Here is a 72,089-nt window from a genome sequence, read left to right as displayed (position 1 = left end):
AGGCTAACTATAGCCCTCTATTAGGATATGAGAACGAAGAATAAATAAGTAACCCTACAACCTCGCAATATTCCCCCACCCATCCTGAAGTCGCATCGAAGTCAGGAACTGAGAAGAATCAAGTCGTATTTAGGATTCCCCATCCCTTCAGCCCCCTCACACCCCATCTCGCTCCCCATACTTCCCCCACACCTCCACCTCCACCTCCCCCTCCACCTATCCCCCTGAGAAGAAGAATGGTTGATGAAATTAAGCTACTTGTATTTACAGGAATGGGAACAGAGGACCCTGACTATTTTTGGTTCATAGCTGATGCAGTCTGGATGGTAAGAAAGATTAATAATGATGATGTAAAGAAGGCGTAGCTTTTCATGTCACTAATGGAGGGGGAAATGACATGGTATATGAAATATTGTGCGAGTAAGTTGAATTCTATGTTTGATGAAATTAAGAAAGCCTTGGTAGAAGAGTTCAAGAAGACAAAATCAGAACTGCAATGTATCACAAAGTTGAAAGAAATCAAACACGCACCAATTGAATATGTGTGGGAGTTGGATAAATGATTCAAGGTGTTGATGGGTCGAGTGAGCTTTGAGATACCACCACAACAACATAAGGAATGGTTCATAGCCACGCTACTACCACCTATTAGGTTACTATTGACACAACAAAAGATCATGATGCAAGCTGAAGCATTGGAGATTGCGGTGAAGTTGGAAGCTTCACCGGTTGGAGTTACTCACGCAAGAGTACATCAGATACAAAATCATCTAGCTATGTTGACCCTAGAATTGCAGGATCTAAAGAAGGGTAAATAAGTCATACCATAAAGATAATAAGTATGGTGTACGAAATGCAAAGCAGAAGGTCATTATAAGGATCAATGCCCCGTGTTCAGGGATTATATTGCAAGTGGAGTGCCTAATCTAGTAAATCTAAGTTTGTGGTGTGAGATTTGTAGGATGTGAGGTCAACATCACCCTAGAGACTATTATCTATTACAAAAATATATATAGACCCTGAAGCAACTATTTTGTAACTTATCTAGATTAGTAGGCCATGATGAGAAGAATTGCCGAAGTTATGACTTAATGATGGAGTGCACTGCTGATAATTATAGACTGCAAGCCGAAGGGCACGCACATGAAGAGAAAGGACAGAATGATGGCCGAGGAGGATTTAAGGATGAGGAGGAGGACCTGGCCGAGGATGAGGCCAAATTATCTATTACAACTGGTGACAGGCAGGAAACTTCGTGAGAGACTGTCAAAACACGGTGACAACTTGCAATTACTGTAAGTCTTTTGATCATGTCATAGAAGAATGTCCCGTCCTTATTACGAAGATTTAGGAGAAAATAAACCAACAACCTGCAAAAAATGTACAAATGATGACTATTGAGCCAAGAGAAGATCGACCAAGCATTGACATTGTAACAAGAAGTGGAATTGCGATTGGAAGTGATAAGGTCAATGGGAAAAAGGAAGCTAAGGCTACATGGATAAGGAAGACTACTGAAAAGCTCCTGCATTTGATATTTTGAAGGAAAATAAAGAATTCATGGAGACAAGGTGAAGCCTTATGGATGATGGGGCCTCGACTCGACTGTGCAACTGACTCAGAAGGATAACTGCGAAATAGTATCAGTTGTGACACAGGAAGTGGATCCAAATGTCTTGAAGTCTTTTCTATGGACCTGCATGAAGTTGTTGAGGAATCAAAAGGTTGTGTAGGGATTGAAGGAACTGATAGACTTTTGTACTTCTAAGGAGGTACCATAGAGTGAGATGCGCGCAATAAATAATCTGCATAGACAAAAGAAGAGAACGGGGAAAGAAATGAGCCTTACAACGCATATTAGAGAATATGACATGGATCAGGTTATCTTAGATCTGGGATCTGATGCTAATGTCTTGCCAAGGTAGACTTGGGAATCGATGGGTAAGCTGAAGCTACAATGGTCTACTATTCAGCTGAATATGGAAATCAATAGAAAATCTTACCCCTAGGAAGGTTGTCTAATGTCACAACAGACATCAACGGAGTGTGCACTACCACTGACTTCGAAGTGATTGAGATAGTTGATGATAGTAATCCTTAACCCGTGTTGTTTGTATAGGATTGGGTGTTTTCTAACATGGCTATAATTAATCTAAAGAAAAGGAAAATGATATTTGAAAGCAATAATATGAGGGTTATTGTTCCATTGGATCTATTAGAAGGGGCGAGGTATATAAAGCATGTCAAAAAGGAATATAGCATGAATGACGTTGATGATATCTATCACATCACAACAAAGTAAGAAGAATAGAAAAATCCCACTATAGATGTAAAGCTAGCTTGGGAGCAAGATAGTTCCTATACCTCAGATTTAGAAGAGGAATTACAGAATTGGCAGAACATATTGCATGAAGTGTCTACAAGGCAATGTGCAAGGATCACTAAAGTAGTGCATTGCATGACAGTTGAGGTACGTGACTTACCCTTATATGATGGTTTAGGTGATGTAAATACTTTCTTTAAATATTATGAAAGATGGGTACTAGAATTTCAGAGACTGTTAGCTCTAGATCAAGCATTAAGGGCTACACCTGCTAGATGGTGGGCTACGCATAAGAATAATATAGGAGATTGGAAGAAATTTAGGAAGTTGATGTGGGTAAGATTTGGATAAGTAGAAACAGAGCTCACAAACAAGTATGATTGTAAAAATGATCCTAGAGACCATATACAACTCTATATGGTAGATTGAGGAGAAATTCCACAAGAAGAATGGGTGCATGGCTTCATCCATACCTTGGAAACAATCCCTCAGAAATGGTACTTGGAAATTGAACTTCGACATGGAACTGCTAGCTAGGAAATGATGGTGGATGGATTTGTGATGACATTTAGATTTGAAGATGACTGTCCACATATAGATGCAACTCTGAATATAGTTAAGAAGAAGATTTTTAAAAACAAAGTTCCAGTTATCTGGCAACCTGATTGGGCTACACATATCCGAATGTGATAAAATGTTATAATATCACTACAGAAGAGGATGAAGTGTTGAAATGTGGAAATAAGAATATTCCAATTTTAATTTGTCCTTGAATTAAAATTGTGAATTAAAATCGAATTTAGTCTCACCATCTCCATGGAAATAGTTAATTAATTCATTATGGGTTATTTAGTTGGAGAAATTCAAGTTAGAAGTCTTTTTGAAGTCATGCAATAGTTATCCCTGAAATTAAGGAGATAAGATTGAGTTATATTTGAGTTGTAATTAGTTAACTCAATTTATTGAGTTAAGTCCAGTTACATTAGTTCCAAACTGTTTGAGGAACTAATTGTGAGTTATCAGTCAGTTGATGCATGCATGCACTCAACTAGTGTACTCCAGATAACTAAAGATTCCCTCATTAATAACTCATGCATGTCTATTATGAGAAAGACCAAGTTGAGCTAAATGTCAAGGATAATGTACTATCAGTTGCATGTGTTTACTTATAAAGGAAAGTCATGCATGCAGTGAAGGTACAATACCTTGAGGATTGTGAAGTTCTGATAGTGTGTTAGAGTAGTGTTCCACCTGGTGAGGTGAGAATCATCCACTAGGAACATCACAAGGAAATAGGAGCTTGGAGGGCAGAAGAGAAGGCTTGAGAGAAGCTAGGATTTCCTGTGATCATCTGTGAGGATTGTACTAAGAGCTGGCTAGCTGTGAGAGCTAAGGCTTTGTATAATCTCTATGTATTTCCACCTTGTATGATAATACAAATAGCAGGTGTTGGCTTATATGGGATTGACCCAGGTTTGGAAGAATTATTTAGCCAAACAAATCCCGCAGCTACCGGCCCTTTCGGCAATAGCCCATGATGCGTGGACTGAGGTCTCACCCGAGGTAGCAGGGGAGGGTGTTGGAACTAGGTTTCCACACCCTGGGGATGTCTTGGATGTGGTTTGGGGCTTGCGCACTGTTCTGCAGCCTCGCGCTACGCTAGATCTGTGCAGATCAGAATACCCTTATCGCATTTATTACAGATTGAATCACTTATTACTGGTTTGATCTAGTTAAAACGGTCTTTAAGCAAACATTTATTACTTTTGGTTACTTCGCGCATCAAGATTAATCCAGTTCACATGTATTCAACCATAGCAAATGCAGAAATCATAACAACTCATTTATCATAAAAGAGTAAAGTTACCACCAACATAGAATTTAGAAGAAACTTATCTTTATTATCAATCTTCAACAATACATCCAAATCCACCCTATGCACTCAGCTGCAGGGGTCTATGCACATAGCTCTGGACTTTCTAGGCCTCTGCGCACACAGTTGTAGAGCCTCTACCTTCTACCCTACTCCCTTGACTCAGACTTACCACTGCTTGTGGACTATTCACCCATTACATCATAGAACCAAAAATCCAAAACTGAACTGCCTTTCTCTCATAGAGCCTCGCACTATTTATAATTTCCCTTGGCCTGCGATCCTACCGCAGGCTGACTTTATTACTATTTCTTTACAATATTTTCGGGCAGACTACCGTTTGACTCAACCTCCTATAGTTCGTGCTCCGTGCTTTCTATGGAGTCTTTTACCCTAATATTACACAAAATTCTGGGCTTCGCACCCGATACACGTTTCGCAGGGCTTTCGCTACCCAACAGTCCCCCAACACAATCATCGTGACTTGTCCTAAGTCACTGAGCTAGTGCATCCATCTTTGCGCGGAGATCAGTCAACAACTTCTGTGCATCGCTGGTACTAGCAGCAAATTATTTCATCATGCATTGCATTCATTCCACCTATGGTATCGATATTTCTACCCCTGTCTCGGCTGTCTCCATCCTAGCACATTCGGCCTTCATGTGTGCTACCTTATGCTTTATGGTGGTTGAAACTGTAAATGCCTCGTCCAACCATGGCTGGATATGAGCTTTCACCACTTCTTCCTTCTGTCTTGCAGCTTCGGCTTGGATTTTCATGTCCAGCACCTCCCTCATCTTAGCCAATCATTGCGTGATAGAAACGGTCTACACGATTCCCAGGAGTTAATCGTAGGTGTTCTAAAGTTTCTGGACCTCTGCTTTTAACCTGCGTAGTGTGGGATCTTCCTGAAGGATAGTAAGCATATCAATCGACCGAGTTAGCAACTTGGTACATTCTTCAAGTGATCATGCAAGCATTGCTCGCCCCATGTCAATAATGTTCTGGCTCTATACTACTACCTCTGGAGGCATTGGTGGTGGGACCTACAATTTCAATTCTGTGATCTACGCACTGAGTTCGAGTTGCAGCCGTGTGACCTCCTCCTTGGTCCTTCGAAACTCTGTAGCCAACGTGCAAATCTGTGCTTCAACGGGCAAGTATCCTGTAATATTTAAAGCCTGAACACTCAAACAAGCTTCCACTACTACCTTTTCCATCTATTGTTTTTGTGTAACTTCTTCATCGCATTGGAGCCATAGCTATTCAATATTAATTTTATGCACTTGGAGTATCTCGTCGATGCGGCTGGCCCTTGCACGAAGTTTGATGTGGTGTTGTTGTGGAGTTGTTACAAACTATCATGTGGGAGTGTATCCATGTTCAGTCCCAATCTAGTAAGGCATTCTAGTATTTCTCGTTCTTCTGGTTGGTTGGTGACCAACGCGCCTGCCGAGATCGGAGTAGACTGAGCAACCTGGGCTCTGAGCAATGGTTTTGTAGCTGTCATACCGGAGGCTACTGTAGAAATGATAGGGTCTACCTGCGCAATTCTTGATCCCAATTTGCGTAACTGTGTCCAGAGCTCCCCCAACACAATGTGCTATTCTGACATAGCCTCATTGAATGCCTCCTGAGTAGCTTCGTGAACGATGTTTTCTATGTCATTTTGATTTCCTTCTGTTAGGGTGGTAACTTCACTATCAGTCTTAGATGATTTTGCTTTCTTTCATGCCTTCGGTCACTCTAGTGTGGCTGAGCACTTTAGTGGGGTACCCATAGTAGTGGATGGCATATCTGTTGTGGTTGGCTGAGCGGTTTCCTTTTTAGTGCCTTTTTCCATTACTGATTTCTGTGCGCCTGGTACTGGCTTTCCTGTTGCTATGAGTTTCGCCTCTCACACTGCCTTAACCTTTGTAGCATACTGTTCATTCCTTTTTTGTTCTGCGGCGCACTTGGCTGCCTATTTTTGTTTCTAAATAGCGGCCTCATCGTGTTCCACTGTTGCAAGTCCTCGCCAAGCTGCGGGACAAGCCTCGACAATCTTATGAACAACGTTATTAGTGACAATGAACCAGAGAGGGGTCCATGTCTGGGCTGGGTCCTTCCGCACCTAGATGTAGACGTGATGCATATCTGATTTGAATTCCACAATGTGCTTCATATTCTCATAAACTTCATTTGTTAAGCATGGTAACACATTGATCCACTGACGCACATTTGTGTCCATCAATGCCCAAAAGATCTTAATCCCTTGAATTCTGCTTGTGTCTTTGGTCACCTAGAGGGATGCATACTACGCGGCTTCCGGCCATTATGGGGTTAAAATAGGAAACCGGATGTCTTCAGGCAACTTAGTAGTGACCAACATGAGGGACAGTAGCAGCCACACATAATAGAATGGCTTGCCTTCTTCCTGGACTTAGCGACAATTGGCTAGGAATTCTTCACAAAGAAACTGTGACCAATTGAATCGTACACTAGCGGCACATTCTTCAACTAGTGTGATAACTACGGTGGAGACCTCAAAGCTCTGACATTTCCTCATTACTTTTCCTACCAACAACTGAGTGGCCACCCGAACTGTGTTGTCGGAGATATTTTCAATGACGTACCCTCGCATTCTTTAGTCATTCTATCATTCCTACATTTTTACTTTTGGCCGCAATTTCCCGAGGGTTCCATTCGGTGCAGGGTAGATGCGAGACCTGGTGAACAAGTTCTGTTATGATACAGACGGGTTTACTAACCCATAATGTATCTTCGTGCACTAGACAGAGCAACTGCTTGATGACTAACATAGTAATAGGGGTCCGGAGAAAGTGCGGAATTGCCAAGAGACAAAGTAATCCAGCGTTGTCCACCTTTCGCAGCCACTCCTTTAGCTGTAGGGTGGTCACCATGCCTTGTATCATGTGGTCCATTAGGGCATCCGTCACTAGATGGGGAAATTTTTTTCGATCTACAAGGTCACAATTATTGAATTTCATCGTCGTGACACGGCCAACCAGTGAGTTTTCTACTGGGACGTCTTTTGGGAGAGAGCGGTAGTGATTATACTACTGAACTCGTCTAGGTTTGTGGGTACCTTGTTCATCCCCTTGCTTGGAGCATATACTTTGGTCATCGCACCGGCTGTACAGGGTCCTCGTCAGGGATGTCCTCTTCAACCCTCGTGGGAGACTCTTCTATTTCTTCCTCGCTATCAATGATAACAGTTTTACCTTTTTCCTTCATTGTGGATTTTCCAACATGTAGGTGTCGTGGCGACTGCCGAACTGATTCTAAGAGTGGAGGTTTCTTCTTTGTCTTCAGCGTCCATGGAGATTTAGAGTGTTCTGCTTCTTGCAGCGACTTTGGCTGTGGACTATCAGCGGTAGGCCTTTCAGCTTTCAAGATGACATCTTTGTAATGCCACGGCACTGCTTGAAACCATGAACTGTTTTCAACATCCTCGGTGCTCATGATGTAGGTAATACGGGATGATTCTCTTGTCAGACAGTACGACGTGGTGGTGTGACCTTTACTTTGTTTATATATTGATTGAACTCAGAAACCGGCAGCTTGTTTTTATAGTAGCTCATAAATATGACTTGGGTGGTTATTCTTTTGCCTTACTAGCCCACCACCCACTTCATGGTGCTTTAAATACACCATCATATCATGAACAGTATCTTCAATGGTCACTTTCCATCTTTCCTTTGTAGCCGTGAATCCCTAATGTCACAGATGTGGTTTCTGCAAGGGGCCGGTAGTCATATCACGCCATTGTACAACAGCTTGTTTTATAGTTGTGCACCCTCTTCCAACTTCTTGGGGTGCTGGGACTAAACCCTCGACGGATAGTCAGAAGGGAGAACCCTTCCTGCGGCTCCCCCAGTTCCTCACTGAACTAGTTAACGAGCACCCGAGATGTCCTCCTACTTCTATCACGAAATTATGTTGTGCGCGCCCTTCTATGGGGTAAAATGCACGGGATGAAAACTACCCTTGAAAGTCTTCCCGAGACTTCCAACAGACTGTAAGGTTATCTACAAAAGCTACCTGTTACACACATGTTCATCTATCTGACATATATATTGACAGGATATGGAGAAAGGATCACCTTTGGTTATTTCTAGATTCGCTTAGGGATCTCCGTTCGGTAAGAAGAACTCCTCCTGACTGGCTCCAAGACGATTCCTGCAGAAAAGAACAAAGCAAACCAATCACAACATTTACTTCTAACAATTAATGAAATAATCCATAACAAACATGTATAAATGTGTAACTTATCTACTCAACACAACAAGCATCAGAATGAACAAATAAATGCACAATATCACTGACACTTCGAGTAGTGGAACACAACCGTAGTCCTATATTCAGAATAGAAGAGTGATTACAACAACCTTGTTGCATCAGCCTTCCTTATCCCTTCTTCCTCTCTCTCTCTCCTTCTTTCAGCTAGCTCCTTCAAGAATATGACAATATCACAACAACACCATGTACTATCCTTCTAAATGTTCTGACCCTTTTGCAATGTCCCTCTCGTTGCTTAAATAGCAATCGATTTAGGGTTGCCCAACTCCACCTATAGTTCATTTGGGTAAAAACCATGAACCTGCCTCGTTTACCAACTTTTTCCCATTTGCCTCTGTTTCTGGAATAGAATTTCTCCAAATATCTTGATTTTTGGAGATTCCCTGCTTTTCTTGCACAAATTTAGGGAAATAATATCTAGATATTTTATGGCTGATTCGTTGGCATAACCACTTGAGAATCACTAAAGTTCACTAACGCTCCCCTTGGTCTAACAACAAGAGTTAGCAGGTTGACTAACGCTCCTTTATGCTTGTAAACAAGCTTTATAAAGTAGGTTATCAGTGTACAGAGAGTGTTAGTGTGGATTCTGGGCCTACAACTATGGTCATTCTTTCAGTCATCATGTATTTCTCCTCTGAGTTGATTAGGAGGTCAATTTGTCCTATAACAGATGCCCCCTAAAGTATGAGATCAGAGGTAGAGATGATGGCGAAATACTTTATGAAAATACTGTAGTTTCCTGTCAAAATATTTGTAGAGAGAGAGAGAGAGAGAAGTTTCGAGCGATAAGGAAAACCTGATACAACAAAAGTACATATATATGAACTGCTAAAATCATGTCCCGAGTTGGGCATTCCCATGCTTAGTAGCTATGTCAGAGTAACTTTCTCCTCAGAGATATAACAATGCTAGCCGCCAATATGGCACAAGGCGGATCCAATGTCATAATAGGTTATCCTGAAATGGTTGTCTTCAAAGAACAATATCGCAGCTTGGGAGAGGAAACAAGGCTGAATGATGCAAGCCTCTACACAAGGTCTTGATTCTTGCTTCACCGAACAAAATAGATCAGTACATGTGATAAAATGAGTTGACATTGAACATGCATGAAATCATATGATTACCAGCCAATAATGGAGACTGTTAACAGATGCAAGGAAGGCCACCGATAATGGTGATGGTCTCCAAGATGCACAGTGCAAACTAGCGAGTGTGAAGGATTTTTTGTCGTCGAACACTTGTAGAATCGCTTAACTAGGAGCCAATGATGAAAACTCATGATCAAGCACTAGGTAACCTACCACTAATGTCTGCAAGCACCAAGGCACTGAATGTGTTTCTTTGTTACCTTACTAGATAGAGTGTTGAATTCGATAGGAAGGAACATGTCAAAAGGTAGGCAATGATGTGTCCTACATCAGTCGACACGAAATCGGACAAGGATGATTTTGTTTTCTGAAGAATCTTTTGAGCTTTTGGGTCTAGATGAAGGAGAGCATGACGAAAGGATATGTAGGGTTAGTTGATTGAGGAAACAAGTAGGGACCATTGAACAATAGAATGCACGACAACGGTTTTAACCAGACAGTACTAGACTCATGAACACTACAAAGTGTTTACAATACGGAGATGCAATGGCATTAGGGTATATAGGCTAAAAACTCATAGGTTGGTAGGGTTCATATTGAGAGGCTATCAAAATGATGGTTTATCTGAGGGAGTGCCATGTTCAAGGGAACTTTTGCTGCCAAACCATGCTTCAGGATACGGTTGTATGTCCACTTTCCCTGTCTGATTTTTAATGAGTCCATATGGGTAAACTCATCGATATTTTCATGTTTAGAGAGTCTGAAAAGGATCGCAAAAAGAATGAATCTTTGCCCTATCTGGTTAGTTTAATGAGTCCAGATAGGCAAACTCGTTGATTTTTTCATCTTTTAAGAGTCTGAAAAGTATCGTAAAAAGAACAACTCTATATCTTATTTGTGTATTTAAAGAGCCTAGACTAGACAACTCGGTGATATTTTCATCTTTAGAGAGTCTAAAAATATCGTAAAGAGAGACTCCATGGTGGCCCCTTTGTCATAGTTGTTAAACGGGTGCAACAAAAGGTTAATAGTATACCCGTATGGGTTACTTTTCCGTATTTAATCTACTAGACCCAGATAAAGAGAAACCTTTTTCCAATAGATGTCGACCTCATTTTTTTACGAGTACGAGGCGACGGACTAAACTCATGTTTTGTCGTGACACTTTAACGAGCTCAGTAACAAAAACTCGGGATTCTTCATTTTTAACGAGCTTGAAAAAAGTACCTGAAAGAATGCTTGGATCATCTTTAGCATGTTTAACGAGCAACAAGACACAGCTAAGGATTATTTCAATTTAAAGAGCGAGAAAAAAGTGCCTAAAAAGGATGCTCCGTTGGTCTTTTTTAGTGTATGAGTTGGAACAAGATCAAAAAAGAGGTGCTCAGAGCATGATTTGCATATATTTAACGAGTGCAAATGATGAAAAACTAGAGGAATTTTATATTGTTTAAAGAGCGATAAAATATCCCTAAAAGTTCTTTATGGGTTGTGGTATATATGTTTAACGAGCTCTACTACAAAAACTCGGAGGTGTTTATATTTTTTAAAGAGCGATAAAATGTCTCCGAAAGTGCTCTATTTATCGTTGCATAGATTTAACAAGCGCAAGGACAAAAGCTCGGGGATGTTTATATTTTTTAAAGAGCAATAAAATATCCCTAATAGTGCTCTATTATCTTCGTTTGTAGTTTAACGAGCCCAAAGAAGAAGACTCGAGGTTTTTCGGATTAACAAGAAAAAAAATACCATAAAAAGAATGCTCGATCTTTCTCGATCTCATGCTTGACATTAGAAGGGTCTATGCCATGCATTTCCTCATAAGACCAAGGAAAAGCATCGTGGAAGTCCCTAAATGGGTAGGTGAAGCTCACAATTTCCTCAGGATTGTGATTGGCTCCACTCTGTATGTTTTCCACGATGCCTGTCATGACAGAAATATCAGGGAGCAATGTTTGTGAAATATTGCCCCTGTTTCCTTCTGAGTCCAAAAGTTGGATAGTCGTATACGGTGAGGAAACGATTTCATGTGCATCAGGTGACAGGATTTGAAGAGGCATCATGTTCGAATCAGATATCGAAACATGATGGTGTGAATCCTCCCAAGGTCGCTCTTCTAACCTTGTGATCTCTCTAATAGCTTCATCCACTGATAGGATTTGATTGAGTGGATCAAAAGAAGGAGCGGTTATGGGAGGGGCAGTGGTACCGTTGGCCGAAACCAAAGTGATAAGAGATTTGGATGCAATTTGAATGGCTTCACAGGCCAATTCAGCTGGTGATAGCGGCATCTGGTCTCCGAAGGTGTCAAGGTCCAAAGGAGCTGGCAAGATCCATGGATCGGTCGTTTCATGAGGAATAGATGAAAGCATGTTCACCGATTGCGGAACCTGGGGTAGCATCAAAGGAAAACAACCTATCAGGGAGGAAGCCTTCAACAGACCAGTACCTGAACCGACATAGCGGCTAGTTCCACCTCCTACTAGGGGTACAGAGCCACTTGGTAATGGGGAATAACCAGGGGTGCAGAAATATAATTGATCTACTGTAATGACCTTTCCATCCAATGGAAATTGGATGATATGAAAGACGGTGGATATGATGACCATCATGGCATAAGTCCAACTATGACCCAACAACAGATTATAGTCGAGTTCCTTGTTCACGACTTGTATGTCCACCATTACTGTTTTCCCAGCCAAGGTGATGGGAAAATCGGTTAATTATCCTTTTGGGATAAAGGTGTAGCCATCGAAAGCTTTAAGGGAGTTCGACGACGGGGAGAGGGGTGGGGAACCCAAGATGAGCCAACATGAAGCCGACATGACGTAGGTTGAAGCACCTTCGTCAATGACAGTTCGGTGTATACCTTTACCTTTCGAAGTGATATGCACATGAAATGCAAGTTGGCAGGAAAGGGGAGGTTTACACTTGTCCATGTCAAAAAGAGCAAGCATGGAATCTGAGGGTCAAAACCCCCGATAGCCAAAAGCAAAGCTTTCCTTTGGCTGGGACAATTTTGTAATACTTCAAGCGCCAACATTGCCATTGGTGCTTGCGCCAAATCCTCTACGATGTTGTAGTGTTGGGAGGCACGTGAAGATGTGTTGTGCATTGTGCGTCGAAGTGCCCCCTTGGGGGGTCGAATTACAAAGTCCTCAATCGGCCTTTCGATTCGCAAATCGTTTGGTGGCGATGGGGTTTGACCTGCGGATGATTCTGTTGCCGGAGCGACAGGAGCTTCATATGATTTGGCTCTTGTGGTTAGTTCTATCGTTTCAAATGTGTAAACAGTAGAACTTCCTTCACCAGCTGAAGGTTGTTGTGAACCGTTGCTACCCCCTGACATGGGTGGAAGTTGGTTGGCAACGAGATGTTGTTGTTGTTGATTAGGAAAAGGATTTCTAAGGATTGCTGGTGTCTTACCAGAATCTTTCTTGGTAAGGTAATCCGTGCATTCTTGAAGACGTAGATAATGCTAGGTTATGTGATCTTCAAGACAGAGTTTGCACGAATAGTTGGTGCCTTTATCCTTTTCCGTATCAGTAGGCACAACAGCCTTCTGTTTCGGGTTGGGCTGCTTAGATGACTGCTCCTCAGAAGGAGCGGTCTTGTTCTGTTTCTTCTTGTTCTTGCCACTGGATTTCTGTGTAGACTACACAGAGTTAATCGCAGTGGCAGGAAGAGCAGTTGTTTTGGTAGAGGGGTCCACTGCCAATTTGGCAATGGAACCACTAAGTTGTTTTACAACACCCATGGAGGTTGTGTCGACAATCTCGTTGGCATGCGCTCTAGGGCGCTGAGTGGTGGGGGGATTTGGGTTACCAGGAGCATAGGGGATAATGTCGTAGAGAGTGCCAGACTGTGAATAAATTAAATCCAAGTGTTGGGCATGACGTATGGATTGGTCCTTCGTGACCGTACCACCTGGAGCGACATCTCTAGTGATTTTCGGGAGCAATGATTTACAAAACTAGTTTGTTAAGAGAAAGTCAGGGATGGGGGCTTTAACTAACCTCCACCTACATCTCCATTAATGGATATGATTGGAGATGTGGGTGGCGGTATCGTGACGAAACGAAGTAAGGAGCTCTGTCCCTGTCTCATAACGGATAGGTAACTGAAAGTGCTTTAGGAACACCATCGCTAAAGCGTCAAAGGTATTCACTGACACACGTGGTAACTTAATATACCACTTTGCAACATTGCCAGTGAGGGTGCAGGGAAATAGACACAACCGGACACTGTCATCCACCATTGAGTTAGAAACACAAGATAGATGGTAGGTGGTGACGTGAGTGCCTGGATCCTCCCCTTGTTTTTCGTCAAACTTAGGAATATTCACCGGTATTTTATGCGGGCTTGGTGGCCATTGTAGGTTATGGTAGATGGGGTCATTAGTCAACTTGTATAAGTTGGGGATATCCAATTTTTCCAAAAAAGGAAAATTGTTGGGTGCCCCCGACTCGGACCATTATGATGATAGATGACCTAAGGAGCTCTGCGCTCCTCCCATCGTTTGGTTCCCCATGGTGTACATGGGCTATATGGTGTAGCAGTTGCTTTGCGATATGGTGTTTTAAAGTGGATTACCATGAGGATTTTGATACTGGGGTATGAAGTTTCCCCCGGTATAAGTAGTGCCCCCTTGACTCATCTGAGTTTCTGAGTAGGGTGCCCCCTTGGATTGGGTGGGGATCCCTTGTGGATTCCCAATTGACACCGAACTAACCATATGGCTTTGGTTGACAGAGGGAAAACTCATGTCAATCAGCCACTATTCGTGCATGCCTGAGAACGGCGGGGGGACTGTGAGATTCCCCGTCGGCATGTGCATATTAGGAATTGCCCCAGATATCTGAATCTGGGGGTTAGAACCACACATTGGCGGCTGACCTTGGTTTTGGTAAAGTGGAACCGCGCCCATAGTGCTACATTAAGTGTTATATAGAGCACTATATGTGGCACTAGTCGAAGGTATGCTTTGCACACCATAGGAGTGGAACCTGGCATCTTTTGGGTTCTACTAATAGAGGGTGTTGTGTGAGTTGCAGTACCTGGGACAAACGGGATTGCGGGGTTCCACATGTGATGACCGTCGACTGGGGAAGTGGTAGAGGACTCACAATGTCTCTATAATTCCAAAACCCTTGAGGTGCCGACTGAATAGATGGGAGAGTTCCTCCCAGTGAAGACTGAAGTACTGGTACGACAGGATCAATAACAGGATCTGATAGATTTGTAAGCGGAATGTTAAAATGAGGAAGAAATCCTTCCGTGAAGAAATCCTTCGGCAAATCAGAATCGTCGGTTGTCCAGAATGATCTCGTGTGCGATTTAGGAGACTGATTCCTCGAAGATGAGGAATCCGAGTCAGTGGATCTCGGCAGATCCTCCACTGTGAGTGGAGGAAGTCCTAACAACCATCTTGATTGACGGTGAGGGTTGGATGTAGCCATAATGACTGGTAAATTTTGTCAGATAAATTTTAAGGTGATATTCTTTAAGTTTCAAAAAACGATAGAACTCAAGTACTTAAAAAGAAAAAAATACACTAAAAATGACAATCAACAAACAAAGTGAAATTACCTTGTTTGATAAACACCGATTACTAGAGATGTAACCCAGTTTCTCAATCAGTAACAGAGAAGGATGGCCAAATGTATGGTTATGGTTACTTTTGAGCTTCGCCCAAACCTCGGATTAAGGGGCCAAGTACTCTCATGAAGATGAGCACCCTCCCAAAAAATGAAGACAAAGTAGGTCCATCCGTTTGAGGTACCAGGACAGTTCATCCCAGTCACCTTAGGTAAGTACCTAGAAGTATTGGCCACTAGAGATACCTCAAATCACAAACATTACCAGGGGGGACATAGTCGTAGACAGCACGCTGTGTGGGCAGGATACCTGAGTCCCCGACTCAGTTCCGAAATCCCCGAAGGGACCCCCGTTACACAGAATGCCTAAAGGAGTTGTAAAAGAAGGTGGGTTACCTTCCATTACAATCCGATGTTGTCTCGTATTTAGCTCCGTTGTGAGTGGAGTTGTCCCGGTAATATGAGTGCAGAGGGATTTTTCACTCTTTAACGACACTAGTTTGGTTTTCAACCTTGGGTAGTTGACTCCCTCTCTCATCCCAAGGTCCTAATCTATCTAATGTTGGTTTTCTCTAAAAAGGAGTATCTGATTGATTTTAGTGTACTTTTTTATTTGTCTTCAGAGGGGGTGTTGACATATGAATATTATGAGACTCTCGACTCGATAAACCATGCAGAACAATGCTTTAAAAAAAATTTCAATTTCTTATGCAAAAAAGTCTTATTCTACACATGTATTATTTCACATATTCATGTATTCGTCAGTGCATCTAAAGTCATTCAACACTTTGCATAACCGAAAGTTCCTTTTCTCAATATTCCCTAACAACTATTGGACCAAAACAAAGTAGCCTACAACTAATTTGATAGAAAGAGATGTACATTTTATTAGCTATTCTTTCAATAAAAATTTCTTTTATGATAGGAAAACTAAAGCATTTTCTTAAAAATTAAATTTTAAGACACCAAATTTGTTAGCATGATACTGTTGCAGATCTTGATTCAGCCCTTGGGACAAGTTTCCCCCCCTTTTGGTCCACAAAATCTCTTGAAAAACCAGGAAATGGGAGACTAACACTCTGTCTGTGTGTGAACAGAGCTTTAGTTTGGCCACTAACGCACCCTGTGCATAGTCAAAGAGATTTATAAAGCTCTGTGTAGACCAGCAACCTGCGTTAGTGAGGGAAAGAGCTCAAAAAGTGAGCTTTTGGGATCAATTTCTGAAGAGAAAGCAACTTTACAGGATGCAACAAGTTAGATGGTGGATCAGAGAAGGATATGAAGAAGCGGGAAGCTCATAGAAGAGAGAAGAGATCTGAGAGGAGTCTAGATAACCGGGAACTAAATGTATAGTCCCCAGCGGAGTTGCCAATTCTACTATGGGGTAAAATGCACAGGATGAAAACTACCCTCAAAAGTCTTCTCGGGACTTCCGACAGACTATAAGGTTATCTGCAAAAGGTACTTGTTACACACATGTTCATCTTTCTGACATATATATTGACAGGATATGGAGAAAGGATCACCTTTGGTTCTTTCTAGATTCGCTTGGGGATCTTTGTGTGGTAAGAAGAACTTCTCCTGACCGGCTCCAAGATGATTCCTACACAAAAGAACGATGCTAACCAATCACAGCATATACTTCTGACAATTATTGAAAGAATCTGTAACAAACATGTATAAATGTGTAGCTTATCTACTCAACACAATAAATAAACAATATCTCCAACACTTCGAGTAGTGGAACACAACCGCAGTCCTATATTCAGAATAGAAGAGTGATTACAACAACCCTGTTGCATCAGCCTTCCTTATCCATTCTTCCTATCTCTCTCTCCTTCTTTCAGCTAGCTCCTTCAAGAATATGACAATATCACAACAACACCATGTACTATCCTTCTAAATGTTCTGACCCTTTTGCAATGGCCCTCTCGTTGCTTAAATAGCAATCGATTTAGGGCTGCTTAACTCCACCTGTAGTTCATTTGGGTAAAAACCATGAACCTACCTCGTTTACCAGCTTTTTCCCATTTGCCTCTGTTTTCGAAATAGAATTTCTCCAAATATCTTGATTTTTGGAGATTCCCTGCTTTTCTTGCACAAATTTAGGGAAATAGTATCTAGATATTTTATGGTTGATTCGTTGGCATAACCACTTGAGCATCACTAAAGTTCAATAACGCTCCCCCTGGTCTAACAACAAGAGTTAGCAGGTTGACTAACACTCCTTTATGCTTGTAAACAAGCTTTATAAAGCAGGCTGTCAGTGTATAGAGAGCGTTAGTGTGATTCTGGGCCTGCAACTATGGTCATTCTTTCAGTCATCATGTCTTTCTCCTTTGAGTTATTTAGGTGGTCAATTTGTCCTATAACACACCCCTGTGGCTTCTGGTGCAGCCGTATCAAGGTAGGAAAGCTAGCCATGTTGGTTTCCTTGGGCCATTCCTTTTAGTCCTCTAGAGCGGCTACTTCTACTTGAAGTTTCTCGATGGCTTTTTCCAACTTCATACTGTGGTCATGGATTCGGGCCTTAGTTTGTTCCAACTCATCAAGTCATTGTTTTGCACGTTGAATAGCAGCCCACAATTGCTGAACTATGTCGCGAACGCCATCTCTGGTTGAAGAAGCTATGCCTATAGTGGTTGATTGGGCCATATGGGGGAGGTTCCCCCTAGCCTGATGATCTTGTGGTCCACTCTGGTTTGCTTGATGTGTCGGTCATCTGCCATACACCCATATTCTTCGTGCTATCATTTTGTACCAACTTAACCGCCGCGCATATCTTCTAATTTGGAGTCAAAACTTTCTCATGGATCTGAGCTTCCCTGATCTTTCTATCGGTGCGTGCGCCCTGTTTGCTGACGCACTGGGCGGTTCCTGTACTACACATGTGAGTTGGTCTTCAGTGGTCGTGTCTTGCTCTTTCGAGTGGTGTCTTTCTTCACATCGTGCCGATTGAGTCACCCTATTATAGTTGAGTGTTGTAACTCCCTACAATCGATTCTGCCAGTGCTCTGTCTCCTCCTCAGAATCGATAGTGCAGATACTCTCACGTTCCCATGAGGTTCTTCTATTATTGTTGTAATGCATCTGACCAGGGTTCTGCACTGTTATCTGATAAATGCAATCCAGTTCATCATTATTTTCCTCATCATGGACGGGTTCTATGTAGCGCTCCCCTTCCACTGGGTCTAGTGGAACTACTACGTGAAGTGACTTCTTTTAGAAAGTCATCGTGTGCCTTTTCAAGTTGATGATTCCTTTCATGTCGATGGCCTAATCAATCCCGAGTAAAGTAGGGTATGGATTGCTATCATCGATAAGCTCTATGACTTTGAAGTTGGTCTGGGTCATTACACCATCAATATCCACCATCACCCCTTGCAATTGGCCCATTGGTAAGAATTTTTGCTGGTTAGCCATTTGTAGTTGAGTCGGGGAACATTGTAGTATGGGCTTGCCTATATGCTCCCAAGTTTACTTAGGTAGTATATTTGCATCCAAGCCTAAATCCAGGATGACTTGATCCATCTCATAATCTCCTATTTGCATTGTCATTCTCATTTCTTGTCTAGTGCGTAGAGAATGTCATCCTATCCTTTGGACCACCTGGGGTTCGCTGAATTCGGCGCTCCTGGTAATCAACTCCTGTAGCCCTTGGACAACCTTTTGATTCCACAACAATTTCATGCATGCATCAAGAAAGGAGGTGATCATGTAGGGGTCCATTTTGGCTTTCGGTTGGTCCTTCTCACCTGAGGTAGCGGCTTTTGCGAAGCTTAGCTGATCTTCATTTGGTCTTGCCCTTCCTTGCTTTAGTTCAATAGTATGGTTCCCCATAGGTGGGTCGCCTCGCTCCCCTCCTGTGTTCCCTTCTTCTGTTGCACCATTCCTTCGGACCATATTTACACTAGTGTCCTCTTTGCGGGGTTCCGCATGCATCACCTGGACATTCTCAGTTGGCGGAGGTTGAAGCACACCTTTCTTGTTTAATTAGGCAAGCAAGGTTGGACAATCTACTAATTAACTATTCGTAATAAGGACATGAGATCCTAGTTGGGTTAGTGCACTCGTGAGAATAGTGTCCTTGTTAACCACAATTACAACAAGTTATCTGTCCGCGACCTTGGACGGGTCCCCATCCTCTTCCCTGACCTCGTCCTTGAACTCCTCCCCATGTTTCAGCCTGTACCATGTAGGCTAGGGTCTGTTCCATCATTAAGTCATAACTTCGACACGTTCGCTCATCGTGTCCTACTAATCAACAAAAATTGCAATATAACTATTGTGAGGTCTGGGTATACTTCTGTAATAGATGGTAGTTATCTGTTGCATGTTTCCCTCCCACCTGGCAAATCGCGCACCAGAGTGCAGGCATGGCATTTTGTCTTGTCTAGACTTCCACTTTTAATGGCATCGGGCCTCCTCCTGCTAGATAGTTCGCGAAGACTGGGCAATGGTCTTTGTCATGTGCGTGGATTTTACATTTAATACATTGTGCCTCTGGCTGTACCCCTAATCAAGGGATTCTTCCTTGCTTCAAGCTTTGTACTTCCAAACTTAAGTTCTGAAGTTGCGCGTGGAGTTGTTGAACTCCCAACCCTGGGTCCAGAATCGGGGTCACGTATAACCTCATAGCTGTCTCTAGTGCCTCGGCCTAGGTTGAGATCTTTTGTTGTGACAGAGCCATCCTTAGATGGGGTGTTAATGACACCATAAACCATGCGCAATGTTGTCCGTCGGTCAATGTCATATTAGCTTTGTGAATAGTACTCTTTAATCTTTGGTCTAGATCCCATGGGGTTTCATCCGGCAGCATTGCTATTTCCTTGAACCTAATGATCGATTGGTTCTCAGACTTTGGTCAACCAAACTCCTTATTAAGCACATCCTGTATAGCTACTAGTCCTTCATTCGGATGGTCGGTTGAGTGTTTTATGTACCATGTCAACGCGCGGTCCTGGAGTGCACTGACGAGCGTAGCCTTTTTGATGTTTTCATCTTTTATGCCTTGCACATCCCATATGAAGTTTATCACAAACTAGAACCGACTTGGATCTTCATTCCCTATACTTTGAAAGGTCGATAACTTGACTGCGGCCACCATCCTTGTTCTAGGAGGTGGTGAGGGTTGAGGGGGTGTGGGCGGACGCGATGTGGGTGATGGGGGTGATGGCATAGATGGAGGTGGTATCAGCAAAAGGCGTTCTGTAATCAACCAAACTGCACTTCTGGGTGAGAACATAGCGAGATCTTCCACGCTTTCCCGAAAGATAGAAATCAGAGGACTGTTCCCTGCTCCTCCTATTCCTTGGTAACCTCTTCCACTCTGTGTTACCCCAAATATTAATGTATGTGCATAATATGTTTTTCACACAATAGCATCTTAATCCAAGTGTTTAATGACTTGATGTACCAACCCCGTAGTCCTTGGAGAAATTGTCTCTCTACTTCGCTGTAGCTTACAGTGGTATCTATTGCGAATTCAGTGATAAATCCTCCAATGATTCGATCTACCCAGTGATCGACCGCGCACGCGAGTTTGTCTTCAGTGGTTTCTAGTCTATGCACCAGTTTTGGGGTCCATACTATCAGTTGGTCTAATCTGCACCTTCCCACGCTATAAACTAACTTTGCGATCCACTCATACAATTCTATTGGGAGTGTTACGAAGAAGATCTCATGTATGTTCGTGAGGATATAGCAATCCAACCATTGTTCCTTTTATATCTGCAAGTTCCTATTTTCCTGAACCACAAACTCGTGGAGCTTCAGATCCCACCAATCTTCGAGCTCTTTCTTTGTAGATTTCTAGTGTTCCCACATTAGACACCCCTTAGGCAGATCCTGGTCCCAGCAACAGAACCATTTTTTGGCTGATATGGGCTTGACCCAGGTTCGGAAGAATTATTTAGCCAAACAAATCCCATAGCTACCGGCCCTTTTGGCAACAGCCCACGAAGTGCGGACTGAGGTCTCACCCGAGGTAGCAAGGGAGGGTGTTGGAACTAGGTTTCCGCACCTTGGGGATTCCTTGGATGTGGTTTGGGTCTCACGCGTTGTTCTGCAACCTCGCGCTACGCTAGATCCGTGCAGATCGGAGTACCCTTATTGCGTTTATTATAGATTGAATCACTTATTACTGGTTTGATCTAGTTAAAATGGTCTTTAAGCAAACATTTATTAATTTTGGTTACTTCACAAATCAAGATTAATCCAGTTCACATGTATTCAACCATAACAAATGTAGAAATCATAACAGCTCCTTATCATAAAAGAGTGAAGTCGCAACCAACACAGAATTCAGAAGAAACTTATCTTTATTATCAATCTTCAACAATACATCCAGATCCACCCTGCGCACTCAGCTGCAAGGGTCCGCACACACAGATGTGGACTTTCCAGGCCTCTGCGCACACAACTGTGGACTTTCCAGGCCTCTGCGCACACACCTGCAGAGCCTCTACCTTCTACCCTACTCCCTTGACTTAGACTTACCACTGCTTGTAGACTATTCACCTATTACATCATATAACCAAAAATCCAAAACTGAACTGCCTTTCCCTCATAGAGCCTTGCTCTATTTATACCTTCCCTTGCGACTTTATTACTATTTATTTACAATATTTTTTAGTAGACTACCCTTTGACTCAACCTCCTATAGCTCATGCTCCGTGCTTTTTCGCGAGACTTTTACCCTAATATTACCCAAAATTCTGGGCTTCACACGCCATACTCATTCTGCAGGGCTTTCGCTACCCAATAGTGGGGATTTTAGCTAAGGCTTCCTCAAAGTATTTTCATGTGTATTGTGCATTGATTCTTCTTCTTCTTCTAGTTATACGTTTTCAACTCAATCTTGCTCAATCTTTGAGCTTCTACAAATTGATAGTAGAAGTAAGTTATAGTATTTTTCTTTGGTTATATTGCATTATCAGGTTAATCTACAGGAAGATTTTCTACATACATCTCAGAGCAAGATTTGTAGAGAATTTTCAGAATTTCTACATGGTATCGGAGCTAAGTTTATTGGAGCTATGAACATTACACTGAGAAGGGAATTCGAAGTTTGAAGTTCATGGTTGCAGGTGCAATGGAATTCATATCATACTTCAATTGATATGGGACATTATGCAACTAATTTCCCATCGAAGAAGTCCAAGAAGGGATCCTTAGAAGGATTGGAAGGTGAGGCATTGGCCTCTAAGTTCGAAATGGACTTTAACCTCATCACATGCATGGTGTCATCGATGATGGGTTGTGTTTGGTATCTTGACAGTGGAGCCTCATTCCACATGAACAGTGATAAACATTTATTCAGTTCCTTGGAGGAGAAAGACCTCAAGATGCACATAGATATGGGTGACAACGAAAAGTATAGTGTTTCAGGAGTGGGCACGGTTACTTTTCAGAGGGAGAATGGAGCTCCTATCACCTTAACAGATGTGAAATATGTGCCTGGATTGACTAAGAACTTGGTATCGGTCATGATTTTGGAGGACAAAGGCTATGATGTTGTCTTCAGTAAAGGAAAGGTGTTCCTAAGACACATAGCCACGATTCAGACCAAGAGGATAGGGATTTGGGTGAAGAATCTCTATAAACTAGAGGTAGATGATTGTGCAACATTGAGTACGAAAGTAGAATTGGTGCAAAGCCAAGACATTGGCGAGTTGTGGCACAGGCAGTTGGGCCATTTGCATCATGGGGCTTTGAAGATAATGCAGCAGATATCTACAGGACTTCCCAAAGGTAAACTTGAGCAAGTTGACACATGCAAAGGTTTTACCTTGGGAAAGTACACCAAGTCTTCCTTTCATGATCGAGACAGTCGAGCAAAGGCTATCTTAGAGCGAGTTCATACTGATGTGTGTGGACCATTCTCGATGACATCCACAACGAAGCAAAGGTATTATGTGATTTTAATTGATGATTATTCTTGTAAATGCTGGATTTATTTCAAGAAGAAGAAGGACCAAACCTTCTCAAAGTTTTGTGAGTTCAAAGATTTAGTCGAGAAAGAGTCAGGGAAGAAGATCAAGGCCTTGAGAAGCGACAACAGTGGAGAATATGTCTCTTAATAGTTTAAAGACTTTTTTGTAGTGGAAGGAATTAAACGGGAGTTGATGGAACCTCACAACCCACAATAGAATGGGGTGGCTAAGAGGAAGAACAGAACTATTGTAGGGGAAGCACGGGCGATGCTGCATGACCAGGGCCTACCACTTCACATGTGGGATGAGGCATGCGACACAATGGTCTATTTGCAGAATAGAAGCCCACATTGCATACTTAGGATGAAGACACTAGAGGAAGCTTTCTCCGATAAGAGACCAGATGTGGGTCACTTCAGGATCTTTGGCTCATCGGTATATTTCCATGTGACAAAGGATGCACGGAAGAAGCTTGAGCTGACAAGAGAGTAGGGGATATTTGTGGGGTACACTGATACACATCACAACTATCAGGTGCACTTGCCCACCAGTCAGAGGGTAGTGGTTCGTAGAGATTTCAAGTTTGATAAGAAGAAGGCCATGTGAGTTTCCCTTGAGAGGGAGCTCCAACTACAGGCTGTGGAGGAACTGATGGTTCCTAAGGAGGAGGAGCCTCAAACTTATGCAGAGCAGTTGCATATAGAGGTTCCAAGAGTGGAGACATCCACTCAAGCATAGTCTTCCAGAGATGGACGGAAGCACACAAGAGAAGTAGACAGATTGTTGGAGGATGCGAGAGAGAATGTGGGAGCACCATCTTCTCGGTGCAGACAGAGGAGGTCACCTGAGAGGTACACTAGATAAATGGCCCTTGCTAGGGAATGTGTTGAGACCAAGCCATCTTCCTTTGAGGAAGCAGTGCAACAGCCGATTTGGGTTGATGCTATGGTGGAGGAGTATGACTCCATAGTTTGTAATAGTGTTTGGGACGTGGTTCTGAGATCACAGAACACGTTAGTTGTGAGTTTCTGTTGGATTTACAAGGTAAAGCAAGCTGCTAATGGTAGTGTGGAGAAGCATAAGGCAAGATTCGTTTCCCATGGATTTTCACAGGTTGAGGGGATTGAATATGATGAGACTTTTTCACCTATTGCAAGGTACTCATCTATCAGATCTATGTTGGCACTATCAACACAGATGGGTTGGAAGATCCATGGGATGGATGTGAAGACTGCATTCCTCAATGGCGAGATTGAGGAAGAGGTGTACATAGAGCAGCCAAAATGTTTTAAGACCTTTGATCGCAAGTCGCATGTGTGCCAACTCAAGAGAGTGTTGTACAGGTTGAAGCAAGCACCTCGTGCTTGGTACCCCAGGATAGACAACTACTTCACTGTGTTGGGCATCACAAAGAGTGAAGCAGATGCGAACCTGTACAACATCATGGTGGAAGGTAAGCTATTGATCATCATTATTTATGTTGATGATCTCATATTGACTAGTGATGATCAGTTGATTGTGTCTTGCAAGGATGACCTTGCAAGAGAATTCAAGATGAAAGACATGGGTCTCATGCATTACTTCCTTGGCATGGAAGTGTGGCAGAAGGATGGGGAGTTGTTTGTGTCTCAGAGCAAGTATGCCAACGAGATACTCAGGAGATTCCACATGGAGAAGTGCAAGCCCATGTAGACTCTTCTAGCTGGTAACTGGAGGAAGGAGGATGCTACTTCAAGAGAAGTAGTGGAGGCTACTGTGTACAGGCAGCTTGTGGGTTCATTGATGTAATTAATGAACACATGACCAAATTTGTGTTATGCGGTGAACCATCTGAGTCAAGTGATGGTTCAGCCTACCAAAATTTTTTGGAAGGCGGCAAGGCATGTATTGAGATACCTCAGAGGCACATCTCAGTATGGATTATGGTACATACGAACAGAGGGAGTGAGGTTGTAGGGCCTCACTGATGCAAATTGGGTAGGGAGTCCATTAGATCGGAAGAGCACATCAGGAGGGATTTTCAACCTTGGGTCAACGGTAGTTTCTTGGTACAGCAGGAAAAAGAGGTTGGTTGCACTCAGCTCGGCAGAGGTTGAATACATGGTTGCAAGTCAGGCACCATGTGAGGCCATCTGGATGCAGAAAATCCTAGTTGGTTTCTTTAATCAGAGGATGGATCTAACTGTGACCTATTGTGATAATCAAAGTTGTATCAAACTCTCTGAGAATCTAGTATTTCATGATAGATCCAAGAACATCGACATCCGGTATCATCATCTCAGAGACTGTGTAGCGAGGAGGATCATGTTGCTGTAGTATATTTCGAGAGAGGAGAAAGACGCTAACATTTTGACAAAGGCATTGTCAAAGTGTAAATTTGAGTTCCATAGAGACAGGATCGGGGTGGCAGATAATCCCTTTCTTGTTGAGAGGGAGTGTTGAAATGTGGCAACAAGAATATTCCAATTTTAATTTGTCCTTGAATTAAAATTGTGAATTAAAATCAAATTTAGTCTCACCAACTGCTTGGAAATAATTAATTAATTCATTGTGGATTAATTAGTTGGAGAAATTCAAGTTAGAAATCTTTCTGAAGTCATGCAACAATTATTCCTTAAATTAAGGAGATAAGATTGAGTTATATTTGAGCTGTAATTAGTTAACTCAGTTTACTGAGTTGTAATTAGTTAACTCAGTTTACTGAGTTAAGTCCAGTTAAATTAGTTCCAAATTGTTTGAGGAACTACTTATGAGATATTAGTCAGTTGATGCATTCATGCAATCAACCAGTGTACTCTAGATAACTGAAGATTCCCTCATCAGTAACTCATGCATGTCTATTGTGAGAAAAACCCAGTTGATCTAAATGTCAAGGTTAGTGTACTATTAGTTCCATGTGCTTATTTATAAAGGAAACTCATGCATGCAGTCAAGGTACAATACCTTGAGGATTCTGCAGTTCTGATAGTGTGTTAGAGTAGTGTTCCACTTGGCGAGGTGAGAATCATCCACTAGGAACAACGCAAGGAAATAGGAGCTTGGAGGGCAACGAAGAAGGCTTGAGAGAAGCCAGGATTTCCTGTGAGTATATGTGAGGATTGTACTGAGAGCTGGCTAGGTGTGAGAGCTAAGGATTTGTATAATCTTTATGTATTTCCACCTTGTTTGATAGTACAGATAGTGGGGTTTTTAACTGAGGCTTTCCCCAAAGTAATTTCATGTGTATTGTGCATTTATTCTTCTTCTTCTGGTTACATGTGTTCAGCTCAATCTTGCTCAATATTTAAGCTTCCACAAATTCAAAGTGGAAGTAGGTTATAGTATTTTTCTTTGGTTATATTGCATTATCGGGTTAATCTATAGGCATATTTTCTACATAGGTCTCAGAGCGAGATTTGTAGAGAATTTGTAGAATTTCTACACGAAGATCCTCGCAACATTGATATCAAAGAGTTAGAGGTACATAATGGAGTAAATAGACCTGAGATAGAGATGCCTGATATAATGAAGCCATTGAAGATGAGGAAGGTGAATATAGGGTTAGAAGTTGAACTGAAGTATGTGACCATAGGAGATTACTTGGATGAAGACACTGTCGGCAAGATAACATATTTGTTGCATGAATACAAGGAATTATTTCCCACTAAAATTTCAGACATGAAAGTCATCATAGGGTATTTGGGAGTTATGAGGATTCCTTTGAAGCCTGATGTGAAGCCTATTAAGGAGAGGCCTTATAGACTGAACCCAAAGTACAAGGAAAATGTGAAAGAAGAATTGGACAAGATGTTAACAACGCGGATAATTAAACCTGTCGAAGAGTCTGAATGTTAAGTCCCATGGTAGTTCAGGAGAAGAAGGCAAAAGGGGAAATTAGAATCTGTGTGGAATTGAGGAAGTTGAATGATGCATGACTACATGACCCTTTCCCTACACCATTTACAGATGAAGTGTTGGATAATGTAGGAGGAGAAGAGTCTTACTCTTTTGTAGATGGCTTCTCAGGGTATCATCAAATCAGAATTGTACCAAAAGATAGACATAAGACAATGTTTTCCATAGAATGGGGCTCCTATCAGTATACAATGATTCCTTTTGGGTTGAAGAATGCGCCTGTTATTTTTTATAGAGTTGTAATTGCAAATTTTAAGGAGTACATACACAAATTTCTGGAAGTTTACTTTGATGATTGGACAATATTTGGGCTATTAAAGAAGCATGTGGTGAGCTTAAGATTGATGCTGGATACATGTGGGTAGTATTAGATATCATTGAACCTGAAGAAATGCATATTTTGTGTGCCATTTGGAATATTGTTGGGAGATGTGGTTTGTAAAAAAGGATTGATGGTGGATACGATGAAGATCATAGTCATTGTGAACCTACTACCACAAAAACCAGTAAGACAATTGCATACTAGGCTAGGACACACTGGTTACTATAAGAAGTTTATAAAAGGATATGTGCAGATAACTGCGCTAATGGAAAAGATGTTAAAGAAGGACATGATCTTCCAGTGGGATGAAGAATTCCAGAAGAGCTTGGATGTACTAAAAGAAAAGATGGTAACTGCATGAATTTTAGTTTTTTCAAACTAGAAGAAAGAATTTCATGTGCATGTCGATGCATCTTGCATAGCTTTAAGAGTAGTACTAGTGCAGTCGTGAGCATTTGCAATTAGGAAGTTGTATAAGGTAGAAAATAATTATAGCATGACATAAAGGGAGGGGTTAGCCATGGTGTATGCACTACAGACGTTTAGACATTACTTGTTGGGGGCACATTTTAAAATGTGCATAGATCATTCCGTGCGGAAGTACTTGGTGAATAAGCCTATTTTGGGAGGGAAGAACTGTCAATGGTTTTTATTATTCCAATAATGTGACTTCGAAGTTATTGTTAAGCTAGGAAGATTGAACGTTGGGCCCGATCACCTATCCAGGATAGAGACAGGAGAAGAACCTATGAATATTGAAGATAATTTTCCTGATGCACTATTGTTCGTAATTAAAGTTGTAGATGATCACTTTGTGGACATTATTCAGTTTTTGTCCACAAGAATGGCGCTCACAGAGTAAACTACAAAGAAAAAGAAGGAATTTGTGGTTTGAGCAGTTGATTTCTCACTGATTGTAGGAAACTTTTATAAAAAGGGATCTGATGAAGTACTGCGCAGATACATCCCTAAACATGAAGACAAAACATTCTCACAGAAGCTCATGGAGGAGTCGCAGGTGGGAATTATGTAGGAAAAGCCACTGCATAGAAGATTTTGAGAGCCAAGTTATTGTCGCCTACAGCACATAAGGATTCAAAAGACTATTTTCAAGCATGTGATGTATGTCAAAGGATATGAAAGCCATCCAGAAGAGATGAAATGCCACTAGTACCACATATGAATTTGCAGGCTCTTGATAAATGGGAATTTGACTTTGTTGGACCTATTAGTCCGTCGGGGAAAAGGACTGGTGCAAGATATATCATCACCGTGACTGATTATTTGACAAGGTAGGCAGAGGAAAAACTGGTAAAGGATTGCAACACATAAACTACTACGAAGTTCATTTTTGAGTATATATTGTCCAGAGATCTAGATGAGTGATTATGGGACACATTTTTTGAATAAGATGATTGAAGCACTAACTAAGGAATTTAAAGTTTTCCACCACAAGAGAACTCCCTATCATCCTCAGGTAAATGGGACAGTAAAAGATTTCAATAAGATTATGGAAAGTTCATTAACCAAGGTGTGAAATGTCAATAAAGATGACTGGGACTTGAGGATTCTAGCGGTGTTGTGGGCATACAAAATGACATGTAAGAAATTATCTGGGCAGACACCTTTTAGGTTGGTATATGGATAAAAAGCAGTCATGCCAATGGAATACATTGTGCCGAGTCTGAGAATTGCAGTTGTCACAGATATGGCAGACCCTGACATGATGAACAAAAGAATGTCACAAATACTAGATTTAGAAGAAGACAAATTCATAGTAGGATTCCATCAACAGTTGTAGAAAGCAAGGGAGAAAACTTGAAATGATAGGCACATCAAGAAGAAGATATTTCATGAAGGGGATCTTGTATTATTATATGATAATAAGTTCGCGAAGTTCTCGGGAAAATTCAAAACACATTGGTTGGGGCCATATATTGTCAAGAATATTTCATATGGTGGTGGTGTTCAGCTTGCGAATTTGAATGGTTAGATGATTCTGGGATGAGTGAATGGTAGTAGACTGAAGATATATAGGGATGACTATATCCCTAGAGCTTTGCACTAAAAAATGAAGGAAAGGAAGTCTTAGTGCCACCTACAGTTGAAAGTGGGCATGGGACTATAAACTACTCTACAGGAAGGGACTTCGTCGATGGAAGATTGTTTCACAATACTTAGGAGTATGACAAAGTCTAAAGGATCTGCGATGAAGAAGAGGTGGCTATGCCAAAGGGGAATTCTGACAAATTTAGCTAGAAATATGACCATTGGAAGGAAAAAGGGCATTGTTAAAATGATATTCTCATTGAGAAGTGTGGGAGAAAAGAATTTATGAAGCAAAGTTGGCTATATCTATCCCATACTTACATTAAATAAGCCAAATATATGCCAATCATGAGCCTAGGAATTCAAAATTGTTATAAAAACCACATCCCACACCACATTTTACTCTTTGTTGCCTAGAGAGATAAAAAATTGCGCCTAAGTGAAGAAGAGCTATTGCATGTCTAAGAGGAGCTGGGAAGAATTGTTGAGGGTATTTACAAAGAAAGGACTAGATGGTATCATAGAGTCACAAGAAGGAAAGGCCGCAGGGGCGAATGTGCCCATGTCCCCGACACGCTTAGTGTTTCCAAGAAAGGTGTCCGTACAACCACAAGCACATGCACAACCATAATCGCAACCGCAAAAGACGAAGGAGAAGAGACCAGATGAGGTCTATGCAGCAGAATTAATAACATCACCATGAAAGAAGATGTAGAAGGAAGTGCAAGCGAAGAACAAAGAGGAAAAAGGAAAAAAACCCATGCAGAAAGGAAAGAGACCAATGCAGTAGGAGGGGCCTCAGCAGGTCCATGACAGTGGGGAAGAAGCTAAGTTTCAGTGGAAGGAGACAGAGGATGTGTAGATTCCCTTTGTTCTCTGAGTGTACATGCCACAGAGAAATACAGGTGCAAAGCCGGTTAGGGAGCCAAAAGAAGGGAAATTTGCTACCTACATGCTACTATCCCCAGAGGAGGTGACTTTTGAAGGATAAGTGTTGGGGAAGATTCCCCAACTCAAAATGGAATACTGGGATTTCAATGACAGAAGAAAATACCCACAGTTCGAGCATAGTAGGTACCTAAAGAAATTTTACTACCCAGATAGTGAAGTTACAATATTGGAACTGCAAGAATGGGTTGCAGGAGTGTAGAGAGTAGGGATTTTTAACATGTTGAATGCGCCACACTTCGGTCGAATCCCATTTAGTATAATATGTGCGACAAATCCTTGCACTGGTGCATGATGATTGCATTTGGCTAGGGACAGGGATCACGATTGATGAGATGCTCATCAAAAGAATAACAATGTTGCCATATCAAGGAAAGGACCACACAGATGAATTCATGGGTGTTGGGAACGGGATCCCCCAAGGATAGTTTTTGGGCTAAAATCCCATGTTTTGGGTTGAATTTTGTAATAAAGTTGTAAAGTCTCTAAATTTTGTGTTTGTGGAGCACGAAGGTGTCATGAGTCATAAAGGGTTGGCCGCCCATAATTTTGTAAAGTAAAGCCAGTTTTTGGGCAGCGAACCCCCTGCATAACGATTTTGGGGCTCAAAGCCTGCAATTTTGGGTAAAAGTATGGTAAAGGTTCCGCGAAGTGCGCGGAGCGTGAATTGTAATGGGTTAAGTCCAAGGGTAGTCTGCCCTAAAATGTTATAGGTTAATCTAGAATGTGTCAGCTTGCCCATGGTCCATTGTTATAGACATTTTTGTGCCTTACAGCATGAAGCATGAAATGTCCATAATCTAAGGGATCCAAAGTCCCTAAACATGTTGTTCCTACCCCTAGAGGAACAAGGTCAGCAAACCACAACACTGAATATCAGTTCTCCACCTGAAAACACTTAAAAACAAGGCAATTCCGGATCATGTCAACTGCTCCACTGAGCATCTGCGCTGAATGTCAACTACTCCACTGTCTACCTGCGCTGAATGTCAACTGCAAAGAAGGCTACCTGCGCTGGGCGAGTTGGGACATGTGGCAGAGTCATTCCTCAAGGTGTCAATGCCCAGGAAGCTTCCAAAATGACACTTGGATCAGGGAATTCGACTGGTGATGAGTAAGAGGGTCTAGATCTCCAAGTGGAAGCAAGAACCTCCAAGTGGACTCAAGAACTGAAGAATAACTGAAGTGGGAGAGGACACTAATCAGCTTCATGCCAGCTTCAAGCTGACTCATCCTTTCTCCAAAACTCCTATATATAGAGCTCTCTCATGAGGTCTAGGGAGGCTGGAATCTTGTGAATGTAAGGAAGTGTTGTTGGTTTGAGTATAGAACTATTGGGTGATTTGCTTTGAAGGAGGTGAAGAGGAGATTTCTTTCTGCTGGGAGGTGATGTTGGATTGGGCCTCTTATGGTTGTATCACTTCCTGAACTTTACTTCTTCCATTAATAAAGCATTTGAGGTTCTTCTATATACATGTGTCTCAATGATGTGTTGCTATACTTGTGTATTTGATTTATTCTAATCCTTGAATCAATTATGAATGTATGCTTCTTGTAGTTTCCCTCTCTTGCCATTTTGCAGGATCTTGTTGTAGCTAGGCCAGTGAAAGAGCAAGGAGCTGGGAGCAAGCAGCAAAGAGAGAAGATTGGATCAATCATTAGCGAAAGACATCGGTTAGTGGATCTCTTTCTCCCCTCTTTTACATCTCATAAAGAAGTAATCTCGAATAGCTTTGCTTTGATTGTTGCTGAGGTACTATCACCCTTAGAGTGGGATAGGGTCATTCCGTATTGGATACTTTTCCCAACAACAAATTGGCGACTCGACTGGGGATCATATCTTGTTGGTTGTTTGTGTTTTTGCTATTCATTTCATAAACACAGGGAGTACCGAATTGAACTGCATTTGGATCTTTCAAATGCAAAGTAGAGGGCAGCTACTCTAGCTCAGTTTCTGGGCATGTTTATGATTTGAAGAGCTGATCCACAAGGACTCTGAACAGCTCTTAGTGATAGCTTTTCATCCTCCTAATTACCCTTTAGTGTGTACTTGATTGATAGCTTTTGATTTGGCCAAAAACTGTGGATTTTTGAGCAATCTGTAACCCGGAAACCAAGAGAAACGAGAGTTTCTCTCTTCATTGCAGGCACTGTGAAGGCAGTCTGCATTTCATCGCAGGTCCCGAAGGGACTACCTGCGCTGAATGCCAAACTGACAGTGTACTACCTGCGCTGAACCAGTTAGGCCTTGTGCAACTGGGGTTCTCTGCTTTCTATTGCCCTGTTTTCATCCTTGTTTTTGCAGCCTGTTATCAGTCAATGTACCTATCTGAAACCACCTTTCTTTGCCACTATTCCGCCTCGGTTGTATAAAGAAACTGTATTTGTTCTTTGTGTATTTCTTATATCATTTGCAGTTTCCCATAACGAAAGTGAACTAGTCTTGCTGTGGCCTCTTAGATCTAGACCTGTGATAAGTGTCGTTTTGATCTTAAGAGTTAGTTTGTTTGCTGTTCATAGCTGATTGAGCATTTGCTTTCGTCATATGGTTTGAATTTATGTATTTCTAGTGTCGAAACAAGTAAATCTTAAGGTGTCTTTTGATTTTGGACAAATCTTGTTTGCTTTCACTTGAAATTGAATTCAAAAGTTATACAACAACTTTCTTTTTGTAGTACATCAACATTAAGAAAGGGAAAAGAAATACCTGCATTGTGCATTTTCCATTTGATAAGTTTGCTTGTTGATTTAGGAAAAAGTGCATTAGTGTGTGCTCTATGATCTGTGTGAAAAGATGATGTCTTTCTTTTCCCTCAGTAGTTAAGATTTTCATAAGTCGAAAAGATTGAAAAAGCTTGCTTCTCATCTTAGGCTGCATTTAGGAATTTGTATCATACATCTCGTGGTGAACCTTGAAAGGCAAACTTTAAAAAGATCAACTTAAAATATATTGAATGAACCTAACAACGCTTTGAAACATAATGCAAACACATAGAGGTCTAAGCTAGAGACGTGTTCCGGCGTCGTTAAACGTAGTGACTGTCGATCTCGAAGAAGGTGGGTGATTCCTCCTGAGAGTCGGTGGCACTAATACGGACTTGTGCTCCCACGTACCGTCGCGTATATATTGGGAGACCCATATAGGCATATATATTTTATCCTTAGGAGGCCGTGTCGGCCGCCCTACTGATCGCAATGCAGTGAACACAGCATTCACGAAGATCGACCACCCGTACCGTAAAACGTATTCTGTGGTTTTGTGAAAGGTTTGGCACACCCTCTGCCTAGATCTCCAGAGTAGTTTCTTTTGGCCTTTTTCAAACTCTATAACTGAAAAAGTCCATCCGAGCATTTGTCACTTCGGGCTCGTTAAAACATCGAAGGAGACTAGAGTCATCTTTAGCTTTTTCTCGACTCTTAAAAAGTGAAAAAGCAAGTTGTGTCTAAAAGCATCTAATAAAATTCATTCAATTCGGAAACACAAATTTCCCCTTTTAATATTTTAGTTGATCGAGTAATCCGCAATCGTGGAAGAAAGTCAATTGAAACCCCATCGTTCGCGGAGGCTTACGAGTCAACCGTCTTTGTCTCTGGAATCGAAAACAGTACGGACAAAGCGAACTCGTTTAACCGGTTCAAAATCTCCTATAAAAGTTAGAACAAGTGTTCCAACTACATCTGAGGTTCCGGTTACTCCAAACATTTCTGGAAACCCTGCCTCTATAGAAGAAGTTCAACAGCCACAGAAGGACAGTAATACTGATCCTAGTCTGGGGGCAAATACTTGTATAACTGAACCAGTTCCATTTGTAACCGGTCCAGAGAGTTTTGTTCCTCAAACAACTGTCACTGTCGAAACAACCACTTCTTCGGCACCAGAAATATTTTACGGACCTGACGGTCTTCCTCTTCCACCGGGTTTGATTGCGATAGAGGAAATTGCAGAGGATCCGCAAGCAAGTACTCCAACCCATTTTGGAGCCGGGGTCACTCTATTTCCTTCATCAGAAGTTAATCCACCACAAGTGGAGGTTCCTGTAGAATCGCTAGGCAATCTATTGGATAGACTTAAAATGTCTGAACAACTGTCATCATCTAGGACTGTGTCAAACGACACAGCGACATCAGAAGCCCCTGCCGTCACTCCGACAATGTTTGCCGCCATACCAGCTGTCCCGACTAGCTGACAACCGCTAGAAGGAGTCCACCAAGGGACTATTTCGACAGTATGGTCTGTTCCAGTTTGTTCATCCGGAGTAATATCCGGTAACTCTTATGTTGAGACTCGCCAAATTGATCCATTTGGAGGTCAATTTGGGCAATCCAGTCCCCAAGGAAAATCAATCCCCTTGAGTTCCGGATTGCTACCGTATGAGGGGCAGTATGCCCTTTCATTACCCCCTCTGGGAGGGAACCCATACGTGAGTTCACAACAGTATTCAGGTTATACTGGAATTGCATCAAGTAGTTGGGTACCTATGCTAACTCAACAACCAAGGGTTGTATATTCTATGCAACAGTGTGTACCTATGACGAACATCCCAACCACACCGGCTATTGTAACAGTGTCACAAGTTCAAGCGATACCTGTTGCATGTCAACCTCAGATTTCTCAGGTTGTAATGCAACAGCCACTTGACCATGGGTCACAACCACAATCGCCAACTGGTGGGGCGACACAGGTACAAACGGGTACAATTACCCCACACCTTGGTCCAACGGTTAGCATAGCACAACAGAACATGGCTTCACAACCATGGCTAGTGCAATACCAACAACCACAATTCCAGCAAGTATACCAAGGTTCTGAGCAGCAGATCTTTGCGAACAGTGGACAACCGTATATCCAAAACGGTCAAAACCAACCACTTTATAGTGGTCAAGTCCACCAACCGTATCAATCATACCAACATCAATTACACTATGCTGGTATGCAAAGGCCCACTGCTCAAGCGATTCCATCGTACCCTGGTTACGCTTCGCCTAACCTGAATCAACAGTTACCATTCGTGGTGACTTTAGAGTTACCCGATTTACACCGGTTAACCAACGATCCGATTGCTTATGCCCCTTGGTGGCCAGCGATTCCTCATAAACTTCCATCTGACATTCCTAAATTCAATGGAAATCCAGGTGAAGACCCATCAAATCAAGTGATGACTTTTCATCTGTGTTGTTCGTCGAACACCCTAAACGACGATTCGATAAGGCTTCGCCTTTTTCAGAGGACATTGACAGGTCCAGCGACTAAATGGTATATTGAATTACCTAGAGCCTCTTTCGACAATTTTAGTTCCCTAGCCACGACTTTCTTAACACATTTTCAATTACCGATAAGGTATGAAACGGGAACAGAAATATTAACCAACTTCAAGCAGAAAACTGCCACCCATATATCCGATCATATACATGAGTGGCGTCGTCGTCGTAGGATGGTGAAAACATACGTTCCCGATCAGCTGTTAGCTGAATGGTTTATAAAGTCGTTACTTCCTGCTATAACGGAAGATGTGGCCAAGGGGGAGTCGTAACAGAGGAGCAAGTTATCGCTCATGCACAGTATTTGGACTTAGTTTATACTCAGTCCGGCACGCTCTACGACAAAATACCCGACGCCCCTAGACCAGAATTTTCAATTCCTCCTCCTCCTAAATCAAACAGTGACTCTCATGCTGGTGATGGCGTGATTGGCACGGCAAACGCGAAATCGATAAAGGCTTCGTCTAAAAAAGCCCGTAAGAATTCGGATCAAAATGCAAAAGAAGAAATTCTTGCTTCGGAAGTAAATGCCATATCAACAGATAAAGGAAAAGAAACCAATCAACCAGGAAGTAAGAAGAAACAAAACAAAGGGAAGAAGAAAGAACAAAGAGAATCATCTCCTAAAAGATCTTCTTCAAACTCTCCTTGGAAAGGAAAACCAAAAATTCCATGTTTTATATGTGACGAGGATCATTGGACAGCAGACTGTCCATACAAAGCTGAGTTAAAAAGATTCTTAAAGAATTCACAAACCCCAGTTGTGTTAACTGATCCATTTCCGAATCCAGGTCAAAATCTGGTTGATAGTAAAAATGCTTCCCCGTGCCAGGTGCTAATGTTGTCGACCTCCAAGCAACAAAATGATGCTTTGATTTCGGCAAGAAACAAAGATTATGGGAATCCGCAGTTGTCGAACGGCAAGGAAAAAGATTAACCAAGCAGTTCGACGACAACTTCGACAGAAGTTGTGCCACCATTTATTACGGGAAGCATTCCGATGATCCATGGAAGCAATCATTCTCTCCAAAATATCGGAGTAATTTTCCTAAAAGACTCCACTTTAATGGGTAATTTGGCCCTACCACCTCCAAGTAATCTGGCGGAAATGGCCACAGTGGAATATGAAACCTTCTATTTCTAATGGATCTAAAACTTCGAGGATAGTTCCTATCTCATGTCAACCTCGTTAAAAAATGAAGAGCCGAGGACGGTTCTTATCGTGTGTCAACCTCATTAAAAAATGAAACAAATCCCCGAGGTAAACCTTCATTCCAACCACCAAGTTGAATGCAATGAAGCTTGGGGAGCGTGCACCTCGATTTGCATTATTATGCTGGGGGCATGCAAGCTTATCATCGAGTAGTTTTAGCATAAAGTTCATGCTCGTTAAAAAATAAACGCAAGATTCGAGCAGTTTTAGCATAAAGTTCATGCTCGTTAAAAAATAAACGCAAGATCCGGGCAGTTTTAACGCGGTCTTCATGCTCGTTAAAAATAAATAAAAGCAGTGAGCAATGTTTCCCCCAGAGTTTAAGCTCATTTTTAAATAAAAAATGAACCTATTCCGGTAAATGACCTCTATGATCGTAAATTTATCAGCCATAAAAAGCCTTGGTCGTGTTTGCACCTGCCACCTCCACCGTCATTTGGCCGATCATTCACCTCCATATGATTGTTTACCCATTTTGAGGAACAGCTGTGAAGAGTGATTTCACCTAGCCATCCTTGTGACACTGCCGTGATTGGAAAATTCCAACCTGTACCTGGAATCTGCTACTATCCCTGTTTATCACTCGTTCCTCAAAAGACGAGTCTGCTTTGAGCTCTTTTCAACTGACTCGTAAAATATGAAAAGATTGCCGAGTTTTGGCCTTCCAGCTCGTTAAAAGGACCGGAAGAGCTATCCCTCCTCTAGATTTTAATCTTTTTGGACCTGAGGGATTATTGCACAAAAAGGTCGAGCACTTGTTTTATTCGGCTCGTTAAAGTTATCGAAAATTCATCCCTTCTGTATTGTTTTATACTTTTTCGGACTTAAGGGATTAGATGACGAAAAAGGAATTTTGGAGTTAACTTTCTGTACCTTTTCAGACTCTCTAAAAATGAAAAGGACCGAGTTTTCTTTGTCGTTAGACTCGTTAAAATGATTAAATAGCGACAAACTTGTCTTTAGACGAGAACGAGTTTCCCTATCACTAGGCTCGTTAAAACATAGCGATGGGCTTGCCCGAAGGGCAGGTTATAGAACAAGCATATGTTATCCTCCTCAAGCTTGACAAAAATAAAGAGGTACTGGTCAGAAATGACTGGGGAAAAATTGGGAGAACCTCAAAGCTGTAATGGTAGCAAGTCGCTCTTGAACATGACACTTTTCCTCTGTATCACATCGGGTTGGGTTGTTTCATTCACCGGTCTCATCACCATGGTCTCGCCAAACCATCCACATTTGGGGTAATGCTACCGATCCATCGCATCAGTGTCATTATATGTTCAAGAGATGTTGTTCAGAAAGAGTCAACCGTGTCCCATCCACTGCCATACATTATCCTTCATCCATCCATGATCGCCACCCTGAATCATATGTCACAGATTGTTTTCACCTCCAATAAAATCATTAGCTCCGTTCCGTGTCACTGATGTGGGATTCATTAAGGCCCTCCTTTGACGGATCGCTTCTTGTCGACTTCAGCTCATTATCCAAGAAGTTGATCTAGGAACACCCCCCCCAGTACTTTGAAGCTTGCATGCCTCAATGGCAAGTTTCTCACTTCCGGCGACAGGTATACATCAATGACCTTCGACCGGAAGATTTTGCGCGGTGTTCAACACTAAGTCCTATATTCACACCACGTGAATTGTACTGTAGTACCTTGAGGGTCATTATCATTATCGGTGATTCCTCTCGCGCTTGTTAACGGTTTACATCATTGACCGGTAATCAAGCGATGTCTTTCCATGTTCGACTTCAGCGCAATTCTCACATGGATCGACTTGTACTTAGAGTGAAGATCGAACGAGTTTGAAGACCCCGGATCTAGTTTCATCCATCGGGGCTGCGATATATATTCAGGAAATATAAAGACATTTGACATGTACATCATTGCAGCAGATGATCATCCTACTCAAAGGATGATAATTTCAGCAGAGAATTATCAGTCTACCATCAGACGATCGTCTGTTCTATGTACCAAAATGAATTTATAAAGCTGAGCATGGGAATGCACGCCTCAGCTAGATCATGAAAGCAGAATGAAAAATAATGTATTGTATTTTATTTTATTACAGGTCACCTCTCGGCAATTAAATGAACTTCGGATCCTCCTAATAAATCATTTCACCCGATAAACGACCTCATACTTTAGGGGGCAACTGTTATAGACATTTTTGTGCCTTACAGCATGAAGCATGAAATGTCCATAATCTAAGGGATCCAAAGTCCCTAAACATGTTGTTCCTACCCCTAGAGGAACAAGGTCAGCAAACCACAGCACTGAATATCAGTTCTCCACCTAAAAACACTCAAAAACAAGGCAATTTTGGATCATGTCAACTGCTCCACTGAGCATCTGCGCTGAATGTCAACTGCTCCACTGTCTACCTGCGCTGAATGTCAACTGCAAAGAAGGCTACCTCTGCTGGGCGAGTTGGGACATGTGGCACAGTCATTCCTCAAGGTGTCAATGCCCAGGAAGCTTCCAAAATGACACTTGGATCAGGGAATTCGACTAGTGATGAGTAAGAGGGTCTAGATCTCCAAGTGGAAGCAAGAACCTCCAAGTGGACTCAAGAACTGAAGAATAACTGAAGTGGGAGAGGACACTAGTCAGCTTCATGCCAGCTTCAAGCTGACTCATCCTTTCTCCAAAACTCCTATATATAGAGCTCTCTCATGAGGTCTAGGGAGGCTGGAATCTTGTGAATGTAAGGAAGTGCTGTTGGTTTGAGTATAGAACTATTGGGTGATTTTCTTTGAAGGAGGTGAAGAGGAGATTTCTTTCTGCTGGGAGGTGATGCTGGATTGGGCCTCTTATGGTTGTATCACTTCCTGAACTTTACTTCTTCCATTAATAAAGCATTTGAGGTTCTTCTATATACATGTGTCTCAATGATGTGTTGCTATACTTGTGTATTTGATTTATTCTAATCCTTGAATCAATTGTGAATGTATGCTTCTTGTAGTTTCCCTCTCTTGCCATTTTGCAGGATCTTGTTGTAGCTAGGCCAGTGAAAGAGCAAGGAGCTGGGAGCAAGAAGCAAAGAGAGAAGATTGGATCAATCATTAGCGAAAGACATCGGTTAGTGGATCTCTTTCTCCCCTCTTTTACATCTCATAAAGAAGTAATCTCGAATAGCTTTGCTTTGATTGTTGCTGAGGTACTATCACCCTTAGAGTGGGATAGGGTCATTCCGTATTGGATACTTTTCCCAACAACATCCATGGACCATGGGAATGTATAAATAGAGCAAGGCTCTAGGTTTAGAAGACAATTTTTTGGATGATAGCTTTGATGAAGATCTAAAGTCTATGGGTTTGTGAAAGCAAGAGTGCTCTGAGTCTGTGAGTACGAGTCAAGGGTGGTAGTGGTTAGAGTAGGCTCTACAGCAGTGTGCAAGGAGGCATGGTAGAGTCCGCAACTGGTTTCACGGACCCCTGCAACTATGTGTGCAGGGTGGTATTGGATTGTACTAAGTAGAAGAGTAATAAAGATAAATGTTTCTGAATTGTTGTGTATCTGATCGTAGATCTGAATGTTTATGCTTATGTTATGATTTTATGAGTATATTTAAGATTTAGGATTGCGCACACTGGGTTTAACTGTTAAATGCTTGATTAAAGACCTCAAGGAATACCTCAGATCTATAATAACTAAAATAATACTAAGGATCTAAGAAACACCCCTTCGCGGATCTTCGCGAAGGCTAGACAGCTGCGCAGAATAACATAAGTGTGTAGATCGGGTTGCAAACCCTCCAGACCTCATCAAGACATCCCTAGGGTGTGGAAACCTAGTTCCAGCACCCTCCCATACTACCTTGGGTGAGACTTCAGTCTGCGCTCTGTAGATTGTTGCCAAAAGGGCCGGTAGTGCGGGATTTGTTTGGCTAAAAACTCTTCCAAACCTGGGTCAAGGCCCAATAAGCCAACAAATGGTTCCGTTGCTGGGACCAGGATTTGCCAAAGGGATGTTTGATGTCGGAACATTGGAATCCTATGAAGAAAGAGATTAAAGATTGGTGGGATCGGGTAATAGGAGGGTTTATCACTGAAATCGTGATAGACGCAATTGTCAGCTACAGCAAAGCCAAAAGACGTTTTATCATAAGGGATTGAAGGGTTAATTTCACCACCACGAGTGAGTGGGGAAGAGTGTGCATGGGTTTCTCCGAGGAGTGCAATTTAGCATGGCAAATGAGATCAAGTTGCCTGTATTCAAAGGGGTACGAAATGAAGATCCCGATCAGTTTTGGTTCGTAGTAAGAGCAGTATGGGAAGTGCACAGGGTTATGGATGATAACATTAAAAAGGCCACATTGGTAAGTGCACTACAGGATCGCGCACTGACTTGGTATATCAAACTCTCAAATGATCACCCGAATGCCAGAATAGAAAAAATCTAGAGTGCATTGAACAGAGAATTTAGTCGACCGAAATCGGAGACGCAGTCGATTATAGGATTCAAGGAGATCGCGATGCTTCTAGGTGAAACCCCCTGGGATCTAGATCAAAGGTTGAAAAGTATGATCCGTGAGGCTAATATGACACTGATGGATGCATAACACCACGTGTGGTTTACAGCATCGTTGACACCACATCTAAGGACAACACTATCGCAACAGAAGCTCTCAACCCAGGCAGAGGCATTGGAAATGGCGATGAGGTTGCACGAAACACTGATACAAGATCTAGGGTTGGGAGTCAAAAAAATCCACACACAACTACAAAACCTATGTTTAGAGATGCAGATTTTGAAGAAGGATAGGGTGCCTCGACCAAAAGTGCGCAAAGAAGTGTGGTATATAAAATGTAAGGGCCAGGGTCATGATAAGGATCACTGTCTTGTATTCGTGAACTATTTGGCAGGAGGGGCACCGATGTCGTTGAGACTAGAGGCATAGGTTGGTCTGAATGTGTTCGCCACTCTCTGGTGCGCGATTTGTCAAGTAGGAGGAAAGCATGCGACAGACAACTATCACCTATTGCAGAAATATACCCAGACTCCGCAGCAGCTGTACTATAATTTCTATAGATCAGTGGCTCATGATGAGAAAATGTGTCGAAGCTATGAACTAATGATGGATAGAACTCCAGCCTATCAAGTGCAGATGGAAATGCGAGGGCCCGATCCAGCGACAGCAATAGCACAGGGTGGCTTCTAAGGGTGAGGTCGAGGTCGGGGGGGATGGGGCCCGGGAGGGGACTGCAGACAGCTAATTTGTTACATTTGCAGGGGCCCCAGGCACTATGCTCGTGATTATACCAACCCGACAAGATTAGCTTGCCTATAATATAAAGAATTTGATAATGAAATGATAAATTTTCTGATGCTGATCGCACAAATACACGAAAAAGGGATGTTGTAGCGCACTCTGACGCAAAACGTCTAGATGATGAGATCCGAACTGCATGAATAAGACCCCAATGTGAACATGATTCTCAGAAGTGGCATGACCATGGGGGAAGATAAGGGGAAGAAGCCTGAAGAAGACACCTGGGTACGTAAGGCTCCTACAAAGGAACTTGAATTTGACTTGAACCGTGCAAAAGAAACGTTTATGGAAGCTAAGAAGAGCTTCACGGAGGTCTCTACTTCAGGTAGTAGGGATCAACCAAAGATGGACCTGGACCCCTCGCTGCTAACTACCTTTTTAGAGACATGTATGAAACTACTGCGTGATAATAAGGCAGTTCAAGGACTACAAGAATTTATCGCTAGGTGCGCAGGGTTCAAGGAGCCGCATGTAGTTCGAAAAATGGGGAAGCATGCCCTACGCATCGGATAGGAAATGTGGTTGACAGTGCAAATTGGTGAATATGAGATGGATCAAGTAATCTTAGACCTGCGGTCAAACGCGAATGTATTACCGAAGAAGACTTGGGAGTGCATGGGTAGGCCCGCACTACAGTGGTCTCCCATTCAATTGCGAATGGCGAACCAACAAAAGATCTTGCCGATGGGAAGATTAACATGAGTAAAAGTGGATATTGATGGCGCAAGCATGCAGATAGATTTCAAGGTAATAGAAATTTTGGATGACAGTAACCCTTACCCTGCATTACTCAAAATAGACTGGGAAACAGATATGAATGGAGTTATTAATCTAAAGAAGTAGAAAATGATTTTTGAGACAAAGTCCCTACGTGTGATCGTTCCGTTGGACCCCACCGAAGGACAATGTTACACTGAACCCGTGTGTGGCGATGGAAGTGAAGAGGAGCTAGATTGTATCTACAAAATAACTGTGCGGAACCAGGATCAGCTACACCCTACTGTAGAGGAAAGGACCCTATGGAGGCTCGTAGAATATTGCCTATCGAAGGCCGACGAAGATGATGAGTGATGGCACAATCAATTGAGGGAAGTGACGACGCTAAATTGTAATATGATGACCAAATCCCTGCATTGCGTAACCGCCTAGGTGCGGGATCTACCAACCTATGATGGACTAACAACGGTGGATGAATTCTTGCACTAGTATGAGAGTGCAGTACTAGAAAACCAAAGGTTCAATGCATTAAAATGGGTGCCGCATGTGACTCCTGCGCGTTGGTGGGGAACACATGAAGGGAATTTTGAAAGCTGGAATGACTGCAAAAGGATGATGCAGCTAAGATTTGGGAGGTCGAACTATGAATAATCAAGAAATACGATGGATGTGATGACCCATGTAGGCACCTCGAAAAATGGACAAAAGCCTATGGAGAGGAGCCCCAGCCTGAATGGGTACATTTATTTTATCATACCCTGGATGTCATCCCCAGAAACTGGTATACTGAGACAGAGCTCCGACATGGTACAGGTGAATGGGATATCTTGCGCGAAGGGTTTTTATTAACGTTCTTATTTGAGGACCAATGGATGGATACCGTTGATGATGCGCTGCAATTTGTAAAAGCCACTATCTTCAAATTACCACAAGAACCAGAGGAAATCGTTCAACCAGAATGGACACATCAGTTAAGCCATGCCCTAGAATGTTACAACTTGCAAGTGGAGGATGATGATGATGATCCCCGAAACATTAACATTCCAGAAACAGAAGGGAGTTGCGAAGTTCGAGGACCATCGATCGAGGATCCTGACATCACAGCACCACTAAAAACGAAACAGGTGAACATTGGTACAGATGAGGAGCCAAAGTACACGACTTTAGGGGACTATTGGGATGATGCCATGGTGGATAAAGTCGTTGAGTTACTGCGTGAATATCAAGACTTATTCCTGACCAAACTGAAAAAATTGAAGGGGATTCTCGGCGACCTGGGGGTGATGAAGATAACTCTAAATCTGGATGTGAAGCTGATTAAGCAGCATCCCTATCGTTTGAATCCAAAGTATAAGGAAAAAGTCCATGAAGAATTGGACAAGATGCTTGCAGCAGGAATTATTGAACTTGTCGAAGAATCTGACTGGGTGAGTCTTATGATAGTACAAGAGAAGAAACAGAAGGGCGAAATTCAAATCTACGTGGATCTCCGAAAACTAAACGATGCTTGCATTCATGACCCATTCCCAACCCCGTTTACAGATGAAGTCCTAGAGAATGTTGGTGGTTAGGAAGCATAATCGTTCACAGACGGGTCCTCAGGATATCACTAGATCAAGATCGCGTCAAAATATAGGAAAAATACCTCCTTCGTGACCGAATGGGAATGCTTTCAGTACACTGTGATGCCCTTCAGGTTGAAGAATGCACCAGTGATATTTTCACGCATAGTAGTGGCTGCATTCAAAGAATTCATTCATCAGTTTTTGGAGGTTTATTTTGATGATTGGACTATATTTGGGCTAGTCAAGAAACATGTGGCAAGCTTACGATTGATGTTGGATACATGTCGACGACACCAGATTGTGCTAAATCTTAAGAAGTGTACCTTCCTCATTCCTTTTGGAAATTTTCTCGGCCATGTGGTCTACAGACAGGGCCTGATGGTGGACCCTGTGAAAATTGCTGTCATACTCAATCTGCAAGCACCGCGCAGTGTCAAACAACTTCGTACCACGTTGGGACACACTGGGTACTACCGAAAGTTTATTAAGGGCTACGCACAAATCACGGCACCAATGGAATAGTTGTTAAAAAAGGATGCTACATATTGTTGGAATGAGGATTGTAAGAAGAGTTTGGAGATTCTAAAGGAAAAAATGGCCTCCGCCCCCATTTTGGTTTTCCCGAAATGGGACATTGAATTTCATGTACATGTGGATGTGTCATGTATCGCACTGGGCACCGTACTCACGCAGGAAGGAGTGGAAGGCATTGATCACCCGATTTCGTGAGTCAGCGACTGTCTAAAGCAGAAAAGAACTACTCCACCATTGAGCGCGAGGGATTGGCGATGGTATATGCACTGCAAAAATACCGCCACTATCTACTTGGTGGGCATTTTAAAATGTATACCAATCACTCTGAATTAAAATACCTGGTGAACAAGCCTATGTTGGGGAGGCGCATTTGTAGATGGCTGTTACTGTTCTAAGAATATGACTTCAAGGTCATCATAAAGCCAGGACGCCTAAATGCAGGCCTAGATCACCTGTCCTGAATTGAGAACAGTGAGGAGCCAACAAATTTAGAGGAAGGACTAGCTGATGCATAGCTCTATGAAGTATGTGTCACAGATGGTCACTTTGAAGATATAATCCACTTCTTAACCACATGGACTGTGCCACTGGGGTATTCAGTTCAGCAGAAGAAAGAATTGGTGGTATGCATGACAGATTTCACTGTTATCACGAGGCACCTCTACAAAATGGGAAATGAAGAAATTTTATGATGATTTGTACCTAAATTTGAACGAGGAAAGATCCTTGCAGAAGCACATGAAGGGGTTGCAAGAGGACATTATGCGGGACAGGCGACAACACAAAATACTCTTCACGCCAAACTATGGTGGCCAACTCTATATCAAGATTCATAAGCGTACTGTCAGGCCTGTGACGTATGTCAACAGACTGGGAAACCATCACTAAGGGATGAAATGTTGCTCAATCCACAGGTGACACTGCAACCGTTTGAAAAATGGGCAATCAACTTTGTGGGGCCCACCATGCCTCAAGGAAAGACAGGTGTGCGCTATATCATCACCGCGACAGAATACTTGACTCGATGGGCAGAAACACAACCGGTTAAGGACTGTACGGTTGCTACAGCTGCGAAATTCTTGTTCGAGAATGTGTTGACACGGTTTGGATGCCCAAAAATTATAATGAGTGACCACAGAATGCACTTTCTAAATGAAACTATCAGTGCACTTACTGAGGAATTCTAGGTATATCATCAACAAAGTACGTTGTATCATCCACAAGTGAATGGGACAGTTGAAGCTTTCAACAAGATTTTAGAGATTACGTTGACCAAGATATGCAACATGCAGTGCAACAATTGGGATTTGTGCATACCTGCTGTGCTATGGGCATACCAAACCACTTGCAAGAAATTTACGGGGCAAACACCGGTTAGTCGACGGCACAAAAGTCGTCATGCCAATGGAATACATTGTACCCAGTTTGTGAATATCAGCAATAACAGGCATGGAAGACCATGGAGCATTGGAAGAAAGGCTCATGCAACTAGAAGTACTAGAGGAGGAACAATTTTTGGCAGGATTCCATTATAAAGTACAAAAGTAGCACGAAAAGGCTTGGCATAAGCGCCATATCAAGTTGCGCACATTCAAAGAAAACGATTTAGTAATACTATATGACAACAAGTTTGAGAAATTCCCAGGAAAACTCTGGATGCATTGGTTAGGACCATATGTCGTCAAAGAAGTCACAAATGGAGGCGCGATCCAGCTCAATAAGCTTAATGGAGAGATATTCCCTGTAAGAGTAAATGGTAGTCACCTGAAGCTCTACATGAGTGGGCCCACTGCCTAACTAACTAACCAAAGTATAGTCTCACCGCTCCGAATAGTTGAAAGAGAGCACGGGATGATAAAGCAGTCTGTGAGGGAGCTGCGCAATAATAGGGGTGTGCGTAGAATTGGTATGTCACAAGGGTCACAGTTGCATAGAAGGGGATGCGCTGCTACATGGACAATCAAGGAAGTGATCGTTGCTGTCACTGTTCATGACAAGATGTCTGAGTTATGGTGAAAAGGAGCGGGCGGTGGGCAATTAAGTTACAAAGTACGAGCGACCTACGGTTAATCTAGCATTAATGGGCCCGAAAAGGAGGGAACGACTGAATTTGAATTTCCACAGGCCTATAAATCACAGTGGGGCATCTACCGCACAAATTTTAGTATCTGGAGACTAGATATGGAACCCATGAACCTCCACGGTGGGAGAGTGAGCTGGGTGTTTCCGAAAGAGACACAGGAAATTTTGGACAGTGCAAGGTCGAAAGCTGGGGGCGCCAAGCTGAGCTCGACACTAACAGTGGGAGATGTACTGGAAATTCTCAGAAAAATAGCAAGACCAGTCCAGATGTTGCTCCATAAACCATGGTTTGGAAAGCAATCTATGAAAGCGGAAAGACGGTGGATTCTCAGACAAACGATAGAATTATGCTTACAAGTTCATTTCTGACAAGCCTTGAAGATTGGGATCTCACAGATAGCAACATCTTTCTTGCAAAATTACAACACAAGGTGCAATAGATATTGAGTATATGGGACCAGAAAGTGCAAACTTGTTGTACCTGCCCAAAGAGTTTATGGCTCTGGAATCTTAGCTAGAGCTAAAATCCTAGGAGGATCTGCTTTTTGTTAACCAAGCAGAGCAGAATGAGCATCATCAGTTAAGAAAACTAGTAGGGGAAATGGAGTAGGAGCTTGAAGAAGCGTGCAAGAAGCAAGGATGGAACAACGAGGTGCAGTATGTCACTCACAGGGATGGTGAACCGTGAAGCTTTGGCAACGCATCTAGCCGCACCGATGAGTGACTCGGGACGAGTCACAATGATTGTGTTGGGGACCTGTTGGGCAGCGGACCCCTCGTGTAACGGTTTTGAGGCTCAAAGCCCACAATTTTGGGTAAAAGTATGGTAAAGGTTGTGTGAAGTGCATGGAGCGCAAATTATAATGGGTTAAGTCCAAGGGTAGTTCACCCTAAAATTTTATAGGTTAATCTAGAATGTGTCAGCTTGCCCATGGTCCGCGAACCATAGGAATGTATAAATAAAGCAAGGCTCTAGGTTTAGAAGACAGATTTTTGGATGATAGCTTTGATGAAGATCTAAAGTGTATGGGTTTGTGAAAGAAAGAGTGCTCTGAGTCTGAGTCGAGGGTGGTAATGGTTAGAGTAGGCTCTGCAGTTGTGTGCACAAAGGCCTGATAGAGTCCACAGCTGTGTGTGCGGACCCCTGCAGCTGTGTGCGCAGGGTGGTGTTGGATTGTACTGATTGGAAGAGTAATAAAGATAAGTGTTTCTGAATTGTTGTGTATCTTATCGCAGATCAGAATGTTTATGCTTATGTTCTGATTTTATGAGTATATTTAAGATTAAGGATTGCGCGCACTGGGTTTAAGTGTTAAATGCTTGATTAAATACCTTAAGGAATAACTCAGATCTATAATAACTGCAATAATACTAAGGATCTAAGAAAAACCCCTTCGCGGACCTTCGCGAAGGCCAGACAACTGTGTGGAATAGCATAAGTGCATAGATCAGGTTGCGAACCCTCCAGACCTCATCAAGACATCCCTAGGGTGCGAAAACCTGGTTCCAACACCCACCCATACTACCTTGGGTAAGACTTCAGTCTGCACTCCGCGGATTATTTCCGAAAGGGCTGGTAGTGTGGGATTTGTTTGGCTAAAAACTCTTCCGAACCTGGGTCAGGGCCCAATAAGCTAACTTCAATTGTAAATATCTACCAATGGTTTACGGACCATGGAATTGTATAAAAAGAGTTAAGTAAGTAAGCTCTAAGTAGTTTTAAGGAGTCATCAATAAGTTCTAAGAAGTATGAAGTCTTGAGGATAAGGAGAAAAGTCTAAATTTTGGGTCGTAGCATAGGTAGAGGCTCTGTAGCTAAGTGTGTAGATGCCTAGGGTAGAAGTCTGCATCTAAGTGCATAGACCCTTGCAGCTGTGTGGACAAGGCGGATAGAGTTTGTAATCATCTGGAGCTATCAATAAAGAGAAGCATTCTACAAATTCTGCGTATTTGTTTTCTATTAATGCATCTTGCCATATTGTGTATGAATTTCATTTATAATTCTTATGTGATGCATGAATGTATGTAATTACATTGGTTAATTGAATGTAAGTAAGAACATTTGTTTACACGGTGCTAACTGTGATTGTTTAATAAGATAAGTAAGATACTTAAGCTAGTTTGGGAATCTGCACAACACATTTCCCTAGCAGTGTGGAAGTACCTAAACCACAGGTTAGGGCTGTGTGAAGGTCCATCATACCCCTTCGCAGAGGTATTGAAGGGCGGAATAAGGGGCTAGTTTGACAAAGCCCTAGAACTTAAGTGACCTGCACAAAAGCATGAATAGAAGGAATAAACTTACATCACTACCATCTCAGGGTGCGGAAACTTGGTTTTAGCATTCCCCATACTGCTTCGGGTGAGACTTCGATCCGTGTTCTGCGAGTTGATGCTGAAAGGGCCAGTAGTGTAGGGATTTTTTTGTCTAACTAATGCTGAACCTGGGTTAGGCCCCACCAAGCCAACAAATGTTTCTGTTTCCAGGGACTAGAATTTGCATAAGAGATGTGTGATGTCGTATCACTAGAATCCAACAAAGAAAGAGATTGGAGGCTGGTTGGATAGGAAGATCCACAAATTCATGGTGCAGGAGAACAAAAATCTGCGACTGACAAAGGAATAGTGGTTGGACAGGTACCTATATATAGAAATCCATGATATCTTTTTCCATTCCTTTCTGATTGAGCTATATGAGTTGATCACGAAGCTAGCAGATAGCCAAGGAAGGTGGAGACTTGTCAGGCCTGTTGTTTGGACCTCGGAGTTAGTTCAGAGACTGGAAGCCTCTAAGGATAAGATCATCCGCGCCGTCGATCAATGGTTTGATTGCATCATAGGATGATTTGTGACTGAATTCGTGGTCGATACCTCAGTTAGCTACATTGAGGCAGAGCGACACTTTTTCAAAGGACTGCGAGGTAAGTACTTGAAGTCTTTAAATACCTGGATTAAGATGTTATTGTGAGAAAAACAGGTTATGCAGCTACCTTGATGTCCGGAGCTACGCAAAGCAGAAAAAATTACAGGAACGAAGGAAGAAATGTTCCTGAATATGTTCCATTGATTTCACCTCCATTGGGTGACAAAGAGGGATTAGCGCGGGCTTCTCCATGAAGTGATATTCATTTAATAAGACAAGGATTCCTGCAACTGCCACCTCCAACTTTGCCACCATCACCTGTGACTTCACCCGTACCACCACCGCCCCCACCGCAATTCAGCATGGAAAATTTAGTAAAGCTACCTTTGTTTAGAGGCTTGGGAAATGAGGACCTAGACCAGTTTTGGTTCATCATAAAATTTGTGTGGGAATCTCAGGGCATTATAGAAAATCACCTGAAGGCAACACTGGTTAGTTCTCTACAGGATTGCACACTAACCTTGTACATTAAATACTCTAATGATAACCCAAACGCTAGAGTGGTAGACATCAATGCTGCGCTGAGTAAAGAATTCAGCAGGCCTACATTTGAGGCACAATAGATTGTGGGGTTCAAGGAAATTGTGATGAAACCAAACAAGACACCTTGGGAATTAGATTAGAGGTTGAAGTGTAAAATCTGCAATGCTAATATGAACTTAGTAGATGGACAACACCGCGAATGGTTCATGGCTTCGCTCCTGCCACACCTAAGGGTTTTTCTTATTAGGTTCCTATACCAATAGGAGTCATAATTTTTGAATGGCTAAGATTAAACCTGTAATATGTACATACCTTTGCTTTTTGCAAATGTTTTCCATATTCAAAAAATTAAAAAATGCAAAGAGGGTATGTCCTAAAAGAAAAATCAAAGGAAAACAAATAATAAAAAAGGTCAAAAAAGATGAAAAATATGAACCCAAAGAAACAAAAGACCATGAAAGTGTGCAAGTCAAAATGCCACTACTATTTACTTTTTTGTGCAAAATAAATGATTGTGTGCAGCTTGTAATCTTTGCCATAATCCATGATAGTCAAAATGTTTAAACTTGGCTATTTCATGTTTTCAATTTTATGTCTATAGGTAGAGAATAAAGGTATGGCCAAACAGTATAATCTTGGCAGATAATTAGATAGGTAGAGTTAATAAAAGGAGCTCAATTGTTTAATCTGAGCCCTTGGATGTAATAAGGTTAGATTTAGTTAGATTTTTATTATAAAGAAAAGAGAAAAATGTTTGATAAGGGTTTGCTAGCTCAAATGCACCCTAATAAAGAGAAGTAAAAATGGTAGGATAAGTAGGTGGGAAAGTAGAAGAAAGGTTGCAGAATTTTGATGATTGTTAGACAAAAAGCATATTTATTACCCTCATCATGAAAGTTCTAAGTATGGATGAGAAATTCTAAGTTCTAAGTTCTAAGTAAAAATGGTAGGATGAGTAGATGGGTAAGTAGAAGAAAGGTTGCAGAATTGTGATGATTGTTAGACAAAAGCATATTTATCACCCTCGTCAAGAAAATTCTATGGATAAATGGAAAATCAAGCATGAAATTGAAAATCAAAGGCAATTAATTAATTTCACCCCACTCATTTGACCTTTTACTTAACTAATTTCCCACAATAAGATTGAAGTACCCAAAATCTTAAGTCAAAGGGGCTCAGAGCATTTCTCTGACTTCTAGAGGGACCGGACCCTCGGCCTAATGACTGATAGATCTTAAGTACTAAAATCCCCTCATGAACATTTACCCCTCTTCACTTCCCCTCATTCCCCTAATAAAACCCCTTTTTCCTAAGGTTAAAACTCTATTTTCCTAAGGGAAAGAAATTACTCCCATGTAAACCCTTTTTCCTAAAAAACCCTCAAAAATACTTTAAGCCTAAGTCATAATGTTTTTATGTGAAAAGGAAATAAGTTTCAAATACACATTATACTTAGTGCTAATCCATTTTCCGCAATGTTCATATTAAATTCTAATTTTAATTATATTTATTAATTCCCAAAATTTCCCTTTTCCTGTATATATTTAAATCCCTTTAATATTTAATATCCCTATCCCGAAGTTTGAAATATAAAATTTATATTATCCAAACCCCGACAAATTAACGTAATTAATCGATCTGCGATTAATTAAAGTTAACCTACCAATCAAATCCCGCCCGAAACATTAACCCTCACCTTAATTGCGCATTAAATAAAAACCACCGCTCTTAAATGCCCACCGGGTCCCCCCATTACCTTCCGTGAAACTCCATTAGCCGACCACCACACGATCTCTCCCCTCCCCATTCGACGGCCCGTGTTGATTTTGGAAGGGCCTAAACTCTAAACATTACCCACCCGAAATGGGTTGTTTTCCGTTGGGCCCCTGATGCGACGTGGTGCTCAATGAATGGAATCGGGCGACCTCCCGGCCAATACCGCTAAGTGCCCAAAAGCAGTGTGAAGAAGACCACTTATCGCCAGTCCACTACACGCCAAAATGACCACTATTCACCTTACCCACCAAAAGTTGACTTTTGCACATAAACACAAAAACCCCAGTTTTTCTCGTTTTCGCCTGTTTATGCAGTAAAACCCTGTGTAACCCTTTTGCGCCACCTGAAGCCTCTACTAACCAATTCAAGCATGGTTTACCTCCCGAAATCACTTTGGACTCACTCCATAGACTTATAAAGCTCGATAAAACCATTAATGACCCTCCCTATCAACCCAATGTTTTCCTAATAGTTTGCTTTATTTTGTAGGCGATCAAAAGACCGCAACCTTGGATAAACAGTCTTAATACTAGTCATAAGACTTGTTTACTCCGAGATTGTTATCAAGTATATTCAAATAGAGATGGAAAATAAAACATACAGTTAAAAGACAGGCATAGGAAACAAGAAATTAAATGATTTACTGTTGAAATAGACAATAAAAACCTATAATATACAATGAAGGTAAAAGGACATAGTAAAGAATAGTCAAAGTGTATCAAGTTTAAAGAGTGTTAGATTGAAGACCAATTCAAGTAAAGCAGCTAGCATGAAGAGAAATAGCAGGGAAGACAGTTACAAAGCATACAGATTTATGTCAAAGTGAAGATAGATAAAAAGACAGAGTGGTAAAAGTAAACAGTAAAAGTAAACATGGAGGTAGTAAGGGTTAAACAGATATGAAAACAATTTCACTAGCAATAATGAAGTTTATCCAAAGTAAAAGTGAAAAACAGTTAAAATAAATTTAAGGTTAAAAAGAAATCAGAATAGAAATGGTACATTTTCCAAAAATTTCCAGTTTAAGTCATAGTTTTGTGGAAACAATTGTGGCTAATCCAAGATGTATTTTAAGAAATTGGAGGAGTTTTGTGTTCCTAAAAGGCCAATATACAAAAGCCTAACTCACTTTTTACACAGGTATTACAAAAATGGAGATAAATGTATATCTTCAGAGCCTAGTTTTTGAACTGAGTAAAGTCCTGTTTTTGACATGATTTTACAGAGACGATTCTGAACAGCTGGAGCTGAATTTTGGGAAACTGAGCGATTTTTATCTCAATAACATACTTATCTACAATAACCTCTTTCACTTTTTACATATATATCTCAGATTGAGATACATAAAGGTATCACTGGACCCTAATTTTGCATAATTTCCAGGGTAGAATGCACAAAGGAAGGAGGGAGTTAGTGACTTGGAAGCCTTATCATCAATTAAGAGTTGCTATCAAATTTGAATTTCTCTTCTTTGTCACCCTAAATCCATAAATATAGTTCCAAATAGATTCATTAGTTTTGAGTGTCCTTTATTTAAGTTCTATTAATGTAAAACAGTTTGAGATATTTGTAAAGCCAATCTTGATACTTTTTCAAGATATTTCAGTTTAGAATTTGTATAAATACTTCTTCATTTGAAGGATTTTGTGTGGATTCAAAGAAATTTCTATAGACATTTTCCTCTCAAGTTAAAGTTCTATTGTATCAAGACTGGATTGGCTTGTTGGATCATGGAATAAAGTAAAGACATTTCAAAGGATTCTTGTGTGAAGCAGAAATCAAATAAGTATTTTCTCTCATGTGTATTATTGTTTTTATTTATGTTTATTAATAATCATATGTGTTTTTATGAAATCTAAATGGTAAACTAGGAATGATATTTTAGAACTGGCTTTAATGCTCTCTGTCTTGATTGTTTACATTCTTAATGTTTTCTGCTAAACTATCTTAGTTAGGGAATTCTTAAATGCTCCCTTACTTCCGTAGTTTCCCCCTCGGTCTATAGTAAAGGATTCTTAGTTGTCCTTTGCTTATGATCACTTCCTGCTCTTCATCTTGATCCCAGTCTAAGGATTCTTCATTGCCCTTTCACCCTGGTTAGGACTACCTCATACATTGAACCTGAGATTTGTTTTTTGCTTTGCTAGCCTGCCCTGTGAAAACTCCTTTTAGTGATCTGGTCCAATTAAGCTATCCTTTGATTGACTCCATAGCCCAATGGCTTGAAGGCCTTGCTCCATCCATCTGTTCCTAGAATTCCACCACCCAACCAAAAATCAGCACCTTATGAACGCTAAGAACTAGCCTAAAATCTCACCCAAAATAAAGTTAAATTATAAAGAGAGAGCCCTCTCTGGAATTAGGTTGGCTAGAACCTGAGTCTAAAAGATTAGGTTTGTGGTTACCTCGGGTTATTCCTTCTTTTGGTAACTTCTAGGGGAGACTTCTGAGTGATAACATACTGGCGACTCCGCTGGGGACTTAAACCCTCAATCTTAATAAACCTTTGATAAATTTCAAATCTTTATTTCAAGCCTCTTGAAGGGTTTATTAGAATTTATTTATAAAATTTCACAAAAAACATAAATAATTAGAAAAAATATTGAAATCTAGCTTCAAGAAGAACTCAGTATGTTAGGGCCAATCCTAATCCAAATCCTGCCATAGTGTTTGATAATCCCAACCTGATTTCAAGAATATCTAGAAGACAAGAAAGTTCAATAAGCCCAATACCTTCAATCAAAGATCCTGATGAGTGGTTGTTCCTATAAGACCTCCCTTTTGATGAGTCATTTAACCTTTACCTATTTAGAACCAGGTCTGAAAGTGCACTTGATGACATAGTTCTAGATCCAGAGTTCATTGTAGATCTCGAAGTCCAACGGAAAAACTAGTCAATTGATCAGTACATTCTAAATTCCCCTCAGCCATGCCTTACTACTGCTAAGATCCCCAAACTTTCTGAAATAGTTTCAAATCCCTTTAGTTCACCATTATTCCCTTCCACCTCCGAAGTTCATTCCTCACCTCCATTTATACTTTCACTCCCCCACCAACCTATCATTACCCATCAAACACCTTTAACTCCCAGTCCTCCATCAACTACTGTATCATCCCCTGGTACCCCAACTCCACTTCTTAGTCCTGCCCAACTTAGAGCCATGGCAAATAGATATGCCCCTCCTATGTTACCTTCTCCACTAGGTGCCATGCCACAAGACTACCAGAACAAAGTTGTCCAATTTGATGGCATAGGACCCTATACAACACAACAACATACAAGAAAGATGATAGATTATTTTGAATTACATGAAATTGAAATTGTAGATATCCAAATAAGACTTTTTTCTCAGACTCTAGCTGGCGATGTAAGAACATGGTTTAGATCTTTACCTGCTAATAGTATAGATAGTCTAGAAGTATTTTACTAGCAATTTTTAAATAGATGGCAAAAGAAAAAGAATCCTCTTTAGGTCCTTTCAAAATATGAAAACATTAGGAGATGACCAAATGAAACAGTCCAGGATTACTGTACTAGATTTAACCATATATACAATGCAATACCAGTCGACCTTAGACCCCCACCTAGCTTAGCTCTGATAAAGTTTCCTAACGGGTTCAACACTAATATGGCATTCCAACTTTAGAGAGAGAAACCGTCCAACTCTAGAAGCTATGCAAAGTTTAGCAGTTAGTGTAGAAGCTAACTTGCTAGCAAAGGGAGCTAGGGTTAGGAACGAAAGGAGAGCACCCTTGAAAGATGAAGCCTCACCCTTTGACCTTAGAATGGATGACCTAGCCAAAGGAATGGAAAAACTGATGGATAGGATGGAGAAAAATGAAAGGAAGCTTCACTAGGATAATCAACAGGCACCTCCAGTGAGAAATCCAAACTTTAGAAAGAATCAAAATCAAAATACTGGAAAAAATGGGCCTGATCAGAATATTATGCCTCCTTTTCAAGAAAACTTTGCTGAAGCATTCCATTCAGAAGACCCTAAACAAGACACACAAATTAATTTAATGGGATTAGATGTTGAGGAAATGGTCTTTTTGACTTAAGATGATTAGGAATTACACATGCTTCAACAATTATAGACCCAATCCGGAGAAACATTCAATTACAAGAAAGGGTATGATTCTACTATCTTCGAATGCAAAAACAATACAATTTGAGGAGTAAGAAGAACACTGACACTCTTGACCAAAACAAGAAGACAGTGCCATGTCAACCTAAGAAAATTAAAACAGTTCCAATTACTAAAACCCTCCAAATCCTCTCTAGACCGAATTAGAACCCTCCTAGTCCCACCATTGTAGATGTAACCAATGACCAACCTCCTAATGAGCAACCTTCCACTTCAGTCCCCTCCAAGGAAACAGTAGAACAATCTCCTGACATTATATTATAAAATCCATTGAAAAAGACTTCAAACACAGAAAAAGAAGAGCAACCTGCTCCAAACCCTGATGTTAAAATTCCAAACACTCAAACAGAGAAATCCCCTTTGCCTTTCAATTTGGGGGTTGATGTGGTTAAATTGAAAATCTCGGTTCCCTTAACAGAGCCGATTAAACATGAAACTTACAAATCTCAAATAAGTAAATCCTTAAAATTTTGTTGAGAACGAAGACTCTATTAACTTATTTGATGATCAACTTGAGCTCATTTTCGGTCCTGATGTTAATGGAAAACCATTGGAAGGAGGGATACCACCCTTTTACATTAGCCTTAACATTCACGATAAAATCCTAGACAATGTTATGCTAGACTCCGGGGCTTCACACAATCTAATGCCTAAATCTATTATGGAGAAATTGAACTTGGATATCACTAGGCCTTACAAGGACTTGTTTTCATTTGATTCAAGTCAAGTAAAGTGCCTAGGACTAATAAAAGACCTATGTGTTTCCCTAGTACAATACCCTGCTAAGACCATTTTGATGGAAATAGTTGTTGCTGATATACCACCTAAATATGGCATGTTGTTGTCTAGATCGTGGGGGGCTAAACTCCAAGCATCTTTGCAACTTGAAATGTCATATGCCACAATTTCAGTCTTTGGACATCCTAAAAAATTGTATAGAGAGACCCTAATGAAGTATGTAGTGAGTAGCCAAGAGAGGCCTCAAAACTTTCCTATATATTCCATGCATTCTGACATCGATTCTTTCATTCTGTACAACGCTGAAACAAACCAAGAAAATACTTCTAACAACATTATTTCAGAACCAAAAGAAATTGCAATTACAGCTAAAAATCAAACTGTCCAAATTCAAGAATTTTCAGATGAAAGAAAAAATCAAAACACCTCAAACAATGAAGATTTTGTTCCCCCAGACAGTAAGAATTATGAACATGAAATATTATGGCATCTTGAGTTTAATGGGTTAGTAAAAAAACTAGGTGCTGGAGTAGGAGTGTGGGTATACAATTTAGAAAATGATCACTCAGAGTGTCATGCTTACAGGCTAAACTTCAAATGCACTAATAACATGGCTGAGTATGAAGCACTTCTTTTAGGTCTCAAATTTGTTAAAAGGTTAGGAGCCATAAGAGTTTCTATTATGGGAGATTCTGAGTTGGTTATTAAACAAATCAATGATGTATATATGACCAGAGATCCTAGGTTAAGTTTTTATAAAGGAACAATTGTAGAAATATTAAATACTTTTCTAGAAACTAAGCTTGCAATCATCCCAAGAAAACACAATATGCAGGCTCATAGTTTAGCGATGTTTTCCAGCACTTGTAAGTTACCATTTCAACCTAACCATCAGTACACTGCTAAAGTTAGGCACAGACCTTCTATCCCAGATAACTTGAAAAACTAGCAAGCGTTTGCTAATGATCAACAAATAAACAATTTTTTAACCTTAGATGAGGAATTTGTAAATAGTAATATAGATACTGACATAAAACTAGATCCTATTTTACAGATAAAATAGAAATTAACAAATTAGAAGATGAAGAGATATATATATTTCATCCCACTAAATTTACTAAACCATAAGTATAAAAGCTAAAGCAAGTTGAAATTGATGAGATAATTGACAAAGACTCTAAAATCATTAATCTCAAAGATAACTTTTTTCCCAAAGGATTAACTCCTTTATAAGACTTGTTTGATTCAAATGATGTCACTAGAAAACTGAAATTGGAACCCTTGAAATCTGACATAGAGGAGTGTAACATAGGCACTGAGGAAGATCCAAAATTGATAAACTTTCGAAGTCCTTACCTCCTACTAAAAAGGAGAAATACACTGAATAGTTAAAGGAATTCCAAGATGTTTTCACTTGGAGTTATGAGGACCTCAAGTCTTATGACACTAGAATAATACAACACACCATCCCCATAAAAGAAAACCAGAAACCTTTTAGACAGAAGCTTAGGAGGATTAATCCTATTCTATTGCCTTCTATTGAAAGGGAAATCAGAAGAATGTATGAAGCCAAGATCATAGCACCAATAAGATTCTCTGATTGGGTTTCGAATTTGGTGCCCACAAGGAAGAAAACTGGTGAGATTAGACTATGTGTTGACCTTACGAATCTCAATAAAGTTTCACTCAAGGACGGATACCTTCTCCCCAAAAATGGATCACATATTACAAAGGGTAGTAGGCTCAACCAGAATTTTATTGTTGGATGGGTTTTCTAATTACAATCAAATTTTAGTCCACCCAGATGACCAGGCTAAAACTGCATTCACTACTCCTTGGGGCACTTTCATGTATGTAAAAATGCCTTTTGTATTAAAGAATATAGGGACCACTTTTCAAAGAGCTATGGATATAGATTTTGATAAGGAAATCCATGACTTCCTCATAATATACTTAGATGATATCACTGTATTCTCGAATTTTGATAAACAACACTTAGATCATATGTTAGGCAGCGGATCCCCCCATAGCATGTTTTGGGGCCTAAGGCCTGAGTTTTGGTCAATGTAATGTAAATACCCTACAAAATGCGGGCGCCGAGTGTGAGAGTCTAGGGTTGTCTACCCTAAAATAATGTAATTTAATATAGAATGTGTCGACCTACCCATGGTCCGCAGACCATAGGATTGTATAAATAGAGCGAGTCTCTAAGTCTAAAGGGAGTCAAGTCTTAGATTGGAGAAGTAATATGGGTTTTTGGATGTTGAATTCACTTTGAGTTTGTAAGTCTGAGTCTTGGGTGGTAGTAGTAGTAAGAGGCTTTGCAGCTGAGTGCGTAGAGGCCTGGTAGAGTCCGCAGCTGTGTGCGTGGACCCCTGCAGCTGAGTGTGCAGGGTGGAGTTGGGATTGTACTTGAACAAAGGATTAATAAAAGATAAGTTGATTCTGGAATTCTATGTGTTAATTACTTCTATGATGTTTATGCATCTCTTTACAGATTATGATTGCACGCATTGGTTATAAATGTTGAATGATTAATGAGAAGATTGGGTATATGCAATTAAGTTAAGATCTATAATAATAACACAGTAAGGATAAAGGATCTAGACAGCCCCTCTTCGCACTCTTTATAGAGCTCTGTGAAAGCAGTCGCACAAGCTACGAAGGACAGACGGTTGCACGAAGCCACGCAAGGTTGGTTCATGAACTTCCCAGCCTTCATCACAACATCGCTAGGGTGCAGAAACCTGGTTCCAGCACCCTCCCATACTACCTCGGGTGAGACCTCAGTCCGCGCACCATGGACTATTGCCGAAAGGGCTGGTAGTTTCAGGATTTGTTTGGCTAAATCACTTCTGAACCTGGGTCAAGCCCCAACAAGCCAACAATTGGTTTTGTTGCCGGGACCGGGATCTGCCTAAGGGATGTCTGATGTCGGAACACTAGAATCCCATGAAGAAGGAAATTGAAGAGTGGTTGGATCAGAAGATTCACAAGTTCGTGACACAGGAAAACAGGACTCCAAAACTATCTGAGAAAAGGTGGCTGAATCGCTACGTGTATACAGAAATCCATGAGATTTTCTTTGCATCCTTTCCATCAAAGCTGTGTGATTGGATTGCGAGGTTAGCTGAAAACCAAGGAAGGTATAAGCTAGATCAAATGATAGTGTGGACTCCAGAATTAGTGCGCAGACTAGAAGCCTCAGAAGATAAGATCGCGCGAGCTGTGGACCATTGGCTCGACTGGATAATAGGGGGATTTATCACTGAGTTCGCAGTAAACATGACTGTGAGCTATAGCGAAGCAGAATGATGTTTTCTCAAGGGACCATGAGGTAAGTACATTAAATCATTGAATACTTAGATTAAGATGCTGTTATGTGAAAATCAGGTTATGAGAATACATTAATGTATGGAACGATGCGGAGCGGAAAGATCTACAAAGGTATCGAGAGATTAGGAAATAGTCCCTTAATCTCACCTTCATGAGAGAGTGAGGAAGAGCTCGCTTGGGTTTCTCCTGCTGCATTTAAAGTTGTAATAACTTCTTCTCTACTTTCTGAACAAATTTATGAAGATATTTTCTCTCTCAGATGACTCAATGCCTGAGATATTTTGTATACGCATTCCTATAAAGCCCCCTTCGCATGAGCTTGCAAGGGTTGTTGTTGATTTCTCCTAAAGAAATTCTTATGCTGTAATCCTTTTAGAAATTTAATAAAGAAAGTGATGGAATTTCTCGGATTTCTGAAGTGTTGAATGTGTTCTGGTGTCTGTTGATAACTGCTGGATTCCTGTGTATTTCACCATACAATAAGTCTCTGTAACTCTCTCTGTCAATTAGTTGTTTTGTTAAAATCCATATATGTTATCTGATTTTCAATACTAAGCAACAAAGAAAAAGAATAACTTTCAGGATTTATTCGCTGAGTACCCTGAGTTCAATCTGTGTTGTTTATGAATGTTTTCTTGAGCTGTAATCTAGATAAGTGTAATTCTTAATTGCTGCACTTTCAGAATACACCTTTCACAGTGGACTTTGTTACAGGAATTCAAGTCTTGCTCCTGTGCAGTGTGTTCACCTTCACCTCACCAACTTAATAGAAAATTCTTAATTTCTTTCTGTTGGTTGACATACATCACCATTTAAGCTAATTTTGTTTGTCTAAAATACACAATAGGCCCTGCAGTTTGAACACCACCAATCCAGCATATCAAATCATTTCACAACTCCAGACTCCATTGCCCAATGGTATTTCACTATCTAAACACTATATCATAAGACCTGAAAGAAATCCTTCAACCAAAGCATAAACCAAAACCTGAGCATAATAGCTAGCCTAAAAACACCATCATAACAGAGACAAATCATAAAGAGAGAGCCCTCTCTGATCACAGTTTGGCTAGAAGCTGTGATCCAAAGATTGGTTAGTGGTTACCCCGGCCGTATTCCCTTGGGAGTCATAGGGAACAACCTGGGTGTTAACATCTCCGAGAAGTGCGGTTAGCTTGATAAGGCAGTGCATTCCGTAGTTATCACCTCCACTTATGCCATCACCTGCTTCACCTACTTCACCTCCATCTTCACCCACCCCACCTCCACCAAACCTGAGTTCAACATGTTGAGCGCAATCAAGCTACCCGTATTCAGAGGAGTAGGGAATGAGGATCCAGACTAGTTTTGGTTCATGGTAAGAATAGTGTGGGAAGCACAAGGGGTCACGGATGACCACACTAAGAAGGCTGCATTGGTGAGTGCACTGCAGGATCGCATGCTGACATGGCATATCAAGCACTCTAATGATCACCCAAATGCAGGAATAGCAGAGATCCAGAATGTTCTGAACATATAATTTAGCCAGCCAAAATTAGAGACACAGTCAATCATCGGATTTAAAGAGATCGCGATGCTTCCAGGCGAGACCCCTTAGGATCTAGATCAACATCTGAAGAGTACGATCTGCGAGGCTAATATGATGCTAATAGATGCGCAGCACCGCACATGGTTTGTAGCGTCTCTGACACCACACCTGAGGACGGCGTTGTCACAACAGAAGCTTTCAACCCAGGCCGAAGCGTTGGAAATGTCGATGAGGTTGCATGAAACACCGATACAGGATCTGGGGTTGGGAGTCCAACAATTACATGCACAACTAAAAAATCTATGCTTGGAGATGCAGAGTTTGAAGCAGGATAGGGTGCCATGGCCAGAAGCGTGCGAAGAAGTGTGGTGCATAAAATGCAAAGGCCAGGGCCATGATAAAGACCATTGTCCAGTATTCATGAACTACTTGGCAGGAGGGGGCCAATGCTGTTAATACTGGAGGAATACGCAGGGCCAAGTGTGGCACTTGCACTCTGGTGCGAAATCTGTCAGATAGGAGGAAATCACACGATGGACAATTGTCATCTATTGTAGAAGTATACACACACTCCACAACAGTTGTTTTGTAATTTCTGTAGGTTGGTGGGCCACGACAAGCGTACTTGTCGTAGCTACGAGTTGATGATGGAGTGGACCCCAACATATAGAATGCAGAAAAAAATGCGAGGCATCGACCTAGTTGTGGGGATGACGCACGATGGATTTCAAGGCCGAGGTCGAGGACGAGGAGGAATGGGGCCAGGAAGGGGATGCAGCCAGTTAATCTGTTACAATTGTGAAGGACCAGGGCACTACGCTCACGATTGTGCCAACCCAACGAGAATATCTTGTTTGTACTGTGCTCAGTTTGATCATGAAATGGTAGATTTTCCTACGTTGTGTTATCACAGAATCTAACCTTGATAGGCTGTTGATCAAGTAGACTCCGAGTAACTCTTTCAAACCAATCTGTTGGCTGAGGCTTAGCCTCCTCAACCTGATAGGGCTCTCTCAATAGGTTTAAGATTTTTGATTAATGATTAGATGGCTAACACTAGTAGTAAAATTGAACAAAATATATAACTTGGTTGAATCAAGGATTAGTAAACATTCATTGGGCTATGGAGTCAAGGTATTCTTCAACAAAACATCTTGATTAGCAAACATGGAAGTCAAGGCACTTTAGGTTTACAAGTGAAACAGTAACACAGTAAATCAACATAGTTTACAAGCATGTGAAGGAAGTTAGAGCATTTTCCAATGAATTCTAAGTATCACAAGTTCATACCACTACAAATAAGTAATTGAACAAGGCCATAGGAACATCAAACACATAAAACTCCTTGTGAATCTTGAGTAGTCAAACTAATCTTTGTATTAAGTATGAAAACCACAGTTTCTTACAATAACACAGCTTTGTTTTTGCTAATCAAATTACCAACCCCGAGGAATTCGATTCTCAAGATTTATATAGAGTTGTAAATTCTTCGATACCATGATCCACCTTTAAAGGAATTCGAATTCCTAACTTAGACACCTATCTATTCACAAAACAAACTATTTAATTACAATTTGACAACTAGTTGTCTTTAAGAGTCCTAATCCAAATAGGAGTAAAACTCCTAAAACATGTTGTCAACAACCTTATCTGAGTCTTCAATACATTCTTTAATCAGCTTCCAACCATGTCTTCGAGTTTGATGATGTCCATAGTGCTGTTGCAAAACCTACTGAGTCATGACCTAACTGTCTTGAAAACTTGGAGACAGAATTCCTCCTTTTAAGGCCCTTAATCCTTTATGCTTATCTTTGAGCAGTTTTGCTGGTGTATATGTGGCATGCATTAATATTCTATTGAAACACCATTTTACACTTGTGCAAAAAGGAAATTCGAACATATGGTAGAAAGGATGAAACATGACTATGCTACGTAAATACTCTGTTTTCGTAGCACAACCTTCATATTACTTATGAAATACTCCTTGAAACTTTGTTATCTACACCACTGCCATCTAAAACTTCACATATGATCCCATGGCTACCAGAAACTTCAAAACTTGAAATTAATTAGACCTTAGTTCCGGAAAGCATCCATAAGTGCTAAATGATCATCTTCAGCAGTTTCGTAGCGCGCTACAAAACTGCTGTGTATGCTTTTTTTTTAACATGGCCTTTAAACATCTATAGTTTGGGAGTTTTTTTCAAAAATCCATGAATACTAATCTAATCACCAAAATCAAAACAACTTAACCTTATAATATGTTCTTCTTCACAAATTTGGTCTTCACCTTAATGAAACACTGACCTATAAATTTATCATTTTCTGCACTTTTTTTATTTGAAACATAAGTGTTGAGACAGAGCTTATATCTTTTGATACCTGATAGATGTTACAAAAATGGAGGAGGTTTTTGTAGATAAGAATGTTATAAACCTCTCTCAGTTTTTTGAAAACCAGCTTCCATTCTCCGGAATCAGCATTATAAAATCATGTATAAAACAAGAAAATCTAGAATTCTGAAAATAGGTCTCTAAGTAAACTTCGAATCTCCAAACCGATAGCACCTGGGTGAAATTTGAAAGAGGTTTTTTTTCCTTGTTATGTTCATAGAAAAAATGTCCTTCAGATTTTTAAACTCATCTTATTTTCTTGAAATTCCTTTTGAAACTAAAAACCCAAAATAGTCCAAGAAACACACAAATCCCCTTGCAGCTCCTGGTAGAAATACATGTAACCTATCTGGATGAAAGCTTGTGTGAAGCTAAGGTCATCCATGATCTGTTAAAGCTAAATAGGCTCCTATCCAAACACGTAACCTTATTTTTATGCTTTCATCTTCATGGCAATTTCCCTTTATAACCCAAGTTGCCCTCTTAAAAATATGACAGTTGTAAAGAACTTTTTGGATAGCAAGTTGTTTGTCACAAAGTTAACTTTTCAAAGGTGACAACTGACTGATACATGAAAAGGCTGAAAATTAAATGACAGAGAGGAGCTTGGGTAACTTGTTTAAGGAATAATATTCGAATGTGAAGAGAAAGGTGACAAAATGAGGGAGTGGAAAACAACAGCCACTTCATCAACCAATAACTCTGCTTTTCCTGAAAAAGAAGGTTGCACTCCTGAGCTCCTATCTCTTGATCCTTGATATCTGTTACAAAAATGGAGGAGGTTTTCGTAGGTAAGAATGTTTATAAGGAAAACCTCTTTCAGTTTTCAAAAATGAGTTTTCAATTACTCAAGAACCCCCTTGGAAGTTGACTACTAAAAAAAAAAGCAGGGTTTTTGCCTCATAGTGTAGTACGCAAAGAGCAGTGTTTTCGTAGTGCAAAACAAACATTTTACATTGTTTGCACTACAAAAACATGGTTTTGGGGCTAATTCCAAAATTTTGAAAATGGCTTAAGCTATGAGTTTCTAAACCGATTCTAAACCGAAAGTGAGACTTATGAGACATGGAATAAGGTTATTAGATTTTATTTGGATATGAAAATGAGACCTATGAGACTCCTAACCTATCACCTACCCACTAAAGCATAGGATGACTTGACACTCATCTAAGACCATGATTAGGAAAAATGTAAACTCTTATTTTGGTGATAACAGTGGCTCCACTTGGGATAGTGTACCCCTATGGCACACTAAGAACTCGTAGCTCTAGTGCTATCTATTTTTTGGTAAAACAGAAATACTTTTATTTAATTTGACAAGCATCTTATTCAAACTGTTGGTCCTTAAACTCAGGCTTAAGATTGATGATCACTACAGAAGAAACAAATCTGTATCTACTGAAAAATGCTCAGTCAACCTACCCTGAGCTTATTTACACATTCCTACCTACCCTATCAGTTGCAACCTCCTTTTATAGCTCAAGGAACATGAAACTTCCAATGAAGCCAGTCATTGATCTGATCTGACACTTGAATTTCTTGACTGTGCTTGAAGCAAAAATAAATATGATAATGAAATAACCGAGGCAGCCTTGAACAGCTTCCTAAGCTCCTACTACCTTCAGAAGTTCAGCTTCTTGATTTCGGGAATGAGTAATCTTCAGACTCCTGGCAGACGCACCAAAATGTTATCACAAAATCTAACCTTGATAGGCTGATAATCAAGTAGACTCTCAGTAACTCTTTCAAACCAATCTTTTGGCTGAGGCTTAGCCTCCTTAACCTGAGAGGGCTCTCTAAATAGGTTTAAGACTTTTTATTAATGATTAGATGGATAACTCTAGTAGTAAAATTGAACAAAATATATAACTTGGTTGAATCAAGGATTAGCAAACATTCATTAGGCTATGGAGTCAAGTTAATCTTCAACAAAACATCATGATCAGCAAACATGGAAGTCAAGGCACTTGGAGTTCAGGTTTACAAGTGAAATAGTAACACAGTAAATCAACACAATTTACAAGCATGTGAAGGAAGTTAGAGCATTTTCCAATGAATTCTAAGTATCACAAGCTCATACCACTACAAATAATTAATTGAACAAGGCCATAGGAACATCAAACACATAAAACGCCTTGTGAATCTTGAGTAGTCAAACTGATCTCTGTATTAGGTATGAAAACCACAGTTCCTTACAATAACACAGCTTTGATTTTTCTAATAAAATTACCAACCCTGAGGAATACGGTTCTCAAGCTTTATATAGAGTTTTACATTCTTGGATACCATGATCCGCCTTTAGAGGAATTTGAATTCCTAACTTAGATTCCTATCTATTCACAAAACAAACTATTTAATTACAATTTGAAAACTAGCTGTCTTTAAGAGTCCTAATCCAAATAGGAGTAAAACTCCTAAAACATGTTGTCAACAACCTTATCTGAGTATTCAATACATTCTTTAATCAGCTTCCAACCATGTCTTCGAGTTTGATGATGTCCATAGTGATGTTGCAAAACTTGTTGAGTCATGACCTAACTGTCCTGAAAACTAGGAGACATAGTTCCTCCTTTTAAGGCCCTTAATCCTTTATGCTTATCTTCAAGTAGTTTTGCTGGTGTATATGTGGCATGCATTAATAGTCCATTGAAACACCATTTTCCACCTGTGCAAAAAGGAAATTCAAACATATGGTAGAAAGGATGAAACATGATTGTGCTACATAAATACTCTGTTTTCGTAGCACACTCCTTGAAACTTTGCTATCTACACCACTACCATCTGAAACTTCACATATGATCCCATGGCTACCAGCAACTTCAAAACTTGAAATTAATTAGACCTTACTTCTGGAAAGCATCCATAAGTGCTAAATAATCATCTTCAGCAGTTTCGTAGTGCGCTACAAAACTGCTGTGTATGCTCTTTTTTTTAACACGGCCTTTAAACATCTGTAGTTTGGGAGTTTTTTTCAAAATTCCATGAAGACTGATCTGATCACCAAAATCAAAACAACTTAACCTTATAAGATGTTCTTCTTCACAAATTTGGTCTTCACCTTAATGAAAGACTGACTTATAAATTTATCATTTTCTGCACCGTTTTTATTTGAAAAATAGGTGTTCAGACAGAGCTTATGTATTTTTATCCCTGATAGATGTTAAAAAAATGGAGGAGGTTTTTGTAGATAAGAATTTTTTTAAGAAAAACATCTCTCAGTTTTTTGAAAAACAGCTTCAGTTTCCCGGAATCTGCATTATAAAATCATGTATAAAACAGGAAAGTTCAGAATTCTGAAAATAGGTCTCCAAGTAAACTTCGAATCTCCAAATCGGTAGCACCTGGGAGAAATTTGAAAGATATTTTGTTCCTTGTTATGTTCTTAAAAAAAACGTCCTTCATATTTTTGAAACTCATCTTAATTTTGGCTGAAAATTCCTTTTGAAAATAATAGCTCAAAACAGTCCAAGAAACACACAAATCCCCTTGCAGCTCCTGGTAGAAATACATGTAACCTGTCTGGATGAAAGCTTGTGTGAAGCTGAGGTAGTCCATGATATGTCAAAGCTCAATAGGCTCTTATCCAAACACATGACCTTCTTTTTATGCTTTCATCTTCATGGCAATTTCCCTTTATAACCCAAGCTGCCCTCTTAAAAATATGACAGCTGTAAAGAACTTTTTGGATAGCAAGTTGTTTGTCACAAAGTTAACTTTTCAAAGGTGACAGCTGACTAATACATGCAAAGGCTAAAAAGTAAATGACAGAGAGGATCTTGGGTAACTTTTTTAAGGAATAATATTCGAATGTGAAGAGAAAGGTGACAAAATGAGGGAGTGGAAAACAACAGCCACTTCATCAACCAATAACTCTGCTTTTCCTGAAAAAGAAGGTTGCACTCCTGAGCTCCTATCTCTTGATACTTGATAGTTGTTACAAAAATGGAGGAGGTTTTTGTAGGTAAGAATGTTTATAAGAAAAACCTCTTTCAGTTTTCAAAAATGAGTTTTCAATTACTCAGGAACCCCCTTGGAAGTTGACTACTAAAAACAGAAAAACAGGGTTTTTGCCTCATAGTGCGCTACGAAAAGAGCAACGTTTTCGTAGTGCAAAACAGACATTTTACACTGTTTGCGCTATGAAAACGTGGTTTTGGGGCTAATTCCAAAATTTTCAAAATGGCTTAAGCTATGAGTTTCTAAACCAATTCTAAACCGAAAGTGAGACTTATGAGACATGGAATAAGGTTGTTAGATTTTATTTGGATATGAAAATGAGACCTATGAGACTCCTAACCTATCACCTACCCACTAAAACATAGGATGAATTGACACTCATCTAAGACCATGATTAGGAAAAATGTAAACTATTATTTTGGTGATAACACGTTGATTGCACAGATGCATGAGAAAGGGGACTACAACCTACTCCGACTCATAATATCCAAATGATGAGGTCTGAACTGCGCGAAGAAGACACCAATGTGAATATGGTGCTCAGAAGCAGTGTGACCACATGGGAAGATAAGGGGAAGTAGCCCAAGGAAGATACGTGGGTTCGCAAGGCCCCTACAAAGGAACCTGAGTTTGGCTTGGAATGTGCAAAGGAGACGTTTATGGAAGCTAAGAAGAGCTTTGCGGAGGCCTCCACTTCAAGTGGTAGGGATCAACTAGAGCTGGGAGTGGATCCTTCCATGCTTACTACCTTTCTGGAGACATGTATGAAATTGATGCGTGACAATAAGGCAGTTAAAGGACTACAAAATTTGATCACTAGGTGTGCAGGGTCGGGTGAATCACGCTAGTCCAAAAACTGGGAAAGCATACATTGCGCACTAGAAGGGAAATGAGACTGACGGCGCAGATTGGCGAGTATGAAATGGATCAGGTAATCCTAGATCTGGCTTCAGACACAAATGTGTTACCAAAGTAGACATGGGAACACATGGGCAAGTCTGTGTTACAGTGGTCCCCTATTCAACTACGAGTGGCAAACCAACAAAAGATTTTGCCGATGGGGAGATTGCAAGGGGTAACAGTTGATATCGAAGGCATGAGCACACAGACAGACTTTGAAGTAATAGAGATTGTTGATGACAACAAACCTTATCCCGCGTTGCTAGGACTAGACCGGGCCATCAGTATGAATGGAGTCATCAACCTAAATAAGTGGAAGATGATATTCGAGAATAAGTCCCTTTCGCGTAATCGTTCTGCTAGACCCAGCTGAAGGAACGCGCTACACTGAACCCGTGCGTGATGATGAGCTAGATTGTATCTACAAGATAAATGTGCGAGATTAGGATTGGATGAATTCAACTGTAGATGGAAGGATCTCATGGCAGCGCGCAGGTTCCTGCACCTTGGATTCAGACGAAGAAGATGAACACTGGCACAATTGGTTGAACGAAGTGACAATGCTGAATTGCAACATGATTACTAGATCACTACATTGCATAACAACCCAAGCCCAATATCTACCAACATATGATGGATTGATAGCGGTGGATGAATTTTTAATCAAGTTTGAGAGTGCAGTACCGGAACAACAACGGTTCGATGCGTTGAAGTGGGTGCTGCGTGTGACACCTACATGTTGGATTTTTATTAAAATTCACATTTGAAGATCGATTGTCAGATACTATTGATGACGCACTGCAAGTCGTAAAAGCTGCCATCTTCAAAATACCACAAGAACCACGGGAAGTATTTCAACCAGCATGGGAAACCCAGTTAAGCAGTGACCTAGAATGTTATAATGTACAAGTAGAGGAGGATGATGACGACCCCTGAAATATTAATATTCCAGAAACTGAGGGGTGTCGCGAAGTTCGAGGACCAGAAATTGAGGATCCCGACATCACTTTTCCACTAAAAACAAAGCAGGTAAACATTGGTATAGACGCGGAGCCGAAGTACACGGCGCTTGGGGACTATTGGGACAATGCTACAATAGATAAGGTCACCAAGTTACTCCGCAAATATCAAGATTTGTTCCCGACCAAAATCATGGACTTAAAGGGGATCATTGGCGACTTAGGGATGATGAAGATCACTTTGAAACTAGACATGAAGCCAATTAAGCAGCGACCTTACTGTTTGAATCCAAAGTATAAAGAAAAGGTTCGCGAAGAATTAGACAAAATTCTTGTAGCCGAAATTATTGAACCAATGGAAGAATCCAACTGGGTGAGTCCTATGGTAGTACAGGGGAAAAAACAGAAGGGTGAAATTAGAATCTGCATGGACCTCAGAAAGCTTAATGATTCCTGTGTTCATGATCCATTCCCAACACCGTTTACAAATGAGGTATTAGATAATGTTCGAAGACAGGAAGCTTACTCATTCACAGATGGGTTCTCAAGGTACCATCAGATCAAGATCGTGCTAGAAGATAGGAGCAAGACAACCTTCACAATGGAATGGGGCTGTTTTCAATACACCATTATGCCCTTTGGACTCAAGAATGCGCCAGCAATATTTTTTCACATAGTGGTGGCCGCATTGAAGGAATACATCCACAATTTCTTGGAGGTCTATCTAGATGATTGGACTGTATGTGGGTTAGCTTATGTTTCATGCTGGATACTTGCCGACGAGACTAGATTACACTGAATCTAAAAAATTCACCTTCCTCATCCCCTTTGGAAATCTGCTCGACCATGTGGTCTGCAAATAAGGCTTGATGGTGGACCCTGTGAAGATTTCCATTATTCTCAATCTGGAAGCACTGCGAAGTGTCAATCAACTACGTGCCACTTTGGGGCACACTGGTTATTATAGAAAGTTTATTAAGAGCTATGCACAAATAACAACGCCAATGGAAAAATTATTGAAAAAGGACGCTACATATTGTTGGAATGATGATTGTAAGAAAAGTTTAGATGTTCTCAAGGAGAAAATGGCATCCGCTTCCATCCTGGTCTTCCCAAAATGGGACATCGAATTTCATGTACATGTTGATGCGTTGTGTATTGCATTGGGAACTGTACTTACGCAGGAAGGCACGGAAGGTGTGGATCACCTGATTGTGTTCGTGAGTCGGCGGCTGTCCAAAGCCAAAAAGAACTATTCTACTACTGAGTGCGATGGATTGACAATGGTATACACACTCTAGAAATACCACCACTATTTACTTAGTGTGCACTTCAAGATATATACCGATCATTCCGCGTTGAAATATCTAGTGAACAAGCTTGTGTTGGGGGGGCGCATATGTAGATGGTTGTTACTGTTTCAAGAATATGACTTCGAGGTTATTGTAAAGCTAGGATGCTGCATTTAGGACTAGATCACCTCTCACGAATTGAGACTGGCAAGAAGCCAAAAAATTTGGAAGAAGGACTACCGATGCATAGCTCTTTGCAATACATGTCGCGGATGGCCACTTCGAAGATATAATTCACTTCTTAACCATAGGGACTGCGCTGCAGGAATATTCAGTCTAGCAGAAGAAGGAATCGGTGGTACACGTGATGGACTTTTCTGTCATCGCGGGGAACCTCTACAAAATGGGAAATGATGAGATATTATGAAGATACATACCTGAATTTGAATGAGGACAGATCCTCATGGAAGCACATGGGGCATTGCAGGAGGACACTATGCAGGATGGGCGACGACATAGAAGATTCTTCGCACTAGGCTATGGTGGCCAACCTTACATCAAGATTTGAAAGCATACTGTTAGGCCTATGACATATGTCAAAGGATTGGGAAACCATCACAAAGGGATGAGATGCCACTCGATCCATAGATGATGTTGCAGCCATTCGAAAAATG

This window comes from Pinus tabuliformis, chromosome X (genome assembly GCF_031772625.1).
Source record: "Pinus tabuliformis cultivar Carrire ecotype Pingquan chromosome X, CPIR1, whole genome shotgun sequence".
In the NCBI taxonomy this organism is placed as follows: domain Eukaryota; kingdom Viridiplantae; phylum Streptophyta; class Pinopsida; order Pinales; family Pinaceae; genus Pinus; species Pinus tabuliformis.
The sequence above is the reverse complement of the archived record's forward strand: the minus strand, read 5'-3'. Positions refer to the sequence as shown.